General features: G+C 34.8%; 3 protein-coding genes and 1 non-coding gene across 8 annotated transcripts; 1 reads left to right on the top strand and 3 right to left on the bottom strand.

Annotated features, from left to right (window-relative positions):
• The first annotated feature begins 17,425 nt into the window (after positions 1–17,425).
• LOC121240679 (probable NOT transcription complex subunit VIP2) lies at positions 17,426–26,705 on the top strand. 5 transcript variants are annotated; one of them, XM_041138174.1, is made up of 15 exons: positions 17,426–17,617; positions 18,518–18,658; positions 19,621–19,729; positions 19,805–19,983; positions 20,670–20,718; positions 20,833–21,051; positions 21,435–21,638; positions 21,724–21,825; positions 24,166–24,254; positions 24,619–24,804; positions 25,061–25,486; positions 25,580–25,632; positions 25,721–25,762; positions 26,175–26,319; positions 26,462–26,705. In XM_041138174.1, the coding sequence occupies exons 2-15, from the start codon at positions 18,641–18,643 to the stop codon at positions 26,519–26,521; spliced, it is 1,881 nt and encodes a 626-aa protein (XP_040994108.1). In that variant the 5' UTR covers positions 17,426–17,617; positions 18,518–18,640; the 3' UTR covers positions 26,522–26,705. The 5 variants fall into 5 exon arrangements, 4 of the variants coding, with proteins under 4 accessions (XP_040994108.1, XP_040994105.1, XP_040994109.1 ...); XM_041138175.1 differs by having other exon boundaries at positions 17,432–17,617; positions 20,670–21,051; positions 21,435–21,445; positions 21,593–21,638; XM_041138171.1 differs by having other exon boundaries at positions 20,670–21,051.
• Positions 19,649–19,729, bottom strand: LOC121241750. The gene has a single exon (XR_005935778.1). It is a non-coding gene; the product is annotated as a small nucleolar RNA snoR35 (small nucleolar RNA).
• Positions 26,706–34,525: 7,820 nt separating the features above from the next.
• LOC121240678 (ankyrin repeat-containing protein At5g02620-like) lies at positions 34,526–38,564 on the bottom strand. The gene is made up of 5 exons (XM_041138170.1): positions 38,381–38,564; positions 38,166–38,249; positions 37,366–37,944; positions 36,778–37,190; positions 34,526–35,498 (listed from the first exon to the last, which is right to left on the bottom strand). Exons 3-5 carry the CDS (start codon positions 37,721–37,723, stop codon positions 34,617–34,619), a joined length of 1,653 nt encoding a protein of 550 aa, XP_040994104.1. The 5' UTR covers positions 37,724–37,944; positions 38,166–38,249; positions 38,381–38,564; the 3' UTR covers positions 34,526–34,616.
• Positions 38,565–57,610: 19,046 nt separating this feature from the next.
• LOC121240677 (3-ketoacyl-CoA synthase 3-like) lies at positions 57,611–59,320 on the bottom strand. Its single transcript, XM_041138169.1, has one exon. The coding sequence runs from the start codon at positions 59,226–59,228 to the stop codon at positions 57,828–57,830; it is 1,401 nt and encodes a 466-aa protein (XP_040994103.1). The 5' UTR covers positions 59,229–59,320; the 3' UTR covers positions 57,611–57,827.
• Positions 59,321–66,132: the final 6,812 nt, after the last annotated feature.

The raw sequence follows: 66,132 nt of genomic DNA, 5'->3' as shown, positions 1-66,132 counted from the left end.
TTTTTTCCTTTCTTTTTTTCACGCCCAAAACCATTAGTGTCGGACTGGTGGCGGTAGAACTCCGGTTTCTAAGCGGCAGTGCTAAGAAAGTGGAAAATCTCCTCTCGGCTTGGGCTTATTCCTCTTTTGATTTCAATGTTTTACCATGTCCATGAGTGTATTGTAAGTTTGGTATAATTTGTGACGTGGCATTAGATGTGTGGAAGGCTGTTATACTGAGAAAAGCAGCCCGATCGCTTAGAGGTAGGACTCTTAGATATTTTGAACATTTTACCTTTAATTCTATTGAAATATTCATCTTTTTGTCCAAAAAAACAAAAAACAGCGAGTAAAAATTTGCATTCCGTGAATTAAACATTATTAATCCATTGTATTGCCTCTATTTATCTTATTAAATGAATTTAGTCATCGAGTGTGTGACATGTTCTCCTACTTTGTTTACATATGAATCATATCTCACGTTACTGACATTCAGCAAGATATTGGGCATGAAAACGAAGTCAGAGACTCAGAGCCCAATAGTGATTATATAAAAGACAGAAGTTGTGATGCTTCCCAAGAGCTATCCATGTATGGAGTGGATATAAATGAGGCATGCGAAGGTGTTTACATATTTTTTTGGGGAATATAGCTTGGACATATAGGCCAAAAATGCTGGAAATAAGGCCTAAATTCATAGAATGTGGCCCACTTGTAAAAGGACGTTGGGCCCTAGAAAATGATGACCTGGTTTCTTGTGGCAACTTGGGCTAGTGTAAATTAACACCTACATCTGTTCGAGGAGAAATAAAAAGGCCTTTATAAGGAGGCCTAGAGCTAAAAAATAGGCACACCAATACTAAGGTGAAAACGTAGACTTTAATAAAATAGTGCGGATTTAAAAATTAATATTTGACAAAATAGTTCACATTAACATTAGTGCACAGATTGATCTGCGAATCTACTTATACGTAAAAGAGCTCATAGACTAAATAACGAAAAATTCAATTATCAAATCGATATGTAGACAACACCTAATTTAGTGCTTATATGATATATTTTGATTTGAAAGATAAATTTTAAAATTTGAATCTTACATATCAAATCTTATCATTTAAGTGATGTGGATATTGTACTCTACATATCGACTTGAGAATACAATAACTCAAAGTTAAAAACATTAGTCCTAATATTATTTTCCATTTCAGATATGTGGTACTGATAATGTTTAAGTTCGCGTCATTTTTTCAATCTTTAATTATCATAGATTTTATGCTTTACGCTTTAAACCATCAAGATTGTTATATTGTCATATCAAACTATAGGAAAGATACAATTTACATATTCCATTAAAATTTAACTATAAATATTGTGTCTGGCTATCTATATTCATCCATATTAGGTTACGTTTGAATGTTGAGATAAGTTTACTTGAGTTGTGAATAGTCGTATTTTATGGATTTCATTGAGATGGGTTTAACTTTTTATGTTAAAATATATGAAATATGTTGAAATGAATTACTTTTTTATAAAAAGTTAAAAAAGTAATAGATCCCATTAATGATTGATTTGAGATGAGTTGAATTGGGTTTAACAACCGAACACAATTTTAGTCGTCTAAATTGGATGATAATGCTATTTCTCAACTAGTCGCCACCCGCCAAGTGATGCATAAGTTACGTCCGGTCTGAATCTGGCAACCAAGTGACACCTAGGTGCACCTCGGCCAAACACTAGGTTGCAACCATGGTTATATTTTTAATTTTGTTTTATTTTACACGTGTCAATTTATCAGTGGGAATAACTCGACATATTTAACATACTATTAACATCTTACAAACAAAATAATCAAAGCTGAAAGTATATGGAGTAAAAAGTTTGAAATTAGAGTATAGAGGCCAATTTATCCATAAGTCAAACTACATAGAATATTTTAGTATTTAACCCTAAAATGTAAAGTGAAATCCTGGGTGGTAAAAACTTCATGCAATTTCTTACTCATATCCATTCTTTCCCTCTCTTCATTCCTTTATAATTATCATCATTTTGTTATTTGATAAATAGATTCAAGTAAGGGTGTAAGGAATTCGGTCCAGACCAAAAAAATGACTGGACCGAACCATTCAGTCCGGACTGGACCGAACTCCAGAACGGTCAGTCTTAGTCCCATAAATTATGGATCAAGAAAATTTGATCCGGTCTCAAGGTCTATAAATTTTGGACTAGACCGGACTGAACTCCTATATATATTTTAAAAATATTTTTAATAATTTAATATATTATTTTTATATAACAATTATATAAGTTAATGATTTAATTTTTATCTAATTTATTATCATTTCATTGACCATATAAAATATTTTTTTAATGACCTAGTTACATAATACACATTAATAATTTACTTAATTTTAATTTAATAATTTAAATAATTTTTGTATTAATTTATATGAAAAAAAAAGAAAACAATATAAAAAATAATTGGGAAGGACCGACCGGACCGGACCGATAGCTACCGGTCCAGTCTAGGGAAAATGATCCATCACCCTCTCGGACCAGACCGATCGATTTATACCCCTAGATTCAAGTCCTTTTTAACAAAGTGGGTTTGAGGTAATTTCATCCTTCATCTTTAAAACGCTCATAAATTTATCCTCATGTTGAGGAGATCATTGATCCCTAGTTATGCATCAAAGTTAGTGGTAGGGGTGAGCAGCGAGCCCCCCCTCGTCTGCCCCGCTCCGCATGAAGGACTCCTAGCGAGGGCAAGCTAACCCCAGTGGGGCCCCGCCTCGCACTCCGCTCCGCACCCTCCCAAATTTATAATAAAAAATATTATTATTTATATTTATATAAATTATTTATATAAATATATACAATTTATTAAAAACTTGAATTCAAGTTAATGCATTGCCTTGTTCTCCTAGACCAACTTTTATATAGTACAATAGTCATTCTTAAACAATGTGGGACTTAATAGTAAGTCTCACATTTTTTTGAACACAACTCTAACGAGTTTATATTTTTTTGAATAAAATTTATAATTATATTATATTATAATTTGGGTCTAAAACAATTTAGACTAAAAATAATTATAGACTCAATGAATTATTGGGTTGAGGGGGGCGGGGTGTGATCTCAACCCCACCCCTCGCTACCGGGGGCGGGGTTGAAACCCTCACCCTGCATGGTGCGGGGCAGAGGGCTGGTAGGGGGTGCCCTCACCCCGCCCCATATGGGTAGCACTCTTAGTTAGTGGTATTTTACCTACCTTAATAGAAATGACATAAATATTAGTTTTATACAAATGAAAAAAGAAAAACCTACAAAGTATAATGTTTTTCTTGATGTGATAAAGATGTTGGTAAATTTTAGTGGTGAAATTGAAGACGCGGAGTTTTGTGTTATTATTGATGAGGCATGACATAAGTTTGAGGAAAACAAACATTTTTATTTAAAATGAAGATATAATGTCTTGTCTGATCATCATCTCAACATTTAGGCCTAGTTTGGATAGTAAGTTGAGATACAATGAGATAAAATAAAAATTGAATAAAATATTATTAAAATATAACTTTTTAATATTATTTTTGTTGAGATTTGATAAAGTTGAATTGTTTATTATATTTTGTTTGAAAGGTTGAAAAAATTGTAATGATTAAATAAAATAAAATTGTTTCACTAAACAAACCAAACCTTAAAATATATTATGATATATGTTTTGCTTTGATTGTATTATCAAGAAAAGTTATTTTTATTCACCAATATTTTTTTTTTCAAAGTTAACTTTTGTTGTTAATTAATTTGCAATTTCTCGTAAATGTGATGAAAATTACACGCTACTTAATAAAATAAAAAAAATCTCAAATTAATTGAAATGGGTGAATTGATTACAAAGCGTACATATTCATTACTACTATAACTCTCACTAACAATAGTAGTTAAATTTAAGTAACTCAAAATCTTGAGATGATCGTTGATTTAAAAGAATTTAATAAGAAAAAGAAAAATTATTATGATTTATTATGAATTTAATAAGAATCTTGAGAGCTGTGTTGGGGCAGCGTGTGGCTAATAGACTTTTTGTGATTTATTATGCTAGCAAAACCTTGAATGATACCCAGAAAAATTACACCACTACTAAAAAAGAATTGCTTGCAATGGATTTTGCACTTAAATTTCGGGCTTACATTCTTGGTTCTTCTGTTATTATTTTCACTGACCACTCTGCTCTTAAATATTTGTTGGCTAAGAAAGATGCAAAACCACGCTTGATTCGCTGGATTTTACTATTTCAAGAGTTCAACATCAACATTAAGGACAAGAAATGAGTTGAAAACATGGTAGCTGACCACTTCTCTATATTGCCATCATCCTCCTCTTCAAATGTCAGCCTTCTTCTTGATGATAGTTTCCTGGATGAGCAGTTCTTTGTGATTCACAAAACTCTCTGGTTTGCTGACATAGTCAACTATCTGGCGACTGAGCAAATACATTCTGAATGATCCACCCATGATAAGCGCTAATTTCTCTCTGAGGTACGACACTTTTACTTTGATGATCTATACCTTTTCAAATATTGTTTGGACTAATTGATTTGAAGATGCTTTCCTGATAATGAGTTTTCTTCTGTGTTGGGATTTTGTCATATAGGTACATGTGGTGGTAATTTTTCAACAAAGAAAATTGTCACTAAAATTTTGCAAAGAGGTTTTTACTGGTCTTCCATGTTTAAATATGCTTATAATTTTTGTAAGGCTTGTTAGCCTTGTCAAAAATTGGGATTCATTAGCAAAAGAGACATGATGCCTATTTCCTCTATTCTTAGTTTAGAAATTTTTTTACTGTTGGGGAATAGACTTCATGGAACCTTTTTTAGTTTCCTTTGGAAACACATATATTTTATTGGCTGTGGATTATGTTTCAAAATGAGTGGAGGTCGTTGCTTGCAAAATAAATGACCATCTTGTTGTCCTAAAATTTTTACAATCTCTGTTTGCTCGCTTTGGCATGTCCAAAGTTATCATTAGTGATGGGGGTTTTCATTTTTGCAATAAACTATTTTCTACACTCATAAAGAAATATGGTATCATACATTGAGTTTCTACCTCTTATCACCCTTAAACAAATGGGCAAACAAATAGATTAAAATCATTTTAGAGAAAACTATCAATTCTAATAGGAAAGACTGGTCAGTTAAGCTTCTTGATGCTTTGTGGGCTTGTAGGATAGCTTTTAAAACAAATCTAGGGATGTCCCCTTATCGATTAGTTTGTGGTAAAGCTTGTCATTTACCTGTTGATATTCAGCATCGAGCTCTTTGGGCTATAAAACATGTTAACATGTCACTTGATGAAGCTTCAGGGTTGAGAAAATTGTAGATCAATGAACTGGATGAAGCTCGTCGGGATGCCTATGACAACGCCCAGCTGGCGAAGGAACGCGTGGAAATTCTACATGATCAAAAAATTCATCTCAAGCATTTCACACTTGGCCAGGAAAGTTATTATTTACAACTCTCGCTTACATATTTTTCCTGGTAAATTGAAATCCCGATAGAGTGGGCCATACATTGTAAAGAGGGTTTATCCTCACGGGGCAGTAGACATTGTCAATTAAAAGAATGAAAATAGCTTCACTGTTAATAGACAACGTCTAAAGCCATTTATGAATATCTTTGATCTACACGAGGAGATCTTGCTTGTGCAAGATTCCATGAAAGTGTTTTGATCTTTTTCCCATTTATAGTTTTCTTTACTTGTATTTTATTTTTATTTTTTTATTTGTTGTTTTGCTTTGATTTTATATTTCATGTTGATTTTTTTGTTTTACTTGCTTATTCTTATGCACTTTGTTTTCTTTCGTTCAATTCATTGAAGACCATGACTCTTACTAGTTGGGGGGTAGCGTGTGTGCATAGATTCAAAAAAAATTGCATTAATGTGATGTGCATTGATACACATATGATGGCCACACGCTTTATTTCTAGTATTTTGTGAAATCTGCATCTTGGTGGAGTAATTGAGCATAATTATTTTTGTGAAAATTTATTTTCTAACTTAAGCATACAACATGATTTTTTATGCATAATATTTTGTTGACGTGTGACTTGAAACACCAGGATGCTATACTTATTGAGATGAAGCTTGGTAAGATTTATATAGAATGAATGGCAAATTTTGAAGGACATTTTGCACATGCTTACACTTGTAGTATTCCTTATTTACTGTTCATTGATTTAACTCTGGAGAAATAAACTGTAGGACTACCGAGTCATGCTTCAAAAAAAAAAGGAAAGAAAAGAAAGAAAAAATAAAAGAAGAAAAGGAAAAGAAAAAAAAAGAAAAGGAAAAGAAAAAAAAAAGAGATTTGAAAAGAAGAGAAAAAAAAAAGGGATAAAGGCGACTTAGTGAGCTTTCCTAAGTAGAGGGCTAGAAACAATTACCCAATACTTTGAGGGTTGAGTGTTCAACCTTTAAAAACAAAACTGGCAAGAAAACTACTAGTCCATTGGGCTTTGAGGTATTTAGAATTAGCAATGATTAATCTTAAGGTTGAAAAATCCTATGACAAAATGGCTAGTAATGAGGAACACACAGTCAATTTAGCTCCACACACACATTTGAGTTATGAGACATTTGCTTCAATTCTATGTGAAAGATTGTTGAGATAGTCTTGGTGGGTATAGCCCTTGGGGGTTGAGTAGTAACGTGTCATTTTTGTGAGAATTCAGAATTGTGTTTGATTGTTTCTGTTTGGATTTTGATCTTTATGCAATATTCATTTCAATTAATTTTCATTATTTTGTTCAAAGATTAGCAAAACGCTAGTTGGGGGGTGTGATTGAGATGAGTTATTACATATTTTATACATTTAGAACTAATATATTTTATTTTTTTCATTACATTATTATTGATTTTAGATGAAAAAATGGTTAAAATGAATAAATTCGAGTTCTGATTTATATTGATTTATAGCATAGTTTATACTTAATTTTATAACTTGTAATTTAATTGAGTAATATTTATTCACATGCACAATACTTTTTTGATATTCTATTATTTTATTTTATTTTATTTATTTTTCTTTTCAATCTAAGAAATGCAAAAGAGAAAAGTAAAAAAGGCACAAAAAAAAAAAAGGTTGGGCGAAAAAGACAAGAGGCAAAAGAAAAGCTTCTAAAAAATGCATGCTAATAACTCACACAGAAAAAAAAAAAAAAAAGTAGAAAAAAAAGAAAAAGAAAACTACTCATGCACACAACGGAAGACACAAAAAAGGGTGTGGGACCGAGTAAAAAATTTCTTTTTCACTTGGCTTTTGTGTAAGAGGCAAGAGTTTTATTATTAGGATTTTTTTTTCGTTTGGAAGTTAGGGACGGATGCAACACAAGTATTGAACACACACAGAGTAACATCGCATGTAGAGACTAGCGCCTCAATTGAAGAGCTCCTCTAGGGGTGCAACTGCCGCAGCCAGCCAGCCTTCCTCCTCCACTGCCGCTATCTATTTCCATTTATTTGGCTTGCTCTTTTCACTCTCTACTATTTATTTAATTTTAGTTTAAAACTTATGATGTATTTTTGAGATATTTGGCTTAGACCTTTGGGCATTTTATTTGTTATTTATTTACTTGGTGTTATTTATTCTTCTCGCTTCTTTAAGCTTCCATTAAATATACATTACAATCATTATGGATTGATTTTGAGAATTTATGATTTAAATGCAAGGATGAACCCTAGAATTTTAATTTTGGGACTTTTCAATTTTCAGCTCATATTCCAATTTTAATTAAGATTGTTTAGCTTAGTTGATTACTTGATTGTTAATTCATTTTATTAGTCTTTTATATTTCATTTCGACACTCAAAAATTCAAAAATATGAATCTAGTCCATGACTAGTGTCATTTTCATTCCCGTTGCACTCTTCCATTCATTGCACATATTACCATTTTTATTTTCTCTTTGTGAATAATTTCATTATTTTAAACGAGTTTAATTTTTAAGTAACTTTCCCTGATGAGACGATTTAAGAATTTATTCATAATTATTATGTGACATCCTCCTGTACTTGGGATAGTCTTTGTGCTGCTCATTTTTTAGTGAGTCACGAAGTATACCAGAAAAACCATTAGCCAAAATAATAACAATATCAGGTTGCCTGATATTATTGTTAATATAAGCATTTGCTATTAAAGACATTTTACTCATGGTATTGAAGATTTCTTGTTCAGATAATCCATCAATATTCCATTCGTAAACTTTATCAACAAAATAAGAAGATTGAGTTTGAAAAACTTTTTCTTCAAATTGTAAATCAGGAGGAGTTGGCTTGGAATACCAATTTTTCATCAGACTCATAGGTTTGGGTCCTTTTGAAAATAATCTGGCTATTTCAAGTTTAAATTAAAATCTTAAAAATTCTTTTTAAGTAAATCAATATTTTGAATACCAGAAGAATCATGTCAGATGATTCATCTGTAGTTTTTACAAAAAACAACTTCATTTTCATTGCTAGTTAAAGTACTGGTAGAGGACTGGTCTTTCTTGAGATCAACAAGCATTTGATTGATTTTATCAAGGGTCTTAGCCTGTGAAGTTTTTAAATCAATTTTAGGTCGATCCTATGGTAAAGTAATCAAAGGTTTTTTTTAATCATTTTTTAAGCCATTTTTTGCTGATCTTTTGGGAAGACCAAAGGATTTTCAATAGTTTTTGAAATAGGGACTGAAGTAAAAATAGGCTTTTCTGCCTTTTCCTCAATCTTATCTAACTGTTGTCCAATAGTATGAAAAGTAAGGTTTACAAAATTATTCTGGTGAATAATCTTTTTTGTTTCCTTTAAATCTTGTCTTCTTTTGGATCTTTGGACACAATTTCATAGATTTTGAATTACCATTTTGCCTTCTTTCTTGACAAAATCAGTTTTAACAACATTTAAACTATTTTTAGAAATATAATAATTGTTAACAAAATCAAAGAAAAGTATATGCCTTTGTAGGTCATTCATCTTTTCTTTCCATTTTCTTTTAACCCGAAGTTTTTCAAAAGCAGAAAAAGTAGCATGATAAGTTTTCTGCTTATCACGATTTTCTTTTGAATTGTACTCATTGACAAGAGCAACTAAATCATATTCAAAGGGCTTATTTATCACAGTAAGACTGTGATGAATAAGTACAATAGGTGCAATCATATCCGAAGCTGTTGGAGATAAAGATGAAGTATCTTCTTTTTTATCAGCTTCTTCCTTTATGGACTTGTACTCCTTGGATGTTTCAACATTCTTAGTAGAATAATAAGCAGAAGTAAACTGAGAGGATGTAGAAAATCCTTTCAATTTTAAATCAGGATTAACAGGTTGGGTTGTTTTAACTGAATCCTCCAGAACTTGTTTGAGATTTTGGTCTCTTTTTACTGGATTATCAGAAATAGACCCTGTAAAAGAAGATCTAGATCCAGCGAAAGAATTTTTTCTTAAGCTCGGATTATTAGTCTGATCAAAACTAATTTTAACAGTACCGTCCAAATATTATTGAATATAATTCAAAGTATAATCATCAGAAACATTTTTAATAGGAAGAACTACATATTCTAAAGTCCATTCATTGGGAAGAAAAATATATTTCCAATAAATCATCTTTGGAACTTGAATATTTGTATCTGGGGTAGAACTCTGAATTAAAAGAGTTTTTCCCGCAGTTGGTTTTGAAATAGCTTTTGGATTAAAATTCATTTTTAAAAGGCGATAATAAATCCGATAAACAAAAGCAAGTGGTTTGCTGCCTTCTAGCATATCATAGTCAGAAGTTAAAATATTCAAAATTAAAGCTTTGACAATATTGTTGTCATCCAAAGTAAGAGTTAAATCAGGAAAACAATCAAAATGAACTGGACCTCCAAACAAAGATGACTGAATCATACTAAGAATATTAGTTTCAAACTTGTTGAATCTAGCATCTCGTAAATACAATATAATAGAGGTGTTGATGCATTTCCTTGTTAAAGGTTTGATAGCAACTTGAACAGAACCAATATGCAAATATTTGTACCATTTTACTAAAACATCTTGGATCAATTTTTTAGTAAAGATGCAGCATTTTTCTTAAGATTTTGAAATAGCATAGGTTTGTTCAACTGTTCTAACATTAAAAACAGTTTTAAAAGTAGATTAAACCCAAGAAGTTCGATAAATAAAATATGAATCAATTTTTAGAATATTTCATCAGTTGAAATCACTTGAAGCAGTTTCTTCAAAAGAATACTATTCTTCATTAACAATGTCAGGTGGTACAGACAACCTAGAACTAATAGTTGAATTAGATCTAAACATTCTACTCATTTTGTCATCAGTCAACACAGACATTCACACTTTAATGCTACTAACATCGTTATCCCGATCCGACAACCAAACTGCCCTCAATGCTCTCCGGCAAACGGGTCTTACCAAGGTACAAGATAGAAAAAGTAAGAATTCAGGGTTTGGGTTGAAAGACAACAAAATGAATGAAATGAAGAGAAGTAATTCGAACTATCAGAAGCCAAGTGGCTCAGATACCAAACAGGCAGTGGGATGAAGAAGAGCGTTGAGGATAGGATACCTAATTCAAAGATAGTTCGGATTATATATATAAGGCAACAAGTATGTAAAAGCAGTAAGAGGTGGCTGTTTATGAATTTGTAAAACAGTAGGGTATTTATGGCTGGAAATAATATGGTGTTGTATATATGTTTTATGATCAAAATTATAACAATGAGTTATAGTTTGAAATTGCTTATAATCTTGTTCAATGGCTATTAAATAGAGGTTGTAAACCACAAAACATCCCATATTCTAGCTTGTTCGTATCATCTTTCTAAATATGATTTGCTAAGCATATGTCCTAGTAGCTAGGTAAGAAATGTTTTCTAATGGCTAATACAGATCAGCAAATGGTTTTTTCAAGTAACTATGAGCCCCTCATATTTGTGGATCAAGAGGCTTTGCAACCAAATATGAATGGAGTTGAATTAGAGCACACATGTTATTGTAGTAATGTGTCTAGAACAAGAAATATGTATACATGTACAAGGATTTTGTTATGAACATTACTGATGTAGTTGGCTTACCTCCTGTACTCCCATATTTGCAAACATATACTATAAATCAGCAGGCCTTGATTGACTGGTTAAACCAGTTGAAAAATGGGTAAAAGTATTATGATATATATAATTTATATTTCTGATATTTTTGTTGAAGTTCTTCAGGTGTTGGTTTTATGAAGTGAATGGCCTTTAATTTGTTGTATAGTTGAGTTAGTCTTAAAGCTGTGATATTTTTTGATGGTTGGTAAATCTATAATTGCTATGACTATTTTTCTTGGAAAAAAAAGGAATGCAAGCATTTTTCATGAACATGGTCATGAGTAAAACAATTATCCAATACTGAATTTCATGGGAAATCCACTCATTTCTCACGAGCTGAGGGTAGGTCTAGTACTATTTGTCACAAGATTTTGTATGTTTTCTTCGCCATTAATGTCGTGGAGAAAAATATTTTTTTGTCATGAATTAAACTTTTGGTGGAAAAAGAGACTTACTTCACCAGTTATATGCCACCAAGCTACCACGAACCAATTTGGTGAGAAAAAACTTTTTGTCACTAGGTATATATTTTTTTCTGACCATAATTCATCTTGGCAAAAAGTAGTATATGTTGTAGTGGAAGAGCCTAAACAAGCGGATGAGCTTGAACTAGTGTGAGAAAAGTGTATGGGGGAAGGGTGGGGGAAAGGATGCTTGGGCAAAGGACGCTGGGGTGGGGGAAATTGAATAGAAGAAGAGACAGAACACTGGTTTTTAGGCAGAAAGAGAGAGAAAAAATAAAAAGAAAAGTAAACCACGTCAGTCAAGGAGTGTGGTGTAGGAAAGAACGGGGGAGGCTGAGTAAAATTACTCTTCTATTAAAATTTAACTATAAACATTGTGTCGGCTATCTATATTCATCCATATTGCTACATTTGAATGTTGAGATGAGTTGAGTTAAGTTGTGAACAATAGTATTTTATAGGTCCTATTGAGATGGGTTTAATTTTTTTATGTTAAGATGATTTTAATTTTTTAGGTTTAAATATATGAAGTAGGTTGAAATGAATTTAACTTTTTTTATTGGAAGTTGAAAAGTAATAAGTCCTATTAATAATTGATTTGAGATGAGTTGAGTTTGGTTCAACAACCAAATACAACTTTAGTTGTCTAAATTGGATGATAATGCTTGTAAGTGGTTTTCTCCATTTTTAGACCTCTTTTTTTTTACAGATGAGATGAAAGTTGAAAATTAAATAAAATATTGTTAGAATATACTTTTTTAATATTATTTTTATTTTGAGATTTAAAAAAGTTGAATTGTTTATTTTATTTTGTGTGGAAATTTGAGAACGTTGTAATGATTAGATGAGATAAGATGAGATGAGATAAGTTGAGAAGTTTTAGGGAAACAAACGAGGAGTGGGCCAGTGAGAAGCAACTAAGAGAATAAGAAAAGAAGGCCCAGTGCAGAACAAATAGGCCCCTAGGCCAGGCCTGTAGGTAGACTCCCCTGGACCCAACCCCCATGTGGGAACATACTGTAGAGGGATGAGACTTGCCGTCTTGGAGATCCCTCGAACAGTGCCTAGTCCTTGAGTACTTGTCCACATGAACGAACGAAAAGTAAGGAGGACTCTCGATCCTTTGACAAAGTGACATCGACGGACCACTGAAGACATTAGCAGAGTAAGGTAAATCGGGAAACCACGTCGCATTAATGGCAGCACTACCCGAGCTACACGCCACATTAATAACGTCGTCGCAGAGACATATTGCATTAAAAGATTATGACAAAAGGAATAATAAAAATGACAAGGACCTCCACAGGGGCAGATACGATCTATCCCCATAGATTCTCGATATAAATAGTAATTTTTAGGTACGAAAAATGTCTCTGGTCTCTAGACTCTCTCATTATTTACAAACTTTCAAAATATTCTACTAACTTTGGCATCGAAGACTCTCCGACCCCAAGGCGGCTTTCTCCCAGTTGCTTTCTTCTTCGTTCTCGTAGACCCAATTTTAAAGACCTAAGTTGCTAGAACTTGACCAGAAAACATACGAGACACAACGTTAACAATTATATTTCCCAACTAGTCACCACCTGCCAAGTGATGCATAAGTTACGTCTGGTTTGAATCTTGCAACCAAGTGAGCCTAGGTGCACCTTGGCCAAACACTAGGTTTCAACCATGGTTTTATTTTTAATTTTGTTTTATTTTACATTTATTTTACAAGTGTCACTTTATTAGTGGGGCTAATGTGGCATATTCAACATACTATTAACATTGTTAATAAAAAATGCTGAATGCAGTCGCCTTCGTGCAAACAGTGCGTAAATGATGCTGATGTGGAAAAAAAACTTAAACGCAACGTTTCGAGAAAAACTAAACGCACGCGGCCACAGTTTCCCTCTCCCCAGTTTCTTTTCTTAGTTTCTTCAGTTTAATGCGTTGAGGAGCTCGAACCTTCCACGAAGCGCAGCCTCCTCCCTTCCTCGACGGGGCATCCAAGGTACAGATCATTCCCTCGACACCACATCCCTCCCCTCTGCGTCTACACGAGGCTTCCCTCCTCAGACTGAAACTGAGACGTTTATGATTCAAGCCATCTCTCAATTCGTCGCAACCCTAACCCTAGCCCCCCCCCCCCCCCCCCCAAGTTGTTGCTCTCTCCCCCTCGTACTCTTGCTTGTGCCGTAACCCCTCATGTGCAAACACGTCTCTGATCCCTATCTTTGCGGCGGATACTACCACCGAGGAGTCTGTTGTGATTGATTCCCGTATGGGCATTTTTTGTGTCATTGAGCTGAGTTTTTCTCTTATTTCGGTTGTGATTCATTCGTTATATGTTCATTTTCCCCTGGTTTGGCTTTGATTGCTGCGTATTTTCTCCCTGAGTTGGTTTCGTATTTGGCCCTCTACCTCTTCACAATTGAAGCTTTCAACAGAACCCCTTCCAATAGATAAATCTAACTGAATAAAAAAACTATAGCTTTGTGAATCTCTCTCTCTCTCTTGTTGTGAGCCATCTTTCATTTTCTTGTTTGCCTCCTAGAACTCTTCAACCTATATTTTTGCTCATTTGATTTTTGTTAATTTTCTTAGTTTCTGACTAAAATTCTAATTAGAGGTGGGGAAAGGAAGATTCACCTAACCATTATGTTTGGGACGGCGATTAGGTATATGGCAAAGAAGCCCAAACCCAAGATGAAACCGATAGAGCTTAAAATGTCGCCAGAGCAAACACAGGGTTTAGATCTAAGAGGAACAACACCACGAAGCCGAAGACGACTGACCAGAGCACGAAAGAAAGCTGGAATCCGAAAGAAAAAATAGAATTTTCTTCTATTTTTCAGTTTCATTTTTGCGTATCGTTTTCTTTTTTTCTTTTTTCTTTTTTTTTAACATCCACGTCAGCAGACTCCACTCCGACTATAGCCGGCGACTGTACATAGCAGTTCTGATGAAAGCTGAAAGTATATGGAGTAAAAAGCTCGAAATTAGAGTATAGAGACCAATTTATCCGGAAGTCAAGCTACATAACCCTAAAATATAAAGTAAAATCATGGGTGGTATAAACTACATAGAGTATTTTAGTTATTATTGATGAGGCATGACATGAGTTTGAAGAAAACAAACACATTTATTTAAAATGAATATATAATGTCTCATCATCTCAACATTTAGCTTAATTTAGATAGTGAGTTAAGATGAGATGAAAATTAAATAAATTATCGTTAGAATATAATTTTTTAATATTATTTTTCTTTTGAAATTTGAAAAATTAAATTGTTTATTATATTTTGTTTGAAAGTTTAAAAAAACTGTAATGATTAAATGAGATGAGATTATTTCACTAAACAAACCAGACCTTAAAATATATTATGATATATGGTTTGCTTTGATTGTATTATCAAGAAAAGTTATTTTTATTCACTAATATTTTTTTTTTCAAAGTTAACTTTTGTTGTTAATTAATTTGCAATTTCTCGTAAATGTGATGAAAATTACACGCTACGTAATAAAATAAAAAAAATCTCAAATTAATTGAAATGGGTGAATTGATTACAAAGCGTACATATTCATTACTATTGTAACTCTCACTAATAATAGTAGTTAAATTTAAGTAACTCAAAATCTTGAGATGATCGTTGATTTAAAAGAAGTTAATAAGAAAAAGAAAAACTCATTTGAGATTTTGATTAAATGGGATGAAAGATTCTTATTCTAAGTCATTAAAATACAAAGTATGATCAAATCACACATCTAAGAAGACGTTTCATATTTCATGCAAGTATTTAAGCGTGCTAGTTGTGTTTTTTGATAGGTAACAAGGGAAAATTTAAATAATTTGGAGTTTAGGTAATAAAATAGACTGTTGCGTACTTTTTTTTGGGAGTGATGCTAATATACCTCCGAGCTTTGACCATTGACGTGCCTCCTAGTACAAAATATAATTCTTTATTATTTTTTTTTCTTTTCACATTTTTTAAATATTTTTAACAAATAAAAAAATATACTAATAAAATAATAGTCGCTTTCTTAACTATTAAGAAAAAAAAATTTAAAAAGAAATTAAATATATGAATAATCAAAATGAGAAGACATCATAAGACATACTATCATTTTCCTTTTTTTAAAGACCAATTTCATTTTAATTATTTTTCAATTGACCCATTAGAATGTGATGAAATACTGAAATTTTGAATAGATTGTCTAAATTCCCTTGCTTACATTTTAATATAAATAAAAAAATAGAATTTAAAACCTTAACTAAACTCAAAATTAGAAAAAAAGAAGAAAGATAAAATTAGAAAAGAAAGGTCTATGGTACATGTTGCCCTTAACCAGTCCCTAGCTGATTTGTGAAAGCACCTATCTTGTAGGTGTCCCAATGATCTGGATTTGGTGATACTGTAGTGGACATGTACAACAGTAGCTTTTTTTTTTCTTTTTTTTTTTTTTATTTTTTTTATTTTATATAGTAACTTATTTTAAAAAAATAATTATACAAACGTGAAACACTTTTATGAAAAAAAATAGTGAATTTTATTATTAAAAAATTAATTTTTTCATATAATTATCTTATTTACTCACTTTTTCAAAAGAAATGTATTGTACTTTCGTGATTTATGATTACAAATATTATTTTTCTTTTGATTATATGTTATTTTATTTGATATTATTAATTATTTCATTTTTATTTCTTATTAAATGTAGGCAATCGAATTTTAGACATTTCTTTAATATTTTAATAGGAAAATAATTTATATAATTTTAGAGTGGGTAACTCTCATGCACTCATTTTAAAAAAATAAAATAATGTTAGATAAAATCATAGGGTAACAAACCTGTGCATTCATTTTAAAAAAAATGTGGCCCACTATTAAAAAATAATCTATTTATGTGAATTCTAGATTTATCTTTTTTTTTTTTCAAAAAAAGTACACAAAATTTGCACATTCTAGAATTAATATTATTTATCAAATAAGTAAGTCTAGACTCACATAAGAAAATTTAATTTTTATTTAAAAAATGAATACAAGAGATGTGGACATCCCATAATGGATGTAGCATTTCTACTAGGGGTGAAAAAAATCAATGAATTGATAAATTTGACCAGATCGGACCGAACCGATGGGTTGTGTCTGGTATTGGGTTTGGTTTGGTTTGTTACTGGTTTCATTTTTTTCAAAATCGATTAAAATCGTTTTGGTTTTGATTTTTCATTTTCTAACACTGGGTCAGACCGGACCAGTTATATATATATTTTAATTTTTTTTATATTATATAAAATATTTTTTATATTATATATAATCAATATAATTATATATAAAATAATTTTATATTATATATAATCAATATAATTATATATAAAATAATTTTATATTATATGATAAATTACTAATTAATATAATATTAAATTTTAAAATCATATATAAATAACTATATATTATCATTATAGTTTATTATATTAATGGTTATATTAATACTATATCACTATATATTATAATATATCAATATATATAGTCTATAATACAATTATAATATATTACAATATATTATCAGTATATTATTATGTACTATAATATACTATATAATATTTTGAATCGAATTAAACCAAAATCGATAAAATTAGAAGTACTGATTTAAGAGTGTAATCGGTACAATATCGATTATTTAAATCTCAATATCAATTCGGTTCTAAATTATATTTAAAATCGAATCAAACCGGACCGACTACCTTCCTAATTTATATCTTATTTTATTGGATCAATTTTTCATTAAAATGAATGCAATTTTTTGAGGGTACAAAAAAAAAAAAAAAAAAAAAAACGAAAACATCCATAAAAAGGTCCCTAAAGTGGGTGGCCCCCCACCAAGTCTCCGGGGCACACAAACTTCAACCCGATTTCGATCATCGTGATTCTGTTTTGTCCTTTTTCTTTTTCTTTTTCACCTTCACGATTTAGGGCACTCGAGAGTCGAGAACAGAACTCCACCTTTTGACTCCAAAAATTACAAATCATCTCATCTCTCTCTCTCTCTCTCTCTCTCGCAGATCTACTTCTCAGGTACTCGCTCTCTCCCTCTACCGTGCTCTCACTCCCCAATTGACTCCGAGTTGATTCGTGCTCGCCCCGAGTCCCATCTCGAATTTATCCGAGTCCATATCTTCGCCTAGATCCTCCTTTCCCTGTTACTGTTATTATTATTATTTTTATTAATACTGGTCTCTTCTTAATTATGGTTTCTAGAAGAGACTTCCGATTTCTTGGTGTTCCTTTTTTTTTGATATTTTTCCCAAGTTACGGTTTTGGTGTAGACTTGGAACAAGTTGTCCATTTATGCATTTAACCTTTGTTTGGGTACTTAGAAATTATGGGAAATGAAACAATGTGGGAGACTGAAATATGCTTTTTCGTGCTCGTTTAGTGTTTTGAGGAAAATGAAAAGCTTACCCCAACTAAGCCAGACGATTGTTGAGCGATTTGACGAGATGGGAAGTCTACATTTAAGAATCGTATCTACACCGTGTTTCTTTCATTTTCTCGGTTACCCAACGTAATTTAAGGAATCTTTTTTGGCGGTTTAATCCGATTAATTATTTGGTTTAAGATTGTTTTGCTTACTGAATTTTTGTAATTTTTCTGGTATTTGAACTGATTTAGGTCTCCATTTTTAACGAACTATGCTTGTTGGAACTTGAAACACTATTTACGGTCATAAAATGAAGTGCTGGTCCTGGTTTTTTTAGAAAAGGTGGTCCAAAACCCCACTATGTTGTTACGGTTTCAAAATTTTAAAGACGCGAGTTTACTACGGGATGTTCATGGTGTTTGCTTAGAAATAATTAATTAAGTTTCTTGATGTGTGTGTATTGCTTGTGCCGTTGGTGTTCTGTTCTGGTTGGTCGCTTCTGATTCTCTCTTGTTATTTGGAGTTCTCTCTGACAATAACGTTGTCTTTTTCAGGCTATAGGCCGAGTATTGCGGAGTAGCTATTCAGTTTGACGATATATCTTTTGACTCTCAAGATTAGGAGTTCTGTTTCTCAGCAAGGAATGATTTTTTGCACGAATTATTGATGCTCATGCAATGTCGGGGTTACTTAATGTATTGTCTCTTATCTACATAACTTCTTCAACTTGTGGGCCGCGACATTCAGCCACTTCTGCATGTCTTACTTAACCTTTTTATTGTCTTATAGATGCAAAACTTGTTCTGACATGAAACAATTTTGGAACATTTACTTGCTGAAGTTAATTATGTCCTTGGCATTTAAGAAATGTAACTTTATGTTGTAAGTTTAGTGTTCTAAGTGTAGTCTTTAAGCTCTAGTTCTGAGTTTTTACTGGGCTCGTTACAGGATCTTCTTTTATTTTGGATTTAGGGCCTTTTTGTTTGCTTAATTATTGATCTTGTGAATCTTAATTTTCATTTAATTGAATAATGTGAGTTGCATGTGGCTTTATTTAGCATAATTGGGTTTGCAGCATGGAGGATATGTTGTTAGTAGTAATTGAGATATGTATAACTTATTTGAGATTTTGAATCGTACATATTCAGAGATGATTAGACATCCAGTTTATTAATGAAATTATTTGAAAGGAGACTGGCATTTGTACGATGCTTCTACCATTCATTCTAGGTATTATTTTTTTATAGGTAAAAGTAAAACTTCATTGAAACAGAACAAAAGGTGTTGCCCTAGTAAACAAGAAGTATACATAAGAAAACACCTAATATCTAGGAACTGGAAGATGATACAAGCAATCGTGAATGCTAGTTCCATTGAGTACAATAGCAGGAAACCAAAGAAATAGAGTGTGAAAAAAAAAGGTTTCTAAGCTCATCGTAGGTATTATTTGGAAGTTTTTAACTGTTTCAAGATAAGTTTGCATTTATGGAGTCTTCACTCATAATAAAGTAAGAAATTTATGTGTTTGATACATTACTTGTGATTAATGTTCTTCTTTCTATTTGATTGAAAGTATGTATGAAGCGAGAAATATATGCTTTGAATTTCACATGTTTCATCTATGTGTTGTGAAATATACTGTGTTTTCTCGTTGCAGTCTTCTCTCAACAGTTCAGCTTCAAACCTTCCAGATGGTACTGGACGACCTTTTACTACATCTTTCTCTGGTCAGTCTGGTGCGGCCTCCCCTGTTTTTCATCACTCCGGTGGGTAGATATTGTGGGCAATTCACTCATATGTATTGTTTAAAATTTGTGAAATTCCAAGATTTCTTTTTGCAGGGTCAATTCAGGGGCTGCACAATCTTCATGGGGGCTTTAATCTTCCCAACATTCCCGGTACACTAACATCAAGAAACTCAGCACTAAGTAATGTTCCTTCTGGGGGAGTTCAACAGCCTGCTGGAAACCTTTCTAGTGGACGATTTTCATCCAATAATCTTCCTGTTGCTCTCTCTCAGGTGCTTGTGTTTTCCTTGCCATATGCTTAAGTAAAGATACTACATATTGTTGATAAGCAGTAGGGGTGCAACCCGAGGGCACTTGGGTATACAAAGGGGAATACATAATTTAAGGAAAGTTAGGGAAGCAAGAACTAGTAAAATTTATAAATGATTTGAAACGGGAATCGCTATGGACTGCAGTCCAATCATACAAGGGTTTAAGCATGAAAGTTCTTTAGAAAAATTTCAAAGTTTTGGGTGTTATGCTCCTTCAATATACTCCACATCAAGCACAAAGGAGCCATCCTTCTGATGTTTATGCCTATGAATCCACCCTGTATACCTTCTCAAGCCACCATTAGCTCCACAACTCAAAATGGCACCACCAATTTTGTCCCAAGGAGTTGGAAGATTGCTGCCACAAGACCCTGGCCACTTCACATTGAAGCAACGAGTGATCGATAGTTTCCTCACTCTTCTTGCACTTGCAATACCAATCCATTGCCATTTATCCACCTTCGTCTTCCACATGCTAGTTGCTAAAAACAGTTCAAGATTGCTTACTGCCGCACGGGAGTCTTTTTCCTATTGTTTTATCTTGTTTCTGTTTGTGCATGTGCTAGAGAGTACACGACCACATTGTTACGACTATTACCTCTTTTTTTTTTTTTTTTTTTTTCCTTCCTTTCAAAACTGTTTTGCAGTTGTCTCATGGAAGCTCCCATGGGCATTCAGGAGTCGCAAATAGAGGAGGTATAAATGTTGTAGGAAATCCTGGATTTAGTAGTAGCACTAATGGAGTTGGCGGTTCTATTCCTGGAATTCTCCCAACCTCTGGTGCAATTGGTAACCGGAATACTGTTCCAGGATTGGGAGTATCCCCAATTTTGGCAAATGCAGGTCCTAGGATTACAAGTTCCATGGGAAACATGGTTGGTGGGGGCAACATCGGGAGGAGTATAGGCTCTGGTGGAGGATTATCTGTTCCTGGTCTTGCTTCTCGATTAAATTTAAGTGCAAATAGTGGATCTGGAAGTTTGAGTGTTCAAGGACAAAATCGATTGATGAGTGGCGTACTTCCACAAGGTACAAATGTGAGCTAGTAAATATCTTTGTACGAAGTGTCTCAATAGAAAGATGATTTATATTAGTACCTTCGGAACTATTTCTTCTGCGTGTGTTTGTGGATGGTATCTGTCTGCTTTGTTTCTAGTATATTCTGAACTATTATTTTTATTTTATGGCTTGTGCTAATGTCGCTGTAGAAAAATTTATTTGTGATCTTATGTGTTCATGTGCTTATTATCGCCCAATTCTGTTGTGATGCTGTCTGGAAATGCATCAATTAATTTGACTATGTCATAGTCAGACTTTTTAATTTTCATTCATAATCTATTATAGATATAATCAATAGTGTTGATATGCTAGATGAGCTATGTTTCTTTGGAGATGACATTTTCTTGATTCAGGTTCTCCTCAGGTAATTTCTATGCTAGGAAACTCCTATTCTGCTGGTGGTCCCTTTTCTCAAGGCCATGTCCAGGCAGTAAATAATTTAAGTTCTATGGGGATGTTAAATGACCTGAACTCTAATGACACACCTTTTGACATCAACGACTTCCCTCAGTTGACAAGTCGTCCTAGTTCTGCTGGAGGACCCCAAGGACAATTGGGTAAGCAAAGAAAAATCTTGCAACTTTGCTTTTAGCTGTTTCTTTGATTCAATTTGTAAATATGTCATAAAGCAAAAAATTTCAGGTTCACTACGAAAACAGGGTCTTGGTGTTAGTCCTATTGTTCAACAAAACCAAGAGTTTAGCATTCAAAATGAAGATTTTCCAGCTTTACCTGGATTTAAAGGTGCTGTTCATCTGCACTATATTTTTAGCTGTACTTCAACTATCAAGGGTTTTCTTTAATGCAGTTATCTCACCAGTAGTACTTGCCATGCATGGAGTTGTGATACCTTGGGTTTAGATTTATGTTTCAATTGCTACATCAGTTGTATGTTGCTAACTCGGTAAAAACTTTGCTAGCAAGGGGAAAAGAAAAATAAGGCTTAGGGCAGAACAGCAGAAAATGCTTTGCATGTTTAATTTTGCTTCTTGTACTCATTTTTTTTTTGTAAGAATAAAGGTTTTTCTTTATAATGGCTACTTGAGTTTGAATTGAATCAATTGTGTTTTTTCTTGTGATTTTTCCTTGTAAGGGAAGGTCTTGATGAGTTTACTTTCTCAACTATATTATTGCCAACTTTGCCATAATTTTATATTTGTATTCATGATATATTGCCGCATAAGTTATGCAAAGTGTGAAATATTGGATGCATTGTTCTATGGAACAATATTTAGTTTGCTAACGAGACTGTTTAGCAAACGCACTCTGTCCCAAAACCCTTGAGATTTTGACGAATTCTGAGAGACAATTTCTTCGTTTGCAATATTAATGAATGCCTCAATCTGCTTGACTAAAATGGTTGTTTAACATTCGGTTCAGTGCTCGTATTGGGCACATCACATGGTTGGGATATAGATATGTTGTAGTAATAAGAATATTCATAAAAAAGAAGAAGAAATGGCTAATGAGACTGAAATGCAACATCTTATCGTTGTATGCTGTGATGGTCCTCAATGTCTGTGCATCTGCTCTGCCATGGGGATATTAGGTGTGCAACTTTATCTTCCAATATTGTTGTATCGAGCATCTTTTTAATGTTATGATTCTACAGTTTCTTGCTAAACTAGCATGCATAGGCGACACTTTTGTATATGTCTTATATACTCGGGCTTTTGTCTATTTTATGCTCAATACAATTTTGTTTATCGATAAAAAAATGTATGATCTACAGTTTCACCCAGAGTTTTAAATACTGTGCCTTACCGGCCGGTATTTACCATGCTGGGGTAGTGACTGGTACAGGGAAGGTATGTGTTTCGTATTAGGTCAAATACCGGTCGTACTGGTGCGTTTAGGTCAATACTGGCCAGTTTTTGTACTGGCCGAAATTAGTGGATTTTTGGATTTTCAGTGTATTTTCGTAATTTTCACTCCAATTCTCACATTTGAAGACTATTTTCTTAACTTTTTTTAATCCCCTTTTCTCGAGGACTGAAAATCAAATCCCTACTCTCATTTTCGTGATGAAGATGAGTGATTATTTTTTTTAATAGTTGGATTGGGAACTTATAAGTATTATTGAGTTTTATAAATGTGTTTTTAAGTTTTTAAGACTTGCATTGATGTTATTTTGAAATATAATTTATACATATATAATTCATTTATCTATATATAGACTATCCTGGAACAGTACCCGAAATGGTACTTGGAATGAAATATTTCGTTCGAGTGCCTTAACCGAAACGGTATTCAAAACTTTGGTTTCGCCAACTTCTTTGCAGCTTTTGTGATTATTTTTTTAATGTAATAAATCATGGTAAGAGCCTTGGGACTTGTTTGGAAAAAGTTTCCATTTCAAAATTCTCATCTCATCCCATCTCATCTCATTTCCAAACATCACTCAAACACATACTTTCAAACTAATTATTACAACTTTCCCTAACTTTCAAACAAAAAAATAAAAAACAATTCAAAATTTTCAAATCTAAAAAAAAAAAAAACGAAGCTATATTTTAACAATGTTTTAACTTTATAATATTTTTAACTTATAAAAAAAAAAATTATTCAACTTTTTCTCTCATTTTCCAAAATCCCATAAAACATTAACTCAAACTATCTCACTACTATTCACAAACTATTTTACTACTATTCACAAAATTCTCATCTCATATCATCTCATCTCACTCCTTAAGCTTGTCCTTCTTGGTGGTATGCTCTCTCCAGGTCTTAGATTCAAAACCTTGGGTGCAAATAATTTCTAGGAGCCATTAGACTAGGGAAATTTCCTTTTGAATTACCGGGAGTGCACTTGCAGGAAACTCCTTGCTGAGGGCCTGTGCACCCCTGTGATTAGTCCAAACGTTGTTTCTAGACACCTGGTGCCAATAAAAAAAGAAAAATAGATCTTTGGACATTCACATCTATTCTAATAACTCAAGTATTCTCCTTTTCTCCTCTCTTCTTTGGTTGCAAATGGAAGAGATGTCTATCGCTCATATACATGTTTGGAAGTTTGATGTTGTTCTTGTGATAAAACTAGGTCGGCTGCTTAAGCATTTGTTGTTGACTGTATTATTATTTCAGGTGGTAATGCAGATTATGCGATGGATATGCACCAGAAAGAACAACTTCATGAGAATACTATGTCGATGATGCAATCACAGCACTTTTCTGTGAGTCCCAAGTATTGAAATTTGTGGAATATATGTGGGCACAATAATCTATGATTGTTGGCATAAAGATCAATTGCATTTTAGCATTTGTTTTTCATGTAAACAACTTAAGCCATTAAACTGATTACGGCTTATTATTATGAAATTTGAGTGACCAACAAATATGAAAAGTATGCTTCCGCCATTTAACATGGAAATGGATGATAAGTATTCCATTTCATATGAAATTGGGTGACTAGTTGTCAGTCTCTGGAGTAACAAAAACTCGTTGGATATCCCTTTTCTTTTTTTGGAAATATTCCTGGTTGATGTTATGTGCTACAGAAATCAAGGTTTCTCTAATATTTCCATCCTAAATGTGCAGATGGGTAGATCTGCTGGATTTAATTTGGGGGGAACGTATTCATCTCATCGCCCTCAGCAGCAACAGCAACATGCTGCATCAGTCGGTAGTGGCGGTGTGTCTTTTTCATCTATAAACAATCAGGATCTTCTCCATTTACCTGGCTCGGATATCTTCCCATCTTCACATTCGAATTATCACTCCCAGGTATACTAATTTGTTGCTGTAAATTGTTGATTTTCTTCTTGCTGTAATTGGATTTAAAATCTCATTCAAAAGGGTTATTTGTAAAAACGGTGCACATATGATGATGTGCATTGTACAAATTGTACTTCTATGGAAGGTGGATGTTCCAAATGATATGTTATTCAAGATAGGCCTAATTTTCTAGGCATTTATTTTCTGCATTAATATATAGAAGTATTCCTAATGTCATAATTATATAATTTTGTTTTTGGTTCAGACCAGTGGCCCTCCTGGTATTGGACTAAGACCTCTCAATTCTCCAAATACAGTATCTGGTATGGGATCGTACGACCAGCTTATCCAGCAGTATCAACAACAACAGAACCAGTCCCAGTTTCGGCTTCAACAAATGTCAGCTGTGAATCAGCCATTTAGGGATCAGGGCAGTAAACCCATGCAGGCTGCCCAATCTTCTACAGACCCATATGGTTTACTTGGATTGTTAAGTGTAATAAGGATGAGTGATCCTGATCTGACATCTCTTGCTCTTGGAATTGATCTGACAACACTTGGGCTAAATTTGAATTCGACCGAAAATCTTCACAAAACTTTTGGTTCTCCATGGTCTGATGAGCCAGCTAAGGGTGATCCGGAGTTTACAGTGCCACAATGTTATTATGCTAAACAACCACCTCCTCTACATGTGAGATGCACTTAATAATAATTTTCTTTTAGATAATTGAGAGCGATGATTTGTTTTCCATTCCTGCTCTTAATCTCTTTTTGGTGGTTGCAGCCAAGTTATTTTTTGAAGTTTACTGTGGAAACTTTATTTTACATATTTTACAGGTGCTTCTCATTACTGGATCTCTGTTGCTCTCCTGGCATGAGTCTTGATATATTAAATCTAATGCAATCACTATACTCTCTTTTGCAGCATGCCAAAAGATGAAGCCCAATTATATGCTTCAAATGAACTGTAAGTTTCTCAGCTTGTGCGTCGTGCTTGTGTTTGAATACACACCCACATGTCAAGGGGGTGCCACTTTAGCACTCACTGAATAGTTAGCTTTGAGAGCAGATGCGGCTCTGATTCACATATCAATTATTTTACATCTGCAAATTGTAAGCAGAGTCTGACTCCCGAGAGAATTCCAGAGATTCTTTTTGGCTGAGAAAGAGTTATGCTACATATGAAATCCTGGTCTGTTAGAACTCTTTTATTGGCTGTTCTTTCCATGGTCACAAGATTGCCAATACATGAATAGACTGTTAGGTTCTAGATCCCTGTATTACGTTACTACATAATCCACTACTTAATATGTTGATGGATTATATAGTCACATGGTTGGAGCTTGTTTTGCTAAGTCATTTGTGAAACCTGTTGGCAGTTACAATAGAGGCTGGTTTTACCACAAAGAGCACCGATTATGGTTCATAAGAGTCCCCAACGTGGAGCCGCTCGTTAAAACACCGACATACGAGAGGGGATCGTATCATTGCTTTGACCCAAACACATTTGAAACAATCCGCAAGGTTCGGATTGGTTAACCCCTATTCCATCAATTGTTTGTTTTCTTTATTATTATGAGCTCCACAATTTTCTAATTTTTCCTTGATTAAACAAAGATCTATCAATTTTAGTTCCCAGAGTCCAATGCATCCATTCTAATTGCAGGATAATTTTGTTGTCCATTACGAGATGTTGGAAAAGAGACCGGCACTACCTCAACATTAACTATATCCTCCTTACAATGTAAAGTTTAGCCTGTGCTTTATTGAGAATAGAAACCTAGTTAGTTTGCAGCTTCTTGTATTTGGCAATTGTTAGCAATTGTGTTCTCCATCTTGTTCTGGTGATTTCTAATTATTTAGTCCCATCCTTTTTCCTATTATATTATACATAAATATGCTTGGTTCTTTAGCACTTCTTAATGATCTTGGCCTTTTTGATTTCGTAGTAGCCATTTCTGGGTGGATTCCAATCCCATTCTACTTAAATTCTAATCTCATTTCCTGTTTTGACATGTAAAAATTCATTCAACTTCTGATTTGATACCTGTGAATCCCAGTCTTCATGAACAGATCCGAAAATAGTCTTTGAACAGTGATCTTCATGCATAGATCCCACCTATCCCTATGCTGTCTTCATTGGGTCCATTCAGTTGATATTCCAAGCCGTCCCAATAGTCAAGTTGATGTGACTTCCGTTGATTTGCAGACGACAGATGAATCAAGGGATGATTTTGATAATGAAGGCAAATATAGAAGGATTCTTACGATAAATTTAAATTCAGATTTTTTTTTAATAAAAAATGTTGATATTTAACTTTACAATTTATATGATACAAATATATAAAAATATATATACTAGTTATGGTGTTATGTGCAAGGCACATATGCCCCTTGCATATAGCACCTAATTAGAGAGAAAAAAAAAAGTCGTGAGTGAAATGAGTTTTGGTATGGAATGTGATGAGTAAGGAAAAAAAAAAAAAAACAATCTTGGTAGGACATTTTTATCATGTTTTATGTTTGCAAATAGGTTTTTAATATTTGAAGTATAAAATGTGAACTGCCATAAATAATTTTTAGTTTTTAGTGAGTGAATTCTAAAACCTGATCATTTGTAAAAATGGTCAAGAAATTACTCTTCATGCACTTGAGAAAAAATTAAGAAGGAAAAAAAATATAACAATATCAATATATTATAAGAACACATAGAAAAAGTATTACATAAGTTTTTCTAATGCAGATTTTGAAGAGCATTATATATAGTAACATATTTATAAAGTATCACAAAACCTCTTCAAAAGGCAGATTTTGAAGAACAATATATAGAGAACAATTTTTTTTTTTTTTTTTTTTTTGATTAAGAAAGTGTTATATATAGCATATATGTAACACATATTTATACAACATGCATTGCCACGTGTACTCAGTTGAAAAAATATAAAAAAAAAATGTTACTAAATGAAAAATGCGAAGCTGAGTAAAAAAATTCAAAAAAATTTAAAATATGTCATCAATTTATATAAGCTAAAGTAAACCTAATAATACATTAATAGAAATGATAGATTTATACAAGTTAGTGTTTTATTTAGAGATATAATTACAATATTGGAAAGTTTGATAACAATTCAATATTTACATGACTAAAAAATAAAAGAAATAAAATATTGCACAACGGTAAAATTTAATTTGTAAACATTTTCTTCTGAATCTCGTGGAGGGAAAAAAATTTTGTGCAACATTAAAGTTCATCAATTTACTATATTTTTAGGGGGAAAAAAACTCAAGGCTATTTCTGATAAGATCTAAAATGGGGCCCAAAAAATATATATAAATCCAGCCCACCAATTCCACATATGGCCCAGCCCAGCAAGTGAGAGCCATCTGGTCCATGCTTTAGGTTTGTCTCCACAGAATCTTCGAAGGTAGCCTTCTAGACTCTGGTTGACTATCTCTGTTTGTCCGTCGCTTAGTGGGTGGTAGGCAGTGCTTGTGTTGAGCTAGGTTTGTTGTAATCAAAAGAATTTCCTCAAAAAATGTGAAATAAATATACGGCCTCGGTCACTTACAATCTACTTTGGAATGCCGTGTAGTTTGGAAATGTTGTCCAAGAATAGTCCAGCAATAGTCCAGTAATAGTTATGGCTATGTAGGGATGGCTTAGGGCAATAAAATGAGCATATTTGATGAGTTGATCAACCACCACCATGATGAAGTTTTTATTGGAGGATTGGGGCAATCTTTCGATGAAATCCATGCTAATGTTAGTCCATGATTTTTCAGGAAAGAGTAGTGGTTGTAGTAGTCCTGCTGGGTGGTTGTGCTCACTTTTACTTCGTTGGTAGATTTCATATTCTCGTACATGGGTCCTGACAGCTCCCTTTAAACCAGGTTAGTAAAATTTTTTTCTGACCCTTGCTAAAGTTTTATGATATCCTGAGTGCCCTGCTTATGGATGATTGTGCATTTCTTGTAGGGCTTGCTGCTGGAGCTCTTGATTGGTGCCTAGGTGTATCCTCCCTTTGTAGAGAATGATGCCTTGCAACTGAAACTTCTGATATGAGGGGATGCCTTCCTGTAGCTGCTTGAGTAGTTTTTGAAGATGTTCATTTGCTGGGTAAGCCTCTTTCACCTTATCAATCCATGGAGTTTCCAATTGAGTGAGAGTGATTGCTGAATATGTTGCTGCAGATTTTCAATTCTGGATAAGGCATTGAGTGCCTTATTTTCACGTCCAGCTTTGTACTCCATTGTAAACTCATAACTTATCAATTTTGAAACCCATTTTTGCTGTGAGGGAGTACCAATCCGTTACTCCACCAAATATTTAAAGGGCCTGTTGGTCTGTGCAGATTTTAAACTTCTGCCCAAGTAGATATGTCCTCAATTTTTTAACTGCCATGACTAAAGCAAGGAGCTCTTTCTCGTAGGTAGATAGTTGTAAGCTTTTGCCTCTTAATCCTTGAATTAGATAGGCCAAAGGCCTTCCTTCTTACATTAGTATTGCCCCTATGCCTTCTCTGGAAGCGTCACACTCACTGATGAATGTTTTAGAGAAGTTTGGTAGCCCTAGAACTGGTGGAGTAGCCATGACTTGTTTGAGGTGATGAATGCTTCTGTAGCCTTTGGGTTCCATTGAAAAACATCATTCCTCAATAGTGCCGTAAGGGGGGCTACGTTACTCATAGTTTTTGATGAACTTCCGATAGTAACCGATGAGACCCAAAAATCCCCTTAGAGCCTTTAATGAATGAAGTAGGTAGAGGCCACTGCATACTTGAAATCTTGCTAGGATTGGCTTGGACCCATTTTGAGGAAATGATATGCCCCAAAAATTCTATTTCCGAATTTCCAAACCTGCATTTAGTCATCTTTGCATACAAATGGTGCTGTTGGAGTAATTTTAGCACTGTTTCGAAGTGTATAAGATGATCATTCCAGCATTTGCTAAATACTAAAATATCATCAAAAAATACAAGAACGGATTTTCTTAAGCAGGGACGGAAAATATCATTCATAAGCCATTGGAATGTGGATGGGGCGTTAGTTAGGCCGAAAGGTATTACTAAGAATTCGTAATGACCTTGGTGGGTTTGAAATGTTGTTTTTGGAATATCTTGGGTGTTTACCCGAATTTGATGGTATCCCGACCGTAAGTCCAACTTAGAAAAAATTGAGGTCCGTCCCAATTCTTCTAAAAGTTCATCAATGATAGGAACATGATATTTATCTTTGATAGTAGCTTGATTTAAAGCCCGATAATCCACACACATTCTCCAGCTACTATTTGCCTTTCGCACCAATAATACGGGAGTGAAATATGGACTTTGACTAGGTTGTATGACTCCATTTCTTAGCAACTCATCAACAATTTTTTCAATTTTTGTTTTTTGATAATATAGATAGTGATAGAGCCGAATACTTACTGATTTGGTGCCATCCATAAGGGGTATCTTGTGGTCTTGACTTCGATGTGGGGGGAGCCCCTTTGGCTTTTGAAAAACTGAGTGGAATTTCTCTAGCAGTGGTTGTAACTCTGCAGGAATAGAGTTGGAGTTGTCTTCCCGTGAAACCTCCATTAGTAGTAGCATTAATCCTTTAGGATTCCCTCTTATACAAAAATTTTCTACATCTTCCATAGTTAAATCCGAGGGCCTAAGCTCTTGGAGCTGCATCCTTTTTCTACACCATGTAAACTTCATCGTGAGCTGTGTGAAATTTCACAAGATAGGTTGCAAGTTGGATGGCCAATCCACCCCGAGAACCAAATCACATCCCACCAAAGGCAACAAGTATAGATTAGCATAAAAATAATTACCTTGGAGGTGGAATGGAATTACCTCACAACATCCTAAACAGGGTAATCGATCCCCATTAGCAACAATTACCGAGAGGTTGTTGCTTCGTGTAATCCTTAGATTAGCTTTCTTGGCTATGCTAGGGTCAATGAAGCTATGTGTACTTCCGAAATCAATTAAAACCACCACATAGTGGTTCTCTAATATCCCTATAATCACTTGGTATGGGGAGTAGGAGTACTTGAAATTGCATGAAGTGATATGCCTAATAATGCTTATTCCTCATCTGTTGTTTGTTCTTCTCTTATGGCAGGTTCTTCTTGGACATCTTCGAAGACTTCTTCCTCAGCCTCAGCTTCTAATCCTTCCAAAAGGAATAGCTTGGGAGTTCTACAGCTGTGACTGGGGGCCCATTTATCATCACAGTAGTAGCAAAGGCCACGGTCCATTCTTTCTTTCATTTGTGCTGAAGTAATGCGCTGTATAGGAAGATGGGATTTAATGGGTTGGTCTGATTTTTTTGGTCGTGAGGGATAATTAGGAGGTGGGGGACCTAGTAGCCGTGGGGAGGTTAGGTGCTGGGAGTCTAGGAAAGTTAGATTTTGGTGGAACTTGGCTTATTGGGATGGGCTGGAAGGTGTTGGTATTGTTTTGATTTTTGAATCTACGCCATACCTCTTCTTCGTATAGTCCAGCTAGACCAAAAGTAGTAGGAAGGTTTGTAGGTCTAAACATAGTGATCATGATTCTAATATCGTCATGTAGCCTACTAAGCAAAGTACTAATTCGAAAGTCTTCCAGAAGTCCAGGAATACGATTAGATAGTACCTCAATTTTTGTTTGGTATTCCTCCACTGTGGATACCTATCTTAACTTGGTGAAATCTACTATAGGATCATCGAAAGTGGTAGGAGCAAACTTGACTTGAAGTGCTTGCACAAATTTAGGTCAAGTGGCTATTGGGTGAGAAGCTAATAGCCATTGGTACCATGTGAGAACTTTTCCTTTCATATAGCAGGAGGCTAAATGTATTTTTTTGGGTATCGGGTGTGCCATGGTAGTTAAAAGATTGTTGAGCCCTAAAGACGCAACCATTCGGATCAGATCAGTCAAATTTGGGAAAATCCAGCCTTATAGTTCTACTGTGGATCCTAACCTGATTATCAAAAATTGGGTTGTTGAAGTGGATACGGTTTCCCTCAGGATTTTGGTTGCTTTCTGGGTTTTGATGGTTGTTTATGGGTTGTTTGTATGGTAAGCTAGTAATGGTGTGGGAGAGGGTGGTATAATTATTTGCAAGATAGCCCACTTGCTGGATGAGTTCCCCAGTAGTATTTGCTGTCGATTTTGTGCTTCTTTGAGTTCTGCATTTTCGTTTTTTATTTTTGTAACAACTTCAGAAAGCTGTGACAATCGAGTCATTTTTGCCATGGAACCGACCTAGTTGTATATCACCGTTATGAACTCACTAGGTAGAACTCATCCTTAAAAACCAACTTATAAGGGAAGAGTGCCTAGGGGCTTATAAACCACCAACCAATCTCATACTTAGTCGATGTGGGATCGTAACAACCACCACGCTTCGTAGCCGATGTCCACAGCGGTCCCGTCGCTCACACGGGCTGGCTGTGCATTAGGTCTTTCTTAGCTTCGGACAAACACTGCCATGCCGATATCACCCCCGTGCCGCACGATTGCAATCGTGCCAATATGGACTGCATAGGTGGGGTGGGTCTGATACCATTTGTTATGTGTACATATATGGCCTAAGGATTCACATCCTAGAAAACCGGCTTGCTAGGTGGAGTTGCCCCTAAGCTTATATGCACACATACCATTTCACTCTTAACTAATGTGGGACCATAACATTCACTCTCTCAATTTCAGGTCAGACAGGGAGGGGAAGAGGGAAATGGTTAGGGTTGGAGAAGTGATTAAAGTGAATCATTTTGAGTGAATATCCTCCTTGCGTGGTGGGTCTCATGACGGATTTGGGTGGTTTTAGGGGATGTCGTTATAGATCTGGGCATATGTCGCAAATCAAGTGATTTGATGGCGATGATTTTTGGTGTTCCAGGCATGGCTGAGCTTCGATTTTGGTATTTGGTGGGATGTACACATGTATTACACACTATTTTTGAATTTGGTTTGGTTTGTGTACATGGGTATGATTTTTTTTTTTTTTACTGAAGTTGTAAAATTTTCAACAACTTAGAGATTGTATTTGAGTATGATTTTATCTCATGCATATGCATATAATCTATTTCAACCCTCTGTTTGTGGAATCTTCTAAGCAATTTTTTTTTTCTTAGGTCTAGAGATGTATCAAATCCACCCTGTTTGTGGAACCGTTTGCCGATTTTTTTTTTCTTTTTTTGTAGATCTACGCATGCATTACAGATTTGGTTTGGTTTGTCTTACATATTTGTTTATGTATTTGCTTCCCTTTCGTGTATATGGATATATTGTTTTAGTATTTTGTAGAAATTTCGAAATCTTAGAAATCTTCCTCTATAGTTCGGAGTCTTTTTTTTTTTTTTTTAAATCTGGGTGTAATGTTCTTTAACATCTAAGAAATTTTTGTAATTGTTCTTGTTTCTGTATTTACATAAATTACACCTATTGGACAAAACGGAAAAACTACTCAAACAGAAGGGTAAAACAGGAAAAAAAAGGAAGACGAAAAAATATTGTTGCTTTTTGCATTGCCGCTTTTAATATAGAATAGATATATTTATTTGAGTTTTGCTATTGGGCCATCTGAAACTTATCGCTCAAATGTGGCATTCTTGATGTGTCATCACCATGTGGTCTCACGTGATTTATTATAAAAAAAACTCAAAACAGAAGGGCATTCGAAAAATTAAAAGAGGTAGACTGAAACTCTAGATTCCATATATCTCTTTCGTGCTTGTATTTTTTTTTTAATAAACTACGTGACACTATGTGGTGGTGTCATATCAAGAGCACCATCTGAGTAGTAAATTTAAGATGAACCGATAGTGTTATTCTATTTATATTTATATAACATTCAATAACACTGTGGGAAGTAGACTAAATGGTAAAACCTACCTGCATATATGGTTTGGTTTATCTCATTGTTGGTCGAGTTTCATATGATTTCCAATAATGGTTCAACTCCAATGCTTTTGATGTTTTGGAGATTATCCTTTTATGAACTACAAATATGAAAATGCTTCTCTCATTGGGAGAAGCTATCGATTCTTTTTTTTTTTTTACTTAATAGTTAAGGAAGTGTTTTTAATGTGTTTGTGAATTTTTTTTTTCAAAATATATAAAGGAATTTAAAAAATGATTAAAAACTAAAAAAAATAAAAATGCAATTTGCACTATTGGTACAATGCAAGATCAGTCACCTTTCTCACCTAGCATTGTCCCTACAAATATGTAATCAATTGCCACCTCTCTCTCCATTGGTAGGAGATCATGAAAAGGATCAATTTCGTAGTAGTGATTCTATTTTAAGAAACAAAAAGGGAAGGAAAAGAAAAGGGTGGAACCTATAATTGGATCTTTATTTCTGACATGAATCTGTCCACAATCTTTTGACTTCCAAAAGAAAAGTGAAAGGCTGTACATTATTGAATCTTAGTTGTCACTCATATCTTTAGATAACTTCTGTCTAAATTTGATATAGTGACATTAAATCTGGTAGAAACTTTAGATGCTTCGATTTCTTGTTGCTCCTCTTTGTCATCAACGTGTTCAACTTAAGAAGTGTATCTCCTTGTTATGTTTCTAAGCTTGAGTATAATGAGATTGGTTCATAACAGTAAAAGTTGTCACTACATGTTCACAAGTCCACATTTGAGAGTCATGCTCAGACTACATTAATGATTTAACTGAGCACAATCTTTGTATCACTAATCCAGTATGGTAGTAATCAAATTTTTTTGAAGAAAAAACTATGAATCAATTCCTCAGGGGATGTACATTTTGGATGTTAATATAAAGAACCATAAGGTCACTTATGCCGACTACTATACACGCATATGCAGAATTTCAAATTGCATACATTTTCTTGTATTCATTGTTCAGGATCTCAGAGTCTGACATCACTGATAGTGACCAAGATCTTGATCTGCTTCCCAACGATGACTTCCGAATGCTCCTCAGATTTGAGGACTCGATTCGGTGCCTGATTACCCAAAAACACATGGTACCTAAAGTAGTAGCCATTATGGTTGTTCCTATAATTGTAACTCCAACTGCCAGCCACTTTTCACTCTCACCTACCACAACAAATGAAAGAGCCAAGAATGCCACTGAAACAAGCACACAGGCTAACCACATTAGTTTGTTGATGATTGCCATCATCTGCTTCTTTGCCGTGCTTTCTATAACTACAACTGAGGTCTGCACCACCACAACGGCTAGGGAAATGAAGAGGGCGATGGAATCAAAGATGAAGAAGATGATGAAGGGAGCTTTTGGAGCAATATTGGCTTCCCCTAGGGAGAGTCCAGGAGGAATGTTTTCTGGGTCATCAACATATTGGCCAGGGACTGTGAATATGGCTGCAAATGCAACTGTGGCAATGAGGACAGCCACAACGGTTGTGGAGTTGATTGCATTGTTAAGACCTTCTGCATGCATTTTATTGAGACGTTTGGCAATGCCTTGAACACGTCTTCTGGTTTGTCGAGTATGCTCTAGCTGATGGTGAACTTCGTGCTTAATGTCACTGACAGTTTGTTTCAACTCCCGGGCAGTGCCTGTTGGTGCTTGAGGCTTGATATTTTTGGCGCTCTGAACCCCAAACTCCTGAAGAATGGCTACGATTTCAGAGTGGCCAGTTTTCTGGGCCGTGTCAAGGGCAGTTTCACCAGCCTTGTTGACAGCTTCTGTGTCTATCTCTTTGTGTCTGAGAATCATCTTTACAATCTGCATAAAGAGTCCTCGAATCATGTAAACTTCTTTTTAGCTGATTCTATTAAGAAACCTATTTAGTTTAAGGTGGAAATTAGATCAATTATAAACTCTATGTAGGAACTAACACAATGAGTGGCTAAAAAACATGGCTGCATATGAATCGAAACCCTGAAAGGGTGCATTGTTGGGCTATCAACCTTGTTTGAAGTATTGAAAATGAAAAGGATTTTGGATGTTGAGGTGATTTTAGATGATCTGAGTTGATCTATAAATAATAGTATTTTGTGAATCTTATTGAAATGTGTTTGAATGTAAATATGTTGATATTTGTGTTTAAATGTATAAAATATATTGAGATAAGTTTAACTTTTTTATGGAAAGTTGAAAAAGTAGTAAGTCCTATCAATGAATGTTTTGAAATGGATTGAGGTAGGTTTGCCAACCAAACACAGCTTACATATCTTGTGCTTGAGAAAATTTACATGTTACACTAGTGAATTAGGTTTAATGCATGTAATTGCTTGATAGAGATGTTAGAAAAACTAGACTTCGATATTTGTTCTGCCATTATTTTCCAGCACTAACTTTTAAAAACCTTAAATTCTAGATCTATCATTATAACCAGTAGTGCACCGCACATCCAATAAATTAACATTTTAGTGGACCATTGTTCCCAAGTCTGTAATCATCTTCCATGGGCGGCCTATAACCCAGAAAGCGATTTCTCAGTCTTTCTAGAAGCAGCATTTTACAAGTTGCAAAATCTTTTCATATAGATGCTGAAAAGGAGAAACAAATATAGAAATTCTTATAATAAAAAACCAATTTTTCTATAAAAAATAGAAAATTGAAAAAGGAGGGCACTTTCATCTTTTTTTAATAAATATAAAACTGGTTTTTTTTTAAATAAAAAACATTGCTTTTTGTTTTTTTAAAGTTAATTTATTATTGTTTTAAAAAAAAAAAAATTTAAAGGTAATACATGGTAAATTACGATTGGGTAATCTGTTTTCGGTTAATGTTGTAGGATCTTGGCTAAAGTATTTCTCATTCTCAAATAGAATTGTGCAGCTGCTAAACTAAGGTATCGTTTGGATTCGAAGATGAGTTGAGATGAGTTGAAATGAGTTGTGAATAGTAATAAGATGAGTTGTGAATAGTAGTGAGATTTATGAGTTAAAGTTGATGAATAATAATGAATAGTAATAAGATGAATTGAGATGAGTTGAAATGAATTGAGATGACTTACGAATACAAATCAGGCCTAAGAGGCCAAGGAAATACTGATTACCTGAGCTCTGCCCTTCCTGGTTGCTATATGCAACGCGGTGTTGCCCTTATTGTCAACCATGTTAACCGAAGAAGGATCAGCCCTAATCAACTCCTCTACCACCACCTCATTCCTCTGTCCTTTCACTGCCATGTGCACTGCTGTCTGCCCCTTCTTATCTGTTCTTCTTGTAATCCCAGGCTCCTTTCCCAGCAGCGCTTTCACAACCTCCAAATGACCATTTCTTGCTGCAGAATGCAAAGCTGTTTTCCCATTACTTTTTGCAATGGTTGCCAGACTGCTTCCTGCCTCCAACAAAAGCTTCACAACCTCTGTGTGCCCTTGTGTTGCAGCTGTGTGCAAAGCCGTCGCGTTTGTCACATCCACTGTCATAGTCAATTCTGGATGGGCCTCCATTAGAACCTTCAATACCTCTGAAAAAATGTCCAAAACAAACACACAAATTACCTTCTAAAGAACAAGTACTTTCCACCAAAAAGCACCATTTATAGCAGCCCATATACGTTTTGACAGGCTTCTATGTTAGTAGTGTATTTGCCGTATCAATGAAGAAGATTGCAAATAGATTTATTCAAAATGAACGCGTACCCAAGTCTCCTTGTTTTGCAGCAATGTGTAATGCATCGAAGCCATTTCTTGCTTTGATGCCTGCATCAGCAAGATCATAGTACTTGATCATCTCCCTAACTAAATCACCAGAACCGTATTCTGCGGCAACATAAAGAGCTGTCTCGCCAGCATGATTTTGCTTAGCCAACAATTCCTTCAGCTCGGCCTCTCCGGTGCCGCCAAGGATTTCTACCACAACAGCAAGATTTCCTTCCCTTGCTGCAGAATGCAAGAGCGTGTCCTCGCGTTTTCCAGTTAACTGTTTCTTCATCTTTTTCCGAGGCACGCTGGGCTGCCCTGTTTCTGGCTGCTCCGGCACTGCCTCCATCGGATTCATTGATAAAATTTCCTCTCCTCAGCTACTTCTAATCAATTTTTATTTCACAGCATATTCTTCTTCCCAGGAGAAACTCAGATCAAAATCCACACTTTCGATCCACCGCAACAATTTTTATATCTTCGTGTCAATATGGTATTTCAGCAAAAAGGAAACGCCTTGAAACTTGATTCCTATCTCCCATGTCGGATTCCGACACTCCCTGCATCCCAATCAGTATCCTGTTCGAAACAAAGATATGAGTTCAATCTTTCTCAGCTACAATCGAATTGCATTTCCAACAAACGAGCCAAATTTCTATTCCTATTAAACGGTAAACATCTAGCAATTAATCTAGCTTCCAGAGAAAGGAAAAGGAAAAGAAAAGCAAAAAACAGGATCCATTCCACTAAGAAAGATTAGACAACAAGAAAGAATTAACATAAGTTTTTTTTTTTTCTACCTGGGTTAGAGAAATGGAGCTCTCTCTGTTCTCCTCCATCCAACAAAAAAGATAACCCAAATAACAAATCCGGTAGCATTTTCTCTACAACTGCCATGGGATCATAAAAAAAAAAAAAGAAAAAAGCTGTAAGTAGTGGAAATCTACCAGAACTTTTAATGGAGCTTTCATTTTGTAGGAAGGAAGAAAGAAGAAGAAAGGAACAGCATCGGTACCAGTCGAGAGGCCAATCAAGAAACATGAAACCGCACATGCATTCAACCACTTTATAAATTGCACATGGATTATATAACAGAGGTGATTCCCGAACCCTATATAAACCAATGAAAAATGGAGAGGAACTTTTGTAAATGGTGGGGGATGATGACAACGTTGGCTTTGAGGAAATGTGGGAATCAAACAATGGGGAAGACAAAAAACAGGCAGAAAGGGAGGCAAACCTAGAGTTAGTGGCCATTGAGAACCAACAGAATTAACAACCCCACGCGCTTTTTGGGATCCACCGGGACCTTTCCAAGCCTTATAGGCGTAGTTGAGAGTAACATCACGGGTACACATATCGATTGTTTCTCACGCGCTATTAATGTGCCTGCTGGTTGGATATCGCCATATAGGTGGACTTGGTGCATACCATTTTCCATGCAACATATGCTTTTTTTTTTTTTAAGATTTAGATCTGTTTTTTTTTTAAAGGCAATTCTTATTTTAAAAGCATTATTAATTACTTTAATAATTTAGTGGTGAATAATATTGAATTAAAAAGATTCAAGAAAATCTTAGCTTATTAAATAATATATTGATTTAATTTTTTAAAAATGTAAGCTTAGTGACTAAAATTATATATCATTATAAAATTATTTTGATAAATGTAGAGAATATTAATCTCGTTTTTTTTCACATTTATGAATTGGTAATGTTAGATACAGTTATAAAGTGTGCAATATGTATAATTTTTTTGAAAAAAAATGAGGTCTACAATTAAAAAAATTATCAAAATGAGTATGAAGAATTTACACATCTTAAGACTGTAAATATCATTTCTCTTTATGAATAAGTTATACTCATATTTTTAATTTTTGCTACAAATGGAAGCATTCTTTATTATAGTTTTCTTAAAAAAGGGGAGAAAACTACACATTGAATCCTTAAATTATAAAAATTTCTCATTTTATCCCAAAAGTGATCAAAATGACATATTATACCTTCTAACTACTAAAACTTATTTTTTGCACTCTTATTCAATTCTATGGGCTAAAATGCATCACACAATTAACGATTAGATATTTATAGAGATAAAATATAAAGGTTATTTTTTTTAATAATTAGAAAGAGTAATATTTATCCAAAAGACAAAAAAAAAAAAAAAAAAGGAGAAAAAAAAAAAGGTTGGTGCATCAACTTTAGTGGTTGAGAGCAAAACATGTAATTCGTTAGCGAAACACAACGGTTTTAAGTGGGATTTTCCATTAACTAAAATCGTACGGCACTGAATGATTGTGGCCCCTTGAGGAGCTTAATGGTAGCCGTAGGATCAGACATCAATAGACGAAGATTATGACCATCTATGGGCTGTTTTTCAACGGGAAAAAGGTTAAAAACGACACATAGGAGTAGGAGTAGTAGGAGTACGGCTGAATCTTATATCACACGGCACCGAATTCGATGGAGACCCGATGTACGGTTTATATGATGAGAAATAAGATAAAATGATTTTAAATAAAAATTAAAAGTTGAATAAAATATTATTAAAATATTATTTTTTAATATTATTATTATTTTAAAATTTTAAAAAGTTAAATTATTTATTATATTTTATATAAAAATTTATAAAAATTATAATAATAAGATGAGATGAAATACTTTCACCATTCAAACGAAGCTATTAAACGTTGTCAGAGAGTGAAGTCCAAGTATTTTATCTATCTCTTTTCAAATTATAAAGAATATTTGAATAAAACATTACAGAAAATCTTAATCCGAGATTTTGCTAATGTTACATATGGTGTCGCATAATTGAAAAATGTCTGAGTCACGCCAATATATAAGAATTCGAACTTGGAAAGTAATTTGCACAAACTTATATATGTTTGCAATCCTCCGGTCGGCATGCTCAAAAAGTGGACTTCATATGAAAAGTTTACCTTTTATAATGAGGCCAAACTTTCTTTATAAAATATACGTCGAAACTTATCTATCCTTGTACCTAATATTACTTTTTCACATTTACGTACTATTGTCACCTAAAAATTCTGCAAGTAAAAGTTTTTTAGCTCCGTAATTTTCGGAGGTATCTTTTGTTGGGTAGTTAGGGTTTTTTCTTCTAGAAATTTGCCTATGGCGGGGCCCCTGAGTCCTCTGATATCGTCGGCACTAGTAAAGGCTCATCCTAATGGTGATCCAGATAGTTCGGGATGAGTGCTTGATGGTAAGGAGGGTGGTCTTCTTTAAAAGTCCTACATGCAGGCGTTGGCAGGTACTAATAATCCTTCAAGGTTCAAATTGCCTATGAGGTATTTGGTGGAGTTTGATGGAGAATTGAGGTTTATTTTCATAGAGACGGAGACGAATAAGGTGGCTGAGGACTTTCGGTTTGCGTTGCTTTTGAAATTCCTTCGTGGAAGGCTTACGATCGATGCAGTGCGATTGGCCATTGTAAAAAATAGGGCCTTCTGAAAATTCCTACTGTGAGTTTCATGGATGATTATCATGTCCGGGTGCAAATGGCTAGTGAGAGGAATTTTGTTCATGGTTGGGTTAGGGAAGGTTGTGTGATAGAGGAGTGCAGTTTCAGAATTTTTCGGTGGACAAAAGAGTTCAACCTGAGTGAAAAACTTTGCATGGCAGCTCAATGAATTTTCTTACCAGGATTGCCAATGCACTTGTATCATAGGGATTGCCTTCAAATATTGGCCAGCAGGTTTGGTCGATATCTTGGCACTGATAGCGCAACTATGAATAGAACCCGTGCTATGGGTGTAAGGATTTGTGTTGAGGTTGACCTCTCGGCATATTTGGTTCAAGGTTTTCCTATTATGGTGGCTAATAAGAAATTATAGCAGCCTGTTCGGTATGAAATATGGGGTTTTATTGCTCCAAATTTCGAAGGCAAGGCCATACTGCAGTTGTGTGTAGGGTGGGACAACCAGGTATTTGCCGTTTAGGTGAGGAAAGAGGGTGGAAAACATGGATCCAATAAGGAAGTGTGGCGTGAGATGAGTTTCGAAGGTATCAAAGCACCAAGATGATCCAGTGGTGGTTCAATCTGCGGGAGTGGTTGTTCCGGATGAGCAAATTGGGGTTCAAAGGGTGGATGTGGAAGTGGAGAAAGACGCTGACGTTAATCACGTGCGGAACAATAGTGGAGCGGAGATTATTACTTCACAAGATGGAGGTGGTTTAGGGCCGTCTGGTGTGGTCCCGTTGGAGATGGCAGTGCAGGAGGATGGGGGGTGGGGAAGGTAAATAGGTAGAGGTGTGTCTTAGAGAGGATGATCCGTATTTACATGGAGGGACCCTTGCAAGCATGTAGATTGCCATAACATCTCTTGTGGTGGATTTTTTATTAGTTGATGGCAGAAATAGACTGGTTTGGGAGGGGGAGGTTCATCGAGAGTGATTGATGAGGTGTTAGCAGTGGAGGGTAGGGGTGTGGAACATGAGTTTCTGGGAGTTGATGGCCATCTGTCGGACTACGATTACGAAGTCTCTCTACAGTAGATTGCTAAGGAGAAAGACTATGAGTCTGAGTGTGATGGAAAATTGTCTCGGGGAGAATTAAAGAATAAAAGTAACATGGTGTTGAGTCATTCTCAACAGGTGTTGTCCCGCCCTTCGAAATTAAATTTATGATTGGAAATGCACTAGTGTGGAACGTGCGAGTTTTAGGCACGCCGCGGAAGAGACTTAAAAGTTTGATTAAGAAGTTGAATGTTTTGATTGTAGCTATTGTAGAACCATTTGCAGGATAGGATAAATTACTCTAGATGGCTAGTTTTTTGGGTTTCAAGAATTTATGTTCCAATGAGGTGGTGGGGGGTAAAGTGTGGCTATTATGGCAGGAGGAATTTGAGGTGAATATTATTGATATGACAGATTAGCTGTTGACTGGATGCTTTGAGAGCGCGAACCAGAAGACGATGTTAACATTTGTATATGCGAAATGCAATTACTTAGAGCGGCGGGAGTTGTGGCAAGCGCTAGAGGGTTACAATGGAGATGTTGTTTGGATGGTTGTGGATGATTTCAACATAATCCAAGAGTATGGAGAGAGAGTAGGTGGTAATCCGAGATCACTTGTGGCAATGGAGGATTCTAATCGGTGTTTAAATTCTTGTGGTGTAATGGTGTAATAAAGCGCTAGAGGGTCGAAAATTATCATGGTGTAATGGTCAGGCGGGTTGTGCGCATAGCTAGGCTCGGTTGGATAGAGTTGTCATAATTGAGAGCTTTATGCCCTGTTTTTCTTCGACGTCTATGGAATATTTATCTAGGAAAAGTTTAGATCATAGTCCAGTGTTCATTCAAGGATTTGTGGTAGAAGAAAGATATGGTCCAGCGCCTTTCCATTTTTAAAATATGTGGGCTCAACATCCTTCTTTTTAGTATTGTGTGGCTGCAGTTTGGAGGGTACCTATGGTTGAGAGGAGTCTGTTTAAACTTGCAGCAAAGCTTAAGAAACTGAAGGTAGCGTTGAAGGCTTGGAGCAGAAATGTTTTTAGCCATGTCAGTAACACTATCAAGGAGATTGGGGAGAGAATTGAGAAGGTGGATGAACAACTTCAAGAAGGTTATTAGAAAGACTTGGAGATGGAGTTACTGGTTTCCAAAGCGGAACTGAATTTTTGGGAGAATAATGAGGAGATCTGTTTGGCTCAAATGGCTAAAAAGAAGTGGCTTGAGGAGAGTGATCAAAATTTGAAGTTTTTTCATATTGTTGCTAACATGAGAAGACGAAAGACTATCATTTCGTCTATGACGTTAGTGGATGGGGTGGAGCTGCACTCACCAGAAGAGGTGCAAATTTGTGCTGTTCGGTTTTTTCAGGATTTCCTTCTTGGAGGGAGTGCTACGCCGCAGCAGGATTTGTCACAGGTGGTGAATAAGGTCATTTCGGTTGTTGAAAATGAGACTCTTTGTCAAGTGCCTTTTGAAGATGGGGTGAGAGAGACCCTTATGTTGATTCCAAAGTTTGGTAGCCCGGGACCAGATGGCTTTGGTTCGGCTTTTTTTCTTTCTTATTGGGACATTGTGAAGGATGATGTGGTTGAGGCTGTTAAGGATTTCTTTTTTGGTAATGCTTTGTCGAGATTTTATTAGTCTTCTTTTATTGTTCTCATTTCGAAAGTGCAGGAGGCTAGAAGTTTTGATAAGTTCTGCCCAATAAGTTTGTGTTCGGTGGCCCATAAGATTTTTTCTAAAATCTTAGTGAGGTGGATGACGTCATTTCTCTCACGGATTGTTTCTCATGAGCAAGGTGCCTTTGTTTCGGGTAGGAGCATTTTCGAGAATATCTCCCTTACTCAGGAGATGGTGAAGTCTATTAATAAGAAGACTAGTGGCGGAAAGGTGGTGATGACGATTGATATGGCCAAAGCTTATAATAGGGTGGATTGAGATTTTTTATTAACTGTTTTGGCAGGTTTCGAATTTTCAGAAAAATTTTGTGGCTTGATCAAAGTGTGCATTAAGTCTCTGTGGTTTTCTATCATGATGAATGAGACTTATAAGGGTTTTTTACAACCTTTGAGAGTGTTGTGATGGGGAGACCCTTTATCGCCTTATTTGTTTATTATTATGGAGGAGATTCTTTCTAGATTATTGAAGAAAGAGTTTGAGCAAGGTAGAATTGGGAGATTTATTCATCCACGTGAGGCTCCTTTAATTTCATATTTGTTATATGCGGAGATTTATTGATTTTACTAATGGGGAGAGGAAGTCTTTGAAGGTACTCTTGAAAAAGTTAGAGAAATATGCTTTATGGTCGAGGCAACTTATCAACAGAGAGAAGTCGACTTTATTTTTTTTTTCTGAGAAAATTCCTTTGGTAAGGGCATCTTTGCTTTGCCTCACAAGTTTTGTACAAGGAAAGCTTCCAACTTGGTATTTGGGTGCAGCACTTATTGCTGGGAAGTTGACTACTAGGGTGTTGGAGGTGTTGGTTAATAAATTTTAGAACAAAGTCGCGACTGGAAATTTAAATTGTTATCTCAAGGTGGGAGGTTGATTCTTCTCAAACATGTCCTCTCTAGCATGACAACTCATTTGCTAGTGGTTTTAAATATTCCGAAACTTGTTTTGAGAAAATTGAATTTCATTTTGGCTTCCTTTTTTAAGGGGGAGGAGCATGGAAGGGCTAAGCGGAAATGGAAGGCGTGGTCGAAGCTATGTAAACCAACGTCGAAGGGGGGGGGATTGGTTTTAGAGATTTTTCTGAGATGCAACAGGCGTTACACATAAAGTTTGCTTGGAGGCTTCTATTTATTGATAACTTGTGGAAAATTTGAGAGGTAAGCAATTTTTGGAAGCCAAAGTTAGAAGTTCAAATTCCTATTTTTGAAAGTCCATTTGTATGGTGATGCCTGAAGTTATGGAGAATATGTCTATAAGGGTGTGTGAGGGAGCTGTCTCATTTTGGTTTGATAAATGGTTGGCTCGTGGGCCTCTAGTTGCTTCTGTGCCTAACGTGTTACAACCTCGTTGGAAATTAATGATTGTTGGTGGAGGACAAGTGGGATAGGGACTTGTTGGCGAACTTGGTGGGTTCTAATAATGCGGAGGACATTATTGCAGTGGTTCCTAGGGGACATTGTGGTAAAGATATTCTGATTTGGCATCCTTATAGTGATGGGTGCTTCTCGACGTCAAGTGCATGAGAGATAACTCGTGTCAAGCAGCCACAGTTGGAGGGCTTGGAGTGGATTTGGTGTAGTTTGCTTCCAAAAAAAATTTCGGTTTGTATGTGGAAGACAAGATTTAATTGCCTTAATTGCCTCCTAATGGATGAGAGAGTTCAGTCGGTGGAGATCCCATCAGCGTCTCGCTGCAGTTGTTGCTCAGTGGGAAAAATTGAGGATAAAGATCATGTGTTATGCATGGGGGAGGTGGCTAATGCAGTTTGGAGGAGAGTAGCACAAGCTTTGGGTGTTCAATGTATGGAGGTTGACAGCTAGTGGGCAAGAGCTTGCTACCAGTTTTGATGTGCTAAGAGGTTGTCGTAGAGAGGGGTATTGATTGGGTTAATGCCTAGTTTAGTTTCTTGGAGATTATGGCTATGGCGATGCATAGCTAGGATGATGGGGAGGTATGATTCAGTGGATATGATTTGGCTCTCATTGAAGTTTTGGTTGCAATAGATTTCATGTAAGCTGACAAAGCTAGGATCAATGTATAGTGTTGATCATTGTGTGTTCTCAGAGCTGGAGGTGCCCTTGTTTGAAAAAACAGTGAGGAAGCCGAAGCTCATTTCATGAAGACATCCTAGGGAGGGGTGGGTAAGATTGAATACAGATGGTTCATGTAGAGGTAATCTAGGAAATTGTGGAAGGGAGGAGTTTTGAGGGATGGTAGAGGAAAATTTTTGGTTGCCTTTTTAACAAAGTTTGGCTTTGGTTCTAATAATGAAGCCGAACTCAGGGTTCTCACTTGTGGTTTATTGGTTTGTAGGGGAGCTGGGTATTCAGAAAGTTGAGATTGAATGTGACTTAGCTTTGGTGGTACAATGGCTTAGAAATAAGACTTGTACGGTATGATATTTATGAGATTTTTGTTAAGAGCTCTTGCAAGCGATTCATGATTTTCTTTACATGGTTTCTTATCAATATAGAGAGGGGAATAAAGTGACCGATTTTCTAGTAAGAAAGGGGGAGGAGTGTTTAAATTGTACATATGTGGGTTTCGATGAATTGTCCTGTGTGAGAGGATTGCTTCGATTAGATTATCTCGGTTTACCTAGTATTAGGCCTTAGTTTATTGTTGGGCGTGTATTTTGCTTTCTTGTCATTTGAGTTTGGATTAGTATTTTTTGTTTAGAGTTTTCCTTTGCTCCATGAGTGAGAGTTTGTTTTGAATAAAAGATAGAGGTGCCGCCCTACTTTCATTAAAAAAAAAAAAAAAAAAAATTCTACATGTCAATCTTAAAAATAAAAAAATTAACAAAATATCAATTCACGTCACTGATATGTCATTCGATAACATAATTCAATTTGAAAAACTAAGTCTAAATTATAAAATAGATTGTCTCTGTTTCTCTTGCAACGAAATGAAAAGATGTTTGATTAATAATTGTTTGGATATGGTAGGCTATTTATCTTGGTAAAAGTATTATCTTTTTATGGTTAAATCAAAGCAATTGATCTTCTTGGACTCACCGATGGAGTCAATCAATTTAAGGGAAAAGGAAAATTGCAGAAACTCTCTCTCTCTCTCTCTCTCTCTCTCTCTCTCTAATAACTCCTAACGATATACCTTAATTTACGCAAAAGTTAGCTAAGTTAATAATAGCGTCTTGACTAACCCCACATCCCCATTAAAAATGGGCATCAAACCTTATCTCTAAGTGTCCCCATTTCAAACAAACCACACGTCACCCCTATTAATTACTTGTCACCCATTGACTATATATAAATGTGTTATTCACTTGTATTGATTCTAATACAAATCAGGCATTAATGTGCACCTCATTTATCACGTAAGTATTGGTGCTTCATGATTGTTATTATTCTAATCTATTATCTATATAATTTCTGAAGTATTCTCTTTGTATTTTATTTAGCAACCTTGTTATTTCGTTTTATTTTATTGATCTATTTCAACCCTTAATTACATGCTATAATTTTTTTTTTTTTTTTTTTATCGTGTATTGTCTTTATTACTACAAGAAACCCACTTGATTTATTATATATTGATTTATATTAAGATTAAAAAAAGAGCTTTGAAGATTAAAGGTTTGCTAACATTTATGACTAAAAATTCAATAGAAAGGGAAAAAAATATTAATTTTCATTTTATAATGATTATTGATTTCTCAATATTACTTCTATTTTTTGCTTTCCCGCTATTTAACTAGCTGATGATCTATATATAATAACAAGAATTTCCTTCAATATATAGTTCTTACCAAATCAAAACCATCAAAGTAAAAGTTATTTTCGATAAAAAAGGGATCATATATGGATGAAATAATTTTCGTATCAACAAAACGAATAATATTAGATACAATCATAAGATACGTAAATATGATAAAACTTAGTCAGCAAAATAATAAAATTGAAATGCTCGATATGTGAAAAAGATAATCATTAATTCTAAAAATTACATGATATTGCTTTAATTTATATTTAATAATTTTAATTATTTTATATTTGATAAGATATATAATAAGAAAGTGGAGATGGGAAATGAAGAAAAGTAGTTTCACCCTTCATTATCATTAATAATAATATTGACACCACTCAAGAGTGCAATTAATAATGGAAAATGGAGCCATTACGTACCGACGAAACAGCCGACCAAAGTGAAAAGAAAGATTAGGTACCCCACGGCGGCTTCATGTTTACTGCCGGCCACGCGACGCGGAAAGACCTGCGAAATATGGAATTTTCGCCGCTGCTTTTTATTTTTTATTTTGGACGGACGTAAGCGCTCGCAGCGCATCCCGTGTTGTGCTTCCAGACGTCCAGTCTCCAGACCAGACAAAGACCACGTTCAGTTGCTTAAAAGAGAATGAGAAAACACTGAAAAAATGCATATCATTATTTTGTTCTGGATCATGGGTAGGGTTATTCTTTCTACTTCTCACGCCCATTATTATAATATTTCAGTATATTTATAAATAGTAATAAAATAATTTAAAGTAAGATGTTTTATTAGATTTTAGAAAAAGAGAGATTAAAAATTAGATAAAATATTATAAATTTAAAAAATTTTTTAAATAAAAATTTTTAATATTATTTTTGTTTTGAAATTTTAAAAATTTGTATTGTTTTTTGTTATATTTTGTTTGAGAGTTTTAGAAAGTAGTAATGATTAAATGAAAAAATTGAAGATTTTAAATTTTAAATTGTATTGTGTTATTTGAATGATATTTAGAAAGAAAATATCTGAAAATATATATATGATATTAACACTTGAGAATGGTTGTGTTGTCAAATGAAGCCTCAATCATTTTTGAGTAAATCTTATCCTAATTTGAATAATTATACGCCTATTTCATAAGTTAACCCGACACATCGATTCTTTTATGAACTCGGAGTATTGAGTCAACCTGTCTCATTTTGTCTTTAAAAATATTAGAATAAAAAACAAAAAAATATATTTACAAACATTTCACCATTCCTAACGGTTGGATAACAAGCCACAGGATATACACGAGAATTTTTCAATCTAAGTCTCAATTTCTAACAAAGAATTATGTAACAAATTCAAGTTTTGCCTTTTGCTATTTGGATCCATCGGATGAATCCATGAATTTGTAGGTTAAACAACACGACCTGATTACTTATTCAGGTTAGAGTTTAGTCGATCCGAGCCTAATTATACACAACCCTAATCCTATTATATATTATGTGTCGAGTAATTCGTGATAATGCAAAAACATGTCATGAATCCTTTTTTTTAATAAAAGAACATGTCAATCCTAATTTTATACAAATCTAACAGTAAAAAGAAGGGACCCCAACTACTAATTTTATACAAATCCTAAACGACAAAAGCTAACAATAGGCTTGTCTTAGATTTAGCTAATATATATATGAAAGATGAGATTTCTGAACATTTTTGTATTAAGTACCAAAACCCTTTTTCAGTTTTTTACATCTCTTTGTTTTCACTCCACGCGTGTTTTTTAATTTTATCATTTTTCTCTATGGGTTTGGCATTTTTATCAATCAGTTTCATATATAAAAAAATTAACTTAAAAAAATCAACAGAAAAATTTCAAAAAATGATATGAAAAATTGATAGTGGAAGGAAAAAAAAAAAAAAAAAAAGACAGAGGTTGAGAATCTTCACCTCCGCCCACTTGGTGGGGGCAAAATGAAGAGACACCCACTTTGCCGATGGCAATTGGTCCGGCCAGCTCCTTTTGCCTCCATCGGACTGGCCTTGCTCGAGACTTCGGGGTTTAGTTAAGAACAACAACGATGCAATATCGAGGGATGCCAAGTGTTAATCTTTATCCAAATGATCATCACTTGTCACGCCAAAATAATTAATTTAACGAATTAATGAATGCAAAAATAATCATATAATAGAGACTATTTTTTTTTAACTAATTAACCCTAAACTTTTACATAATCATTCAATTCCTAACTATCTATTAATATTTATAATTGTTGTACAAATGACGACGACGTTGTCGATCCATTGCACTAATTAATTAATTAACATGATTGTGGATATACATTATTAGTCATGCTAGCTGCTATAAGACTAATAAGAACAAAATTACGTGCATGCATGTGCCCAACAAATCTAGTGTTTAATTATAATATCATTATATATAGTGTGACATGCACTGATCATTATTATATGCATGCATGGTGCCATGAGATTGATTAATAAGGACATGATTGCATGCATGAAATCTGTGATTTTTAATATTATGGGATGGATTGGTGTATAATTAAGATAATAATATCTTAGTAATTAAATTAAGAAATTATTTAATCATTATTAAACAGATCATATCATAATTAATTGTCGTCGAAAAAGAGATTAGCTAGATGAGAGATCCTAGCTCCTATATAATTAAAAAGGTGTGGTTAACAATATGAAATGACTTTATTGATGATAAACATGCAATATGCATGCATGTACAATAATTTTATTTTTCTTTTCTAATCATGGATATAATTAGTTGTGCACTTTTAACTTTTAAGCTGGCGCTAGTACTGCTTTATTATAAGTGTGTATGTATGTATGTGTGTGTATATATATATATATATATATATAACCAAACCGATTTATATATTCTGACTGCAGGAAGGACCATGAAAATGTATACACAAATTAAGCCAAATTACAGCAAAATTTCTTGAATATTTTAATATATAGTATCCATGCATGCATGCAGTGGATTCTCATGTAAACAGCCTAAAAGCAGCTACTACTACTTCATACCGAAGGAAGCTTAAAAGGCGCCTGAACTGATTTAATTGGTAATTAATCAAATTAGTGCATGTAACTTTACTAATTAATTGCTGACCTTTCTTTTTGGTACTCTCAATAAAGTATGTTAATTTCTTAATTAGCTAGTACTACACATAACGATTTATATATATATATATATATATATATATATAGTAGTATTACATCTATGAATATTTTTTTTCTAGAGAAGAGGGATAATATTCCCAATTTTATTCGTAGGAAAATGTTAGTTGAACTGAGGATTTCTATTGACAAAATGAACCAATTGTTTTTTTTTTAAATTTTTTAACTAATGATTAAGGAAGTGATTATTAGTGAATTAAAACTTTTTTTAATTTTTAAAAAATATTTAAAAATGTATAAAAATGATTGAAATAAAAACAAAAAATAAAAAAAAAAATAAAAAAGTGTAATTGCACTTATTACTCATGCTCGGTACCTTTTCTCGATACCAGTACGTAGCAGGACCCTTGTTCATAATCCTCACTTTTGACAAAAGGATTACCTTTTACAAGAAAAACTTGGAGATTACAAAAAGTCCAAAACCAAGCTTTAAAAAACACTATCTCTATATTGTGTTGATTACAATAAAATCTATACTTATAAAACAGAGTTAAAAGCTACAATCATATAATTTTAGTGCCTAAATCTAGGTAATCTCAAAACATCCATTTTATACTCCCCCAAAGCCAATGGCAGCAATCGACTAGCCAAAGAATAAGTGGTCGAAACACCTACTACACCTTGATCTTTAGCAAGTTGATCAGCAACGCAAAACTGCACTCTCTATATGAATGTTGAATAGAAAAAAATAAACTTTAAGCACAACATTATACGTAATTTTATAAGCTCCATTTTTTCAGTTTTCTCTTTTTTAATTCAAATTTTAAATTTTAAAATCTTCACAATTTCAGTGATTGACATGTCAACATGTAAATATGACTATGTGAGTAAAGTTGTAAGTATAGATATATAGCATTATACATATGTGTGTGTGTGTGTGTGTGTATATATATATATATATATATATATATATATATATATACACACACACACACATATACGTACAACACCGAACATATATTGTTCATGCTACATTCAATACATTATACAAGATATCAATTTATAGAAATTAAAAGGAAATACAAAGAAATATCCGTGAATATATAAATATGGATATGATAAGTGATCACTACTAAAAAATATAAGATGCGGAGACAACTATATATGGAAGATTAATGGTGTTCTTATATATATATATATATATATATATTATATCAATATATATAGTGACAACATATTTATTTTAACCTAGCATATATTTTTTTTTACAATATTTTCCAGAGCCATGTAATTGATTATATATACTAATTAATCAGTTGAATATTTTAAATACACATGTCTTCAATCATTATTCATACTTTGAAGTAATATGAAAACACAATTATAAAGATCATTATGTTTTTTTTTTTTATTCCTTTGATTATTTGTATGAAACATTAAACATGCATCAATATCTAATTTATATCATTGTTGGTATAAATATGCCTTTCTTAATCAGAAGTTCAAAAGTTTTTTTTTGAAATTTATATTATTAGAGCTTAATATATGTCAAACATCATCATGTGTTAAAAGAAAGCAACTACAGGCTCAACAAGAAATATTATTATAAGAAAATTGTTTATTTGTGACCAGCTATTTCCTGCGAAAATGATTATTTCCTGCTAAAATGAATATGTTTTTATCATAAATAATCATGTTCATCGCAAATAATCCGTCACAAATGCCCGTCTTTATTGTAATGAATTTGAAGTTCAAATGATAATTAGAATCTAATTAAAAGTATATTATTCTCAAATTATTTAAATTTCGCACCAAATACAGAGGTGCATTACATAATATAGTGCACATATTTCACTATAAATGTTCTTAACTAAACATCACCGTGAGTACTGCAGGCATCGAAAATATATAACCTCGCTCATGAAACATGCCGCTTGATGGTTTTATTTATAAATTATTATTATTAATGTTTTTATTTGTTTAAGTATGGATATTATATATGTATATATAGAATCATGAACTAATTATATAATGCAGCAGATTGGCTGCAGCACAAATAGGAATCATCATCATCACACATGCATGCATGCCTACCTACTGGTGCTGATGATTCCAGCATGAGTAGTGATGTAGGTCCCTAATTAATTTGTCATTTCCAAAATCACTGCAGACGGAATGCATGCCATTATGATGTTGCTGTCATATATATATATATATATAATATTCTAATCAAGGCGGATATAATAATTTGCATTATACTATATAATTCGGATAATTTAAAATTTTGATTTTCTGACTGAGAAATTTGCATTGACTTAGCTTATATCCACCATTGATGATGACTTATAACCCCCTTCCCCCAAGAAAAAAAAAAGAAAAAAAAAAAGAGATTGCTTTCATTATTATATCATGAGAGCATGATATATAGATAGATCTGTGCAGTAATGGAGCTAAAATTGTTCTTTTTGAGATAGAAATATCTGCAAATTGGAAGGCATATCAATTGATCAAATCGATCGTCAGTGATATAGCAAACAATATTTATAAACTAAAGTCATGATAAGATAGTTCATTAGTATATTGGGTCATGCTACAATATTCTTCCCAAACCATCAAACTTTTTGGAAAACAGCATGATCAACTTCTATATAGATATATATTATATATATCATTACAAGAAAATTGTTTATTTATGACCAGTTATTTTCAGTAAAAATGATTATTTGCTGTTAAGATAAGTATATTTTTATCGCAAATAGTTGTTATTGTCGCAAATAATCTGTTACAAATATTTATTTTTCATATGTACTCATTTATCATGATCATGCTGTTCATGTATTGTTTGCAATAACATTTATTGTTATTTTGATCTCCCGGTGTATTTGCCCATGTCTTCAGCATTATTGTTGTTCGCATGCATCTTCGAAGGCTGGATGGGGTACTGGATGCGTAAAGGTATGTGACTGATATATAGGACCTAGCTAGGACGGTCTCAATAGTCGGGTTGCTGGGTGCAAATATATAGGAGGATTGACCTTTCTGCTTTGGAAAGAAACACTTTGCCTAATTAAACAGATCACCAAAATGCAGCAAAACACAACTTTACCGTAACCGACAAGCTGGCTGAAGTCGGGATTAGGAAACCACATGATCTCATACCATAAAAAGAAGAAAGACAGAAGAAAGATTAATAGACATAGGTTAAGGTCGAGAGACGTTTCTTCTAGCTGGTAGCTAGCAAGAAATTAATTTCAAAGAACCTTTCTGGAACGATCACCTATATATCTAGAAAGCTCGGATATATATCATTAAGAGCAACGTGTCCCACATCGAATGGCTTCGGAACGGGACCCAACCCACAGCAAAATTAATGTCATAAGGCCATGATCAATACAACTCAGAAGTACTCAAGTGAGCATGAGCTAGTTTATTGGGTAGAGAACGAATGGCCAAGTGATATTAGGTTTCCTTTGGTTAGATAAATGTGATAATAAGAGATAGCTGAATAAAATATTATTATTTTTTTTAAATTTGAAAAAGTTAAATTATTTTTTATATTTTATTTGAGAGTTTAAAAAAATTGTAATAATTAGATAAGATGATTTATGAAAACAAACCGGACCTTAATCAAATTGGTACTCATGCATGGATATATTTTTTGTTTTGTTTTGTTTTTTTGATACAAGAACAACTTTTATATATATATATATATATATATATATATATATATATATATATATATATATATATATTAGTAGGAGGGCAGGAGGGCGCCCACATGGGCTAACCCCAGTCCCTCCCTTCATGCTTATAGTAACTTGTGGTATTAAGCCATACGTTACTTGACTTGTAGTTGCATGTTGTATTAATTGCAGCTTGCAATGTTTGTAAATTGATTGCAGTGTAATAGTTGGTCTTCCAGGGCAATCGTGTATAGGTAGACTATAAATAGTCACCCTTAGTTTAGTTTTAGGACCATCTCAAATACACACAAATTCTCTCTCTTTTTGTTACTTCTTGATAAAATATTTAGCTTGTGGATTTGTTAAATATTAATCTAGTTTTATACAACGTAATCCACTTCGTCACTAAGAGGAAACGCTTGGAATTTGTCAGTCTGAAGAAACTTGTAGAGCAATTTTATAAACTGAGCTTAAGGTATTTTTCCATTGTGGTTTCTTACAATATTCAAGAAAATTAAGGTACTTGGGTGTCAAGTGCATGGAAACAGCTAGACTGGTTAAAAGATCAAATAATTCTAATATTAATCCCAGGTCGAAGATCTCTTGCCTCTTTTCTTGACCTTTTAATTGCTTGTTACTGATCCACCATAAACAAGTGGCCGCAACAGCTAGCTAATTTGTTTACAACAGATCAATTGCCCCAAATAACATCGTGCATGTGAATTAATAATGATTTCAAGGGTGATCGATTTCTCGCAGCAGATCAGTAGTACGTAAAACCATTAATATTCTGGATATATATCAAGTTGAATGTGCATTAACAACTCATGACTTAAATCACCATTCCTTAATTCTTTTAGTCTCAAAGTCAATTTAGAGGTTTTTGTTTTTTCCTTCTTTTTTGTTTTTTCAAACGTTATCTGCTACTGTTTCTTATGCATTAATTATACAGCTAGCATGCAGCATGTCACCGACTCATGACCATTGTCATGAGATACTTTTGAACAATGATAAAAACATGACCTACTGCATTAGACCATATATTAATAGCTAGGAAGCTTCTATTTATTAGACGTTTCCCCTAAGACTCACCCAAATTTCTGTTAAAGAAGATTATCTGCAGTTCATGTGCGGACATTTACCTTTGACCATGGACGTAGAAAATATATATATAGTACTTGACTTCATATTTTTATGCATGTCTCACTCTAAAGTCTGAAGAGTATTAATATTATAAGCTTAATAAAAACTCCTTTTTGATTTTGCTCCTAATTTGTTAATTAACCAAGCCAAAATTCTTCTTTAGGTACCGACAATTAACGTCTAAACAATATATCTATATATATATATATATATATCCTTCATCTTGCCAAAACGTGTAATACTCGCCAAAGAGAACGATGCAAAAACTGAAGCCATGCATGCATGCATGCAGTTTCTGATCCTACAAAAAGACAATTAATTAATCAGACCATCTTTGTCCAAAACAGGTACGTAGTACTTAGGTATAACACCCATGTACGCACCTATTTAATAAACGTAATTGATAGCCCAATAAAGGCCCATTGTGCAAGCAAGGCCCATTACAAGAGAGAATAGGCCGACGTCTTCTTCAATCTTTATATATATATATATACACATTTGTTCATCCATGCAGGTCGAGTAGTAACGGTCAAATTACAAATAAATTAATGAAACTCATAGATAGGCTAGGGACCTGTGCATTGAACGACGGTCGGCCTATGAGTTCTTTTATTTATAAGTCAATGCGTAATGCGTAAAGCACGTTGATTGACATGGTCATATTTGATTTGTAAGAGTTAAATTTAAATTTTAAATTTATCTTATAAATCAAGTCTTGTCATATAATAGTATGAATGTTGTGCTTTACGCACCTGTTTACAAATACAATTTTTTTATTGTGAATTGGGTCTAGAAAAGCAGATCGACAAACTAGTTCTATGTACACGGATTCTTTTGAGGAAACCTATACCTTCATAATTGATAGCAATATGATATAATAGCAAGATCATCAGTTTTTTAATAGAAAAGAATGGTTCAAGTATTGGTGTTCATGTGTGTGTATATATATATATACCAAAACAACGGAAATACAAAGGGACTGAAGATGAAGAGAAAGAAATTGAAGAATTCAGAGTAATTACACAATAATTAAATTATGCAGTACAAATAGTTAGGCGGTAGAATCGGCCAAATGCATGAATGCTAAAATAAATACAGATTGAATAAATATATAAGTTTTATTAAAATTACAAAGCTTAAAGCACAAAGATTAAATTAGGTACAGGTAGTGCAGGTTTGCACTTACAATCAGGAGAAGCTCGATTAGGTGGTAGAAGGAAGGGGAATGGGAAAGAGAGCTCCTAATTTAATCTTTGTGCTTTAAGCTTTGTAATTTTAATAAAGCTTATATGTTTATTCAATCTGCATTTATTTTAGCATTCATGCATTTGACTGGTTCTACAACCTAACTATTTGTGCTGCATAATTTAATTATTGTGCAATTACTCTGAATTATTCGGTTTCTTTCTCTTCATCTTCAGTCCCCTTGTATTTCCGCTGTTTTGATATATATATATATTTGTCCTAGCCTAAGTCAGTGGAACAGCTCCTCAACTTGTGTTGTTTGCAACTAGAAGATAGGTGCAGGCCGCAGGTTTATGTTGTGAAACTACTGCATGCAAGCTTGTTACCTGCAGTATAAATACTTGATTTATAATTCAGACATTAATATATATTAAATGAGCAAGAAATGTTGCATGTAGAGTCATGATCACTTAATATTGTATCTATTTCATCTCCTACTTAAGGCTTTCAAGTTTGGGTACGTAAGAACTTGCATGAAATTAGAACATTTTGTACTCTAAGAACTCTAAAAAATCTGAATTCCAAGCTGTCAGCTTGTTGATAATGCATGCAGCTTACCAATTGTCTGATGGGATGCTATGGTTAGAGAAAGATTAGTATAGTTTTTCAGTTTTGCTAATTCTCTTTTTCAGGAGCCGGCGTTTATAATATGCAATAACTGCTTACAGCTTCAAAAATCTACTCCAGTGTACGAAGCCGTAAGATATAGGGAGGAGGTGAATTAATCAGTAATTGTTGTAGGATCAAAGACTTTTTAGAGCTTACACGCTGTCCGTGCAATAATATTTTCGGTTGTGTGCAATTAAAGAACAATAAAAACCCACAAATTAATTTCAATAACGCTACCCGCCGGCCATTTGAAGCGGTCCTCTTGACGTGGTGTTACGTTGTTTAATTAATTATTTTATCCATTTCTTCCAAAATCAAAGAAAAGCAGGATTTCCATTAATGTTATCAGTCTTAAATGATAGCACTTCCTCTCAGAGGAGGGAAATAAAAAGTAAATAATTACAGAACTCAAATTGGATGGCATGCATGCATGCAGAGTCATATGATGATATTTGAATTAGCAGGTATCACATCTTGCTGGGTTATGAAATCTGGTTGGCAAGGGATTTCACTGATATCATGAATCTTCTTATATATTGTCCAAACAAAAGGACCTTTCTTACAGTACTGCACTGAAAATAACTTGTTGAAAATAGAGTAAGAGTGATATTGTTCTGACTAGCAAAATAAGATATCAGGCTTATAAAATTCACAAAAAAATAATCTTACAAAATAAAGTTGCCTAAATTAATATGCAGATATTTTATAGATATTTTTTTGTAAATCTAACAATTTTTTAACTAAAAATCATGTTCTAGCCTGCTTAATAAATTTACTGATCTGGGAACAGCTTGAAGGTGCTTGGATCATGCTCCTGGTTGATCCAACTGTACTTCTCCATGAAAGGGTTGGCCAACGACTCTGGTGGGTACCCATCAATGCAGTCTTTCCACACATTTCCATCCCTCAAATCCTTCATCACCTCCCACAGACAGCTGTTGCATTTGAAGCCAGCACCAAGGCTTAACATCAATACATAATCACCCCTTTTCAGCCTTTTCTTGGCCTCCATGTACCCCAAAACATACCAAAGACTGCTTGCCGAAGTGTTTCCAAACCGGTGCAGTGTCATCCTGACCGGCTCTAGATCATACTCGCTAAGGTTTAGGCTCATCCCAATGCCATCTATGACTGCCTTTCCACCAGTATGGATGCAAAAATGGTCGACACAAGTCTTAAAGTTCACAGCAGCTTTGGTTCCCCCAGTACTCTTAATATTGGAGCTGCTTCGTCTCATTTTCTGGACAATTAACATGACCATGAATCTAAGCAGTTCCCTCGCTGGTAAAATCTTGGGGGCTATCTCTCTTAGGTTATGAACAAGAGCCCTTGTAGCAGCTTTTGGGAGAGTCTTACCAAGGTAAATCCCTAGATTCCCTTGATCATCTTCCTTTTGCATGCAACAATTATACGACTCATCTCTAGCCCCATGGTGTGTCCTAACAAGGCACTTCAACTTGAACATGGCTCTGTGTTTCATTGCCCTTTTGTTAGTCAAAAGAATTGCACACCCACCGGACCGGAACAAACAGTTCGGAAGAATCATCGACCTTTGATTCCCAAAATACCAGTTCGGACCCAAAGATTCAGAAGTCACAACAAGAGCAAACAAATTCCTGTAGGTCTTGAAGAGGTTTCTGACTATGTCAATTGAAATAACGCTTGCACTACACCCCATTGCAGTGAGATTGAACACTTTTATGTCATCTCTCATTTTGTAACGGTTGATGATCCTAGCAGCTAAAGAAGGGACGGTGGAGAGCATGGCTACGTTAATAACAAGAACATCGATTTCCATGGGAGTAATGCCTGACCTGCACAAAAGCTTTCCGATGCTATCCTCGAAAACCTCGTCCATCTCCAAGATCCCATCGACCAACGTGGATTTGTCTTGCTTGCCTGAGAACATGATCCTTGGTGCGTAGGTCTGCTCTCCAATACCGGAGCTCACAATGGCTTTTAGGAGGAACTTGTACTCATGGAGACCAAGATTCTTGGACCTCTTGATTATCTTCCCGCAGGTCTCAGTGTCTAGCATTCTGTCATCGGTCGGCTTGTGGCATTGGTAGTCCAAAACGTAGCACACTCCATCTCTCTCTGCATCAACCCACTTCCATATCATGAACAGAAAATAGACCAAAGAGAGAGCACAGACGAAAACGAGAAGCTCCATGAGAGATATCTAGAAGTTTTTTCAGCCTTTGTTAGATGGGAATACTGAAAAGGAATTCGTATATAAGAACTGAGACTGCGTACGTGAATAGTGTGCATGAGTTAATGGCTGATAAATAGAAAGAGGTATGTAAGTACGTACGTAGTGTAGGCTGATAAATAGAATTTTTCTTTAGCAAAAACACCCACCTCCCAATTTATTGCTGGCATGATTCCCTCGAGCAGCACACCGGCCTATTGTATTTACTCATAAAAATGTACGTAGGGGATCGATCTGGACGTACACCATCTCCCTATAATATTTAAAAAAAAAAAAAAATAAAGGAAAAAGAAACTTAAACGAACTGATCAATGGTGTGCCACTTAATTTTCTTGTCGATCAATGTTAAATCAAACAATACGGACCGCTTACACCTACTTAAGGTAATTTAAGGCTTTAAGCTATGCAGATGATCTGGACCGATCTCTTTGATGCACGAGCCATCAGTAATTGTAGGGTGTTTAACTATCGCATACTTCTTTTAAAAAGAATACTGAGATCTGTTATGCAAAGTTAGTTTTTTCGCATGGATTTCAAGTTCTTCGTATTTTTTTTTTTTTTTTAAAAGCAGTAATCTTAGAGTGTCAGACTCTAAATTATCATTTTCCTTAAAAAACATAGTGTAATTTAACCTAATTCCTAGACCGGCTAATGGGGAGGCAGCTAGCCATGGGCTGCATCCCTAGATCCTAATACCTTCTTCAAAATAAATCACAGACATGATTGAAAGGGAAATAAAATCACAACATTGATGTGTGCAAAAATCGAGGGCACACGGCACTATTCCTCTCCAAATGTCTCAGTGAATAAGTACTGGTCATCTTAATTAGTATTAAAACAGTTGTTCTCTATTATTCTGTCTTTTCAAACATATCGATCAAGATTATCGCTAGTCTATTTGTATATATAATTTTTTAAATATTAAAAAAAAAAAATAGCATACAAATACTTTCACGATAACTTTTACCGATACAAATAAAATCACAACAGTTATCACTAGTATATTTGTGTAAATATCATTTCCTAAAAGGCTATTACAAACAAGCACCAATTTGATGTGACGTATTTTTCATCTTTTATTTATTTATTTATTTTTATTTTTATTTTATTTCTCTTGTTGTTATTGATAGTGTGTTGGGAGGCCAAGTGGATATTTTAATTGAAGACCATCATGGATATCATGTATTTAATGTGTGCTTGTTAGTAAAATATACAATAATATAATAAAAATTACATTGAAATTAACATTCAAATGAAACCAGTTTTGACTGAGGCACAAAAATCTCGCTCTGAGGCATGGAAATTTTACTCTCTTTAAGGAGATTTAAGTCCTCTGCAGTGTAAAAAGTCTCAGATTAACTGGTACTGGAGAACTCCTCTTGATTTGAATCTTCCAGGATACAAGAACCAACTGATCGTCGTATAGTCCGAACCAACTCTGCACAAAGTGGTTGAAGTCAAAAATTTACCAGAAGAATACATTTCTTTTATCTAGAAATATTCTCAAAATTATCTAGGTACAACCCTTTTTCTTTCTCTCTACCAATTTTTCTCTATATCGTATAGAAAGACAATACCACACTCAAATGGAAAATCGACACTAGACAGATGCCACGCTATATCAAAATGTTCAACCATTCAAATAAAAAGTAGTCGTGCTCAGAACTTGACAAAAGCTGAAAAATAGAGAGAAGAAAAATGAAGACTATCGTATATTGTATTAAAATTTCTGAAATTGATTGAATGAGTTTGATATTCAGCCTTTACATGTATTTATATAGATACAAAAAGTGAATAATAGAGATGACTTATTAACAGAAATAACTGTCAATGTTCATTCTCTAATTTGCCCTTTTCATACTTTGACTTTAATTCCATATCTTCTATCTTTGATGCTATACTCCAACAAGTCGTTTTTCCTTAGGCAACTGTGCAATCAATGAAAACCTAAACAGTAATGCGCAAGCGCCATGCAATCATTTTGAAAAAGAGTGGAGTCTATTATTAAAAAATTAATTTTTTTTCATATAGATCTCGTATTTATTCAATTTTTTTCAAAATAATTGTGCAGTACTTGTGTACTCATAACTGCAACTATCACTTTTAAAACATAAATTGATGAAAAGTTAACGTTTTACAAAGGAAACGACAAAATAGGCCATCAAGGGTACTAACGGCAGCCAATTAGAACTATTAACAAAGATCCCGTAAGAAGTTAAGCGATGAATCAAGAGAGAGAAAACTCAAACTTATAAGCAATGGTAAAAAGGAACAGTAATTTAGTAAAAAAAAAAACAACTTTATTAAAAAATATTATTTATTAAAAACAATTCTGCTATGGATAGTTGAATTCGCGCACCCCCTACTAACTTGAAAGGGTAATTTAGTAAAGAGTTTTGCTATGTACAAGTAAGTTTGCGTACCAATCTACATACCAATCTCTATAAGCTGAATTAAGGAGATCCTCTCCAATCAGTACAGTTTCATTGTTTCAGATGAATTTATGTGTTAGGAATGGTGGACAAACGAAGAGAAATTTGGAGGTTGAGACTTAAGAGCCAGCGATGGTGATGAAAATGAGTCGACTCGGAAGAAACTCAGACTCACCACAGAGAAATCTACTTTTCTTGAGGAGAGTTTTAAAGAGCGCAGTACTCTCAACCTAGTAAGTCTGAGCATCAAAAGTCAATTCTTTTTATCGTGCATTTTTTTTTTTATCAAAACCTAGATTGGAGCAAGATTTTGCCCATAATTATGTGTTTTAACTTAGATAGACAAAACGACCATCTTTTCCTACTTCAAGGAAAGTTCTTTTTTCTTTTTCTATATAATATAAAATGTTTTTCGCATAATTGAAGCACTTAGTTTTTTTTTTCTTTTTTTTCCCTTTATCAAGAAAGGTATAGAGAGAGCAATGAAGCTTCAAACAAGCGTGAAAGCCATCAATTTTGATGAGGAAGAAGAATGAGAGTAATTGTTTTGATGGTATTTCGGAGTTTTTGAAAACATTGAGAGGCTTGAAGATTAGGGATTGCGAGGAGGCAGGGGAGAGGAGCTCTACTTCTAATTGCTGGAAATTACTAGATATGGGTTGCTACTGCGGGGCGGGGGGGGGGGGATGGGGATGGGGATGAAAGGAGAAGAGCATTTGAGGGAATAGGGAAGAAGGAGAAGGATTGGGGAAGAAGGAATCTGCCAAAAGCAATCCGCAGCGTTTCAATTTTTCGTCTCCCACCTAAAGCGCAATTAACACCGTTTCATTAAATTCATTCCATGTCATCAGGGGTGCGCAAGGGGTGTGCGAATTTGACTACCAATAGAGTTTTCCTATTAAAAAATACCAACATTCTCTCACTATTTTTTAATAATAAAAAATAATATAAATAAGCAAGATACTTCTAGGTAAAGAAGGATCGCTTAACTTCTTACCGACTTTGCATAAAGAAGGTATGCAATTTCGACACTACTCACAATAGGTGTTCAAGTCAAACTGTTGTCTATTGTCTGAGATTACGCTACGGGGATGCCAAACCTGCAAACCATGGCTTTCCATAGGAATCGAGTGATGTTGTTTGCTGTGATTGTTGTCAGGGCTTCTGTCTCTACCCACTTGGTGAAGTAATCCACGACAACGACTAAAAAGTTCACGCCTCCCTTACTCAGGGGCAAGGGTTCAAGCAAGTCAATCCCTCACTATGCGAATGACCAAGGTGACATGATGGACGTTAGCTCCTCTGTCAAGCAATGAGGAACTGGGGCATACAGTTGGCACTTTTGGGCACTTTTAGACAAATTATTCCATTTCTTTAAGGCCGTGTGGTCAGTAGTATCTTGTCCTTACCACATTTCCAGCTAAGTCCTCCTATCTGAATGATTCCCACATACCCCCTCATGTATCTCAACCAATATGTATTGCACTTCTTCCAATGAGACGCACCTCTGGAGGGGTGTCGAGTAGCCTCGTCTTTATAGAACCCCATTTATCTTGTCAGGGAGTTCATCCGCATCCGGGTATTTTATCACCTCTAGTGCCATTTTGGTGCCCCTGGCCTTACTTCCAAGACTTCGATTCCCTCGACAGGCACATCAATCGTTCTAGTGACCGTCTGTTCTGGTAGGGAATAGTCCTCTTGCCCCAAGATAGCTGTGCTAACTTGTTGGTCTTTTGGTTCTCTCCCCTCGGCACTTGTTGATATTTGTCTATATTTGTTAAGATTTAAGTAGGACTATTTTGAAGGCTTCGATCATTTTGTATGACAACCACGCAACAGTCCTGTTTTATGGATTTAATATAGGTCCTCAAAAAAAATATATAGGGTGCCTGCAACACCATAGATATTTATTCGAGTTTCTAACTGGGAATTGCAACGAGTAAATAGGAACAATGGTTACTGCATCGAGATACTAGCCATTGCATTGAAGCCATATCTATTACTGATTACAATTTCTTTTAAGTTTTATATTTGGGGCCGTTGGAAAGTTGTTGGCACACTGAAAATACCGAAAATGGTTGTACTTTTCCCACAACAATTACAAGTATTTCTTTAGTTTCTCGCCCTTTGTGGCTAATTCTCCCAGGACCTGGTTGGCAACTACTTGGGAGTCAGCTGTTATTTCCATTTCGGTAGCCCCTAGTGACTAAGCAACTGCTAGCCGGCCAGTAGTGCTTCATATTCTTCCTCGTTGTTGGTGGTTTTGAAAGCCAGCTTGATCGCGTAGTTGTGTTTATTCTCAGTTATTATCAGTGATGATATGCACCCTAACTCCTCTGCCAGCCTGGAAGGACGAGCCGTCGACGAATATTTTCTAGAGCTTCACCACAGGTGCATCTCAGGTTTCTTCAGGAAAGCCGGTGAATTCTGCAGCAAATTCGGCCAGTACTTGTCCCTTTATCACATTTCAGGGGAGATGGTCAATGTCAAATTCACTCAATTCGAATGCCCAATTCATCAAACGGCCTAAGATGTCTGGTTGCTGCAAGATCTTTCTTTATAGTTTCTTCTATCAAAACTTTGATCGGGTGGGCTTAGAAATATGGCCTCAGTCGCCGAGTAGTCAATACCAGTGCAAAATCTAGCATGTCTTTCCCGAGGTACTTCGCCTCTACTCCCCAGAAGGCTAGTCTTGTGTAGCACATCGGGTTTTGTGAGCCCTTCATGTCCCATACCAAGGCCGCAAAGACAGTGTGCGGGGAGTTAGAGAGGTACATGCTTAGAGGTCTACGCTTTTCGTAACACCTTGAAGAACGACAAGCATTTTTCTGTTGATCGAAAAATGAATCGGTTGAGGGATGCTACTTGCTTGGCTAATCTCTGCACTTCATTTACATTTCGAGGTGAGGACATGTCCATTATGGCTTTCACCTTTTTGGGGTTCGCTTTTATTCCTCTCTCCGACACCATGAAACCCAAACACTTCCTAGACTCTACATCGAAAACACACTTGGTTGAGCTTCATCTAGTACCGTCGTAGCACCACGAAGGCCTTGCGTAAGGCTGCCAAATGCTATTAGGGTGCTTTACACTTTAAGAGAAGATCATATGCATAGACTTTCATATTGTGCCCTATTTGGATCTTGAACATGCGATTGACCAACCTCTGGTAGGTGGCTCCTGCATTCTTGAGCTGAATGACATGACAGTCCCCGCTTCGTAATGAACGATTTATTCTCTTCTTTATTTCATCCAAATTCTATTATACCTCAAATAGGCATCCATGAAGCTTAGCATGCGATGACCTACGGTGGAGTCCACAATCAAGTCAATGAGCAATAGGAAGCAAATGTTCTAGTCACGCCTTATTCAGAACGATGAAGTCAACGCACATTCTTTAATTTCCATTTGATTTCTTCACCAATACTATGTTGGACAACCATTTAGAGTAGTGTGCTTCTCGGATGCACCTCGCGGTCAGAAGGTGGTCGACTTCGTCGGCTATGGCAGTGCATTTCTCCGTGCTACTTTGGCACTTCAGCCTAACCTTCTTCTATCTCAGGATCCACACAGCGGTGGTGCACAATTATCACATTGTCTTTCATGGGCATGTCATTATGGCTCCAAGCAAACATATCCGGGTGTTTGTTCAGGAGTTGTTTCATCGCCTGCCTTATTTCTGGTCCATCTGGGTCCCTAGTCTAACCATGTCCTCAGGGTGGCTTGGGTTTAGGGCAACCAGTTCTAATGGCTCACTTGGCTCTGCCCGCCTAAAAGGTTGTTTATCCCTGACTTCTTCTTCTTTGCAAACAACTCTGAAGGGGGTGGTTGTTCGGTTCCGTAGGTTGGGCCTTCGAATGTGCGAACCTCCCCTGCCCCAGTCTTCAGCTCCTGTATATAGCACTCTCGCACTAGTACTTGCTCGCCCCAAACTTCTCCTACATTGGTTGCCGTTGGGAATTTCATCTTTAGGTGGTAAGTTGATATTACTGCCTTTAGACTATTTAGGGCCGGTCGCCCTAATGTGGAATTGTAGGACGAAGGGGCTTTTACCACCAAGAAATTGGCCATTGTTGAGGCCATGCTAGGGGTTTGCCGACCAAGGTTAGCAAGGTGATGGTTCCCATTGGCTGGACGATATCCCGAAGAACTGTTTGAATGGCATGGAAGTGGGTCGCATGGGGTTGGGATCGATCCCCATCTTGGTGAAGGTCTCCCTGAAAAGGATATCTACTGAGCTACCATTGTCGATTAGGATTCTTTGGGCCATGAAGTTGGTGACAAGCATGGTCAATGCAAGCATGTCGTCGTGGGGGTACAGGACCCTTTCTTTGTCATCGTCGCCAAAGGAGATGACCGCTGTCGTTGAGCTCTTCCTTTGCTTGGTGGGTGGTCTCTCTGCCGAGTACACTTCTTCATAGCACTCTCTTCGA

This window comes from Juglans microcarpa x Juglans regia, chromosome 7S (assembly GCF_004785595.1).
Source record: "Juglans microcarpa x Juglans regia isolate MS1-56 chromosome 7S, Jm3101_v1.0, whole genome shotgun sequence".
Taxonomy (NCBI): Eukaryota; Viridiplantae; Streptophyta; class Magnoliopsida; order Fagales; family Juglandaceae; genus Juglans; species Juglans microcarpa x Juglans regia.
Note: the sequence above shows the minus strand (reverse complement) of the source record. Positions and strands in the feature narration are given on the sequence as shown.

Excerpts from the sequence above, each read along its gene's own strand:
- LOC121240679 (XM_041138171.1), top strand. Across the intron at positions 19,730-19,804 it reads CCCTGTTTTTCATCACTCCG|GGTCAATTCAGGGGCTGCAC; the intron begins GTGGGTAGATAT and ends TTCTTTTTGCAG. Across the intron at positions 25,487-25,579 it reads AACAACCACCTCCTCTACAT|CCAAGTTATTTTTTGAAGTT; the intron begins GTGAGATGCACT and ends TGGTGGTTGCAG.
- LOC121240678 (XM_041138170.1), bottom strand. The coding sequence starts at position 37,723 with ATGAATCCGATGGAGGCAGTGCCGGAGCAGCCAGAAACAGGGCAGCCC. Across the intron at positions 37,191-37,365 it reads TGCAAAACAAGGAGACTTGG|AGGTATTGAAGGTTCTAATG; the intron begins GTACGCGTTCAT and ends ACATTTTTTCAG. Across the intron at positions 35,499-36,777 it reads CCAGGAAGGGCAGAGCTCAG|ATTGTAAAGATGATTCTCAG; the intron begins GTAATCAGTATT and ends CTCTTTATGCAG.
- LOC121240677 (XM_041138169.1), bottom strand. The coding sequence starts at position 59,228 with ATGGAGCTTCTCGTTTTCGTCTGTGCTCTCTCTTTGGTCTATTTTCTG.